Source organism: Meles meles, chromosome 1 (genome assembly GCF_922984935.1).
Source record: "Meles meles chromosome 1, mMelMel3.1 paternal haplotype, whole genome shotgun sequence".
Taxonomy (NCBI): Eukaryota; Metazoa; Chordata; class Mammalia; order Carnivora; family Mustelidae; genus Meles; species Meles meles.
Window position 1 is genome coordinate 184,871,604 of NC_060066.1, and position 70,655 is coordinate 184,942,258.

Here is a 70,655-nt window from a genome sequence, read left to right on the forward strand (position 1 = left end):
TTTAAACAATAACCCCTTATTAAGCTCATGATTCTGTGGTCCAGAAATTCAGTGAGGCTAACCTTCTGGCCGTGGCTGGGCTCACTCATGCATCGATATTCAGCTCCTCATCAGTTAATGTCTCCGTTTCTGGGAGTTGTCCGGCTGTCATCTGGGGGACGGGGGTGACTGAGCCATGTGTCTCTCTTCGTCCAGCAGGAGAGCTCGGGCTTTTTCACACAGCAGCTGGGCAGGGTTCCAAGAGAACAAGCAAACGCGTGCAAGGCCTCTTGAGGCTTGGGCTCAGAACCGGGACTGGCATTCTACCACATTCTTTTGGCCAGAGTAAGTCTCCAGATTTTAAAGGGATGCGAGAAGCTGCGAAGCTTTGTGGCCATGGGTCATGCTCAGAGAGGAGTGGACACCTGTGGCCACGTTCACCTGCCACCACAAGAGGTACCAGCATAACTGACATCTTAAACGTGAGAAACTTGAGACCAGAAAGGGCAAAAATGTTTTGCCCAAATTATGCAGCCAGGAAGTGGAAGAGCCAGGATTTGAACTCAGAGGTCTCCATGGTTGACTGCATTGTGGTATTCAAAACTCTGTTCTCTCGGAGGGGAAAGCAGCAGGGCCCCTGTCTGGCACAATCCCAAACAGCCTGATCTGGCAGGCCCCAGAGTGCGTGGCTGAGATGACGGCGAGGCGGGAGCCGATAAAACGTGGAGTCTGAGACAGGTCAGGACCAGGGGATGCAGACGGAGCCTGTGGCCATGACAAGGGACGAGGCTGCCAGTTTTGTGATGAGCTTCGGCGTGCCTCCCAAAGCCACAGAGCTCAACTGGACAGATCAGAGCTGACCCTCTTCCAGGCAGAAAGCTTGCCTGGGCCTCAGGCTGGCAGGAGCCCCTCTCGAGCCCGTGGTGACAGGACTGCCTCTGATTTCTGCTACCGAGCTCCCAGACCGTGGGTGGTGACAGCACCCGCCAGAAGATCAAAGAGGTGTCACAAGGTGAAAGAAAAGATCTGTCCTCTCAAAAGCCCCCTGAGATCACCTCAGTGGGTAGCGAGGGTGAGCAGAGGGGCACCCACCGGGCCCCGGGGTGGGAGTACCCCACCTCCTCACCTCCGCGGTGACCGGCCCCTCCCCCCACAGAGACACCAGAGCCAGGAGCACAGCTGTGCCCAGCCAAGCTGCCGGGTGCCAAGACAGGCCTGGCGGGCTCGCTCTCATCTGTCTCTCTTTAGCAGGAACAAATGGGAATGAGGGAATCAATTAACAAGGCTCCTTAGCCAAATGACTGCTGCTCCCGCCTTCCCCAGCCGGTTAACCCTTTGCTTCCAGGGCTGGGAAGGGCTCCCTGGCTCGCCCACCGCTAGCACCCTGGAGCCCCCAGCTGGATGCCATGCCCTTGCCTCGTCTGCGACAAAAGCCAGTGGCAGCTGCCAAGCCAAGGAACCCGAGCCAGAAATATGGACATCTCCGTTCTGCCTCAGCAGAATCTGGGGTCCGTCCCAAAGGATCCTCAGGGCCTCTGGCCCACAGGACAAGCCTGACCCTTTCTTCTCTTCTCCAGAGACCTGATGCCCTCCCCTAAATGGAAAAGCCCTGAACAGAAGCCACAGGCTTAACAGTGGCCGTCAGACCGGGAGGGTGGGTCACTGCTGAGCCCCACCTAGGGCCCACACTGGGCCAAGACGGGCGGGATTCACCAGGCCACATTCAGTGAGTCCTGCCAACTCCAGCTTCAGAAGCAAACAGCCAGTGCTAGAAATTCTGAGGAATTCAGAAAGCAACCGTGGGGACCAAGAAGTCCTAGATTGTGGGAGCCCTAGGTTTGAGTCCCAGCTCAACAGCTGACATGGGGCCTGATGAGATTTTGAAGGATTCATCAATAGGGCCACTCTCGACCCCGCCCACTCTCACCAAAGGTCTTGACTAGTTCTCCAAGGGTCTTTCCTCCCAGCCTCCACAGCTGTGCTTGGGTCCTGAGCCACGACATTGCACAACTCAGGGGGGCCACTCTTAGCCTGTTCCACCATACTTGATGGATGACACTGGGTCTCCCCCACACCAGAAACAACAAACAGAGGTGTGTAGTCTCGGCCTTTTATGTTCAAAAGATTCTCTTCTAACTTAAGACCCTAAGTGACCAGATGTTTCCTTCGGTAGAGAGAGCCACCCCAGCCCCACCCTCTAGACTAGATCAAAGACTCCAAGGGCTGGGAAGGGGCCATTGAAGGGACCGGAGAAGACTGGTCAGCGGGGAGGACCGCCTGTAGAACCCCCCACGGGTGAATGAACTCTGTGCCCCTCCAAGGCCTAGGACATACATCAACAAATCCAGCCCTTCATTCGTTTCACAAATAGACAATGAAGGCTTTCTGTATGCCAGACACAGTTTGGGGCATAGTGAACAAGCGACGAGGGCCCTTGGCCTTGGGCAGTGTGAGGGTAAGGACCGCTCACTCGGGGATGACCATCAGCCACACACCCACAAATTGTCCAGTAGGAGTGAGGCTGCCTGCCCCTGAGTCTTGCTTCAGCACTTCCCTAGGCCATCCAATGGGCACAGCCCCCTCCTACCTGACTCCCATCCCCAGGACAAATGTTGGGAACCCTCTGGATGATGGTGGGCACTAGACAAAGCAAAGGGGTGAGGAGGGATGGAGGAGAGCCCCCGGCAAGGTGAAACCAGCTGGAGACTGTCCAGTAAGCTGAGGACTGTTGAAGGTCCAGGCTGCCCCCTGACCATAGGTTGTGACCACACTCCCTCCCTTCCCCCTCAGTGCACTTGTCACTCCCTTCTCTCCCTGAAGAAGGCAGTGTGGGCTGCTGAAAATTCCAGAGCCTCAGCCTTGGGGTTGGGGGGGCGGAGACACAAGTTCAAAATTCTCAAGGAGGGCCCTGATTGGCCCAGTTTGAATCACATGTCTGTCAGGGAACCAATCAGTCCTGTGCAGGAGGGAGGGATCCTGAGAGGTGGCAGCTCCTATTCCAGAAGCAGGGTTAGCATGGTGGGGAATGGTTCTTTACAGACGAAACCACGCGTGGCCACCACCCTGATTTCTGCATGTGGAGAGACCCTGAGCCTCACTTCTCTGATCTGTAAAATGAAGCTAGTAAGTGGACTGACTCACTGGGTTCTCCTGAGGCATAAAGGGGATCAGTCAGATGAGGGCTTGGTGCACAGCAGGTATTAAAGAAATAGGGGTCAGTTTGACTCAGAGCCTCTCTGGCCTCAGTCGCCGCTTTTCCAAAATGGGGGCGGTGTCCGGGTTATCTCCCCACCCTTGATGCCCCAGGTTCCCATGACTGGAGATTCCATGACATGTGTAAGCCAGCAAGGCCCTCCCCCTTAGAAGTGAAGAGCCCCCTTCTATTCGTCAGGACTGGGGAATCCCTCCTGCTGCTCTTCCCCTCCCCTACTTCTGTCTCCCCACCCCCTGTGACTGCCCCCAACTCTCCGAGTTGCTGCCTGGTGTCCTGAGGAAGAGCACAAGCAGGGCTGTCCTGAGCCGGACAACCAGAGTTCAGATCCCAGTTTTGTCCGTCACTTACAGGCAGGTTGATCCTGGCCAGGCTCCTTCATCTCTCTACACCTCAGTTTCCTCATCTAACAATGGGGTAACAATGGGGTTGATAGTAACAGGCACCCCCTCATGGGGTCTTGCACACAGCAGAGACCAAATAAGTATTAGCCATTTGCATTATTAGCCCTGTTGGCTCACGCTCCTTCCTGTTGCAGAAATAGCATGGAGGGGTCAGTGAGTTGAGCACTGGGGACAGAGCAGTGCACCAGACTGCCGGACGCCGCCCCTGTCCCCCCCACCCCCCAGGCAAGGAGACACATCAACAGGCAATTGCAGTGCCGCCTGACCTGGGCCATCCTCTAGGGAGGCCCAGCCCCACAAAGGGAAGGCCAAGGGCAGGCCGCTGGGGCAGGTGAACATAGTGCAAGGGGGCCCGAGCGAAGGAGATTCAGGCGATGGTCCGAGCAGAGGGGCCCACAGCATAGGAAACTCAAGCAGAAGGACGGGCCAAGACACTGGGGCAGGTCTCGGTCAGTTCCAGTGGAAGGAACAGTGCAACAGGATGGACCGGAGGGCATGCAGGCAGGGTGTGGCAGACCATGCGGCCCAGGGACCTTCCTCTCGAGGTACCTGGTCTGGGTGGGACTTTGGGTGACTGCCTGGAGCCGTGTGTGTGGCGGTGTGGGGGACAGCGTGTTTATGGGTTTGTTCCTGTGTGGGACTGTGTGTCAGGGTGCAAAGCAGTGTGAATCTGGAAGGAGGGGGAGCTTGAACTTGGTATGCCCGCGGGAGATGGCTTAGGGCGTGACTCCCGTGGGTAAAGCTGGGCGGAGGTGATTGGATGACCACGGGTGTCCCTAAGCTAGAGGAGTGTGGCTGGCTGGCTGTGACCAGGAGGGTCTGTCCGTCTGGTGTGCACATGTGTAGACATATATGTGCATGTTTGGTCTGTGTATCACGTGTATCACGCGTGTGAGTGTGGGTCTTTGTGTAGCTGTGTGGACAGAAGTGTGTGTGAGGCGCACGTGTCCTGCTGTCTGTGGAGTCCAGAGCCATGAGCCACTCTCCCCTCTTCCAGACCCTGCTGCAGATCACACACACACACACACACACACACTCCAGGGCTGGGAGGGGTGGCTGCCCGTTGCTGCCACAGCCAGTCAGAACTTGCTAATTTGCATGTTAATGAAGCTCGGGGAGCTCTCCAGCTCGAGACTGACAGGAGCCCCCGGCGCCCCCCCCACCACCACATCCTCCCCTGACAAGACTGGGAGGTGGGGGAAAGGGGAGGGCTGAGAACCCACAGAGGGAAGAAGAGGCGGAGGAGGCTCTGGGCTGCGGCTTCACCCGCCCCTCTCTCTCCCACCCTGTGCAGGGGGGCTCCAGGCCCCACCACATGGCTGCCCGCCCCTCAGTCCCTGGCACTTTCCCTCCTGGCCTAGCTAAGGGAGCAGGGCTGGGGCAGAGCTCTGGGGGGCAGGCAGAGGAGGCTGCTCAGGGTTCCCTGCGAGTCAGGGCTGGGCTGCCTCCCCCTGCCCCTACACGGAGCACCCAGCAAGCCACCCGCAGCCACCAACCCCAGGGCAGATGCCCCGGGATGGGCTTCCAAAAGCAGGTTAGTGCCTACACAGTCAGGAGTCTCTCCCTCCTGTCCCCGCCCCCCAGCCCCCGGAGGCCACTTCGAGCTCTTCAACCCGCACCCCAAGGTAGAGGGCTCCCACAACCACCCCCTGCCATTGGCCTGGCCCGGAAGAGAGAGAGGGGGACAGAGTGGGGGACTCTAGCGATAAGATATGTAGGGAGACTGGAGGAGAACGGGAGCCTGCTTGACACCCGGTGGCAGCGGTGGTGGGTGGGGGGTGGTTCTGTGCTGCCAGGGTGGGAGGGGTGGGCAGCTGGTGGGAGAGCGTTCATCAACAGGTCTGTCCTGGGCTGTATGTCTGTCTCACGCTCAGTCCTGTCCCCATCAGTCCAGTCTGGCCCCATCTGCATTCTTGCCTAGTCTCTAGATCCTTCACCTTTCCCACTCCCCTCACCCCAATACCCCTCCCCCCTCCCCCTCCCTCCCTTCTTAATCAGCCACGTCCCACCCCAGGAGGAGGCTGGCTCTCTGGGGAGCCCTCAGCAGCCCACTCCTAAAAACACTGTCTGGTTTTGTCTCAGAGGTGTGTCCCCTGCCTTGAGAGACAGTCTGGGCTGGGGGGGGGGTGGCTGGCTCCTGCCTCCTTGGCCCTGACCCCTACCAGGCATTTCCTTCTCCCACATCTCTCTCTGCCCTGGGTCTGAGGATACTGGCCCACTGCCCCTATATCTCCTTGAACTGGGGTCTCCATCGTCCCCCTTCTTCTTTCCCTCAAATAAATCCTCCAGTATTCATATTCTCTCCTTACCCCCACTGCCGACCCCCCCAACACACCTGTCCTGTAGGTCCTTGGGCACCTGCCCCTGGCCCTCCCACACCATGGCCAGGCCTGGCCCCCAGATGTGCCCTCACCAGAGCCAGGAGGCAGAGAGGTGAGGGTCCCCTCAGGCCCAGGGGTTCTGCAGGTGAAAGGGGAGCCAGCCAGTGGCTGGTGTTAATTGCAGGGAGGATGTCTGGCAGAAATAAGGTGGTTTTTCTGCTTCAGTGACGACTGTTACAATCAAATTGTCCACAGACAATTAGCGGAGTGGGAGAAATAAGAATTAGATTTCTAATTATTTCCCCAGTAAAAGCCGCCCTGGCCCCCATGGGTGAGGGGGAAGGGCTTTTCAGTGGAGCCAACAGGCACTTCCCTGGGTGGGGGTGGGGGGCAAGTAAGGATTCCCAAGGGGGGAAAAAAGACAAAGCTTGTTGAGCCTCAGGGCGGGGTGCTGGAAAGAGCTGGGAATCCGGACTTTTGGGTCCCGGAACGAGCCTTGATGCTAACTTGCTGTCACTTCCCATTTTTGAGCCTCAGAGTGCTTCCCCCAAAATGAGGGAAAAATCATTCCCGGGCGATAGAGTCATGGCGAGGCATCAAGACATTAAAGCGTCAGAAGAACCCACAGACTCCAGCACACAGTGGGGCATCCTGCCAGCCCCGACCCCAAGCTCATACACACTGGCCAGGACAGCTAGGTCTGGGTCAGGGACAGAGGGAGGGAGAGGACTCTCAGGGCAAGAGGGGACAGAACCCTAACAGAGCTTAGCTCTTAATGGATTGCCTTTCCTGGATCTGTGTGAGCCTCAGTTTCCACATGTGTCCCATGAAGCTAATGAGGAGGCCTCCTGCCCAGGGTTGAAGTGAGGGGTCAATGGCACCGGTGAGACGCGCCTCCTGCCTGGCATGTGGCTTGTGCTCAGCGGACGCTGTTGACGGTGGAAGTACCATGCATGTCCAGCCCAGGCCCGTGAGGCTGAAGGAGGCGGGAAGGGTGCGTTTCTGAGGAAACCCATTTAGAAAACTGAACGGTGGAATGAGTAAGCTCTTTTCCACCCCTACCGACCACAGGACTCCATGCCTTCTTCAAGAGCCCCAGACACCTAGAGCAACCAATGGAAAATCAGGCAGAGGAGGCCCTACTGGTCTGAGTGGGATGGTCCGGGGCTCCTGCCTGGGCTGTGCCCTTTCTGGCTGGTACATCTCTCCTCTCCAAACCTCAGTTTTTCTTCTCTGGAAAGTGGGAAGAATGACAGCAGGCTTCCTCCCAGAGTTGCTCTGAGGCTGCAACAATGCTTTGAACCCTGGACAGGCCATAGGGGCGGGGAGGGGCTGTTGGTGCCATGGCTCTGAGGGGAACACCAGAGCCCCACTTGTCCTGCACTCAGACTCGGGGTCCACCGGTGGGAGCATCTGGGCCACCCTAGCCCTTCAGGTCGGAAGGAAGACCTAGCTCACAGCCGTCCTCCGAGCGCCCAGGCCTAGGGACAGCCAGCACACCTGAGCACAGGAGATCCCGTGCAGGGGCCCCATGTGGTCATGCTCTCTCGGTCCCGTTTGCACACACATCACACATACTTGCACACACACATCCCCTTCCTGGGGAGGCCAGAATGTCCCCAAGTGAACTGAGGGGAAGCTCCCAGCCGCACGCACCAAGAGCTGTGTTGAGGGAGGCAGCTGCAGCCCAGCTGTGGGGTCTGAGTGGAAGAGAGGAGCCAAGTGGAGACTCATCTGGGCGTCAGGCCGGAGGGGGACTCAGCTGCATCTTGGGCTCTGGGCCACCTTCCCACCTCTGGAGCCAGCAGGCTGGGCCTGACAGGGCAGCAGTCTACCTGTGTTCCTCTCTCCCCTCCCCCACTGCCCTTGGCTCAGCGACAGTGACTAGGACCCCCGGAATGGTGCCTCTGCCCCCCTTCCCACACCTCCTATCTGCTCTCTTCCTGGCTTCCGCACCCCCATCTCTCTGTCTCTGTCTCTCTGACTCCCTCTGTTTCTGCCTGGGTCCCCGGATCTTTGACTCGGGGCCTGGGTCCCCGGCTCTGGTGCAGCCCTGGTGCGGGGCTATGTAAATGTGGTATTTCCCATCTCATCAGCGGGGCTGCCTGCTTGGCTCACATTTAATTTGATCCGTGGCGGCGCCTCTGCGGAGCCACTCATCAAAGCGGGAAGACAATTAGGTGAATGTCAGGGTGGCCCAGGCCCCACAGGGCCACCGAGACCTCGGGCTGGGGGCCGTGAGGGCTGAGGGGCGGGGGGGGGGGGGGCTGGCTGCAACTGTCATCCCCCTCAGGGCCTGACCAGACCATAAGACCCTGCTGGGTGGCGAGAGACCTGACTGCCCTCCCCATCCCCTGAAGACCAGGCTCCCGCTCTGCCCAGGATCAGCAGCATGGAAGGGCCTGGCAGGCGCTCCTGCAGCAGAGGAAGGGGCTTGGCAGATGAACCCCCCCCACCCTGCCCATCAACACGCCGGCCATGAAGTCAAGGGCCCTGGCGTCTGCAGGGCTACAGTCAGGTAGATTTTTGGATTGGGTCCTAGCGGGATTTGGGAGAGGGTCTGAACTCTGGGCTGGCTCAGGGGCCCCTGAGAAGAGCACACACTCTTTCCAGAGGCCCTCCCTGCCCTGCCCTGCCCAGGACTGCCAGTCCCCTCCTGAGGGGCCTCTCCTGAGCCTCAGCTCAGCCTTTTATTGTCCCCTCTTTGGCTCTCCTCTTTTGTGTCTTTATTTCTCTGATTACCTTTATGTGTATGTCTCTTACCTCTCACTGCTATTTTCAGCCTCCTCCCTCTGACCCCAACTTCTCCCTTTTCTGTGTTCCTATGCCCGCATCCCCGCCCCTACCTAACCCTGATCTCCCTGGGAGCCTCTTTTTCACAGCAGACCTTCCAGGTGAAGACCTATCTCCCAGCCCAGCTCTGGATTCCTCCCACTGACCCTAACTCCTCATTGATCCCCTGAATCCAACATCTTCCTCCCTACTGGCTTCTTTCCCTCCACTGTAAACATATTCAAATCTCTCCCTCCTTAAAAAAGAGTAATAGTAATAAAATAGTTTTTCAGGAATACTCTTCCCTGACAGCCCAACTTTTCCATCCATGGCCATCTCTCTCCTTGCCCTCTCAGGAAGCTTCTGGGAGAGTTGTCTACACTTGTTCCTTGACCACTCCAATCTGGCTTCTGTACCCATCATGCCCTAGAAACAATCCTCTGCCAAAGTCACCAGCAACCTTCTTGTCACTAAATTCCCTGGTCATGCCCCATATGGATGCCCCATCAGGGCAACGTCAGACACAACGAACTGCTCCCTCTCTTCCTGGCTTTCCCTTGCTCCTATGATATCTTCTGGCTTTGCCCCCATCGCTCTGGTTTGTACCTTCTCAGACTCCTGTGCCCTTGCTTCACAAGCCTGCTCTCCAGGGCTCTGACTGGGGTCCTCTTCTCCTTCTGCCTTTCCCCGTGACCCCATCTGTGTGCCTACTCCTCTGTTCTTCCTCTCCAGCCAAGCTCCTTCTCCTGAGCTTGGAACCCAGCCGACCCCTGCTTCCCAGCATGTCCATGGCAATCTCATACTCAACATGGCCCTAACCCAGTTTTCCCTCTAACCCCACGCCACACTCCTTCTCTTGGGTTCTCCGATTTGATGACTAGCACCTTCACCTTCCAGTTTCCCAAGCCAGAAAACTGGAGTCAAGCCAAGGTCACTTTCTCCCACCACACCCACACAGGGGGCAATGATGGACTCCTGATTCATCAGCTCTGCCTCCAAAACATTTCTCCCTCCAAGACCTTGAAAATCCACCCTTCCCTTCATCATCCTCCCTAGACAGACCTGCCAAAGCCAGAATGTTCTCATGGTTCCCTGGAGGCATCTTTGGCTACACTACCTGCAGGTGTCTGCTCCTTCTCTGTGCCCACATGGAATGCCTTCTTTCTGTTCTTCGCCTGTCCCAATCCATCTCGTCCCTTTTCTTCAAAGCCTAGCTCCAGCCCCCTCCAAGGAAGCCTCTCCCTGCTTCCTCAGTTGGCAGGACCTCCTCTCATCCTAAGCTCCCGGGCTCTTCTTGCCTGGTCCATGCCTGGACACCCAGAACTACCTCACCCATCTCCTCCTGCAGACCCAGATTCCTACATTTCCTGGGCTCCTGGTCACAAGCGGGTCACGGGACAGCTCCTGGCCAGTGAGTTATGGACAGAGGTGAAATGGTCATTCCTGGCCAAAGCATATGAGAGCTGCTGCCTGACCTTCTAGCTGCTGTAGCAACCAAGAAAGTTACTTTTGAAATAGTGGCATCTCCAGATCACAGCAACACAGAAAGCTGAGTCACCCCATGAAGGACACCAGCTCCCAGAAATGCCAGAAACTGCAGCAGAATTTGCATAAGCAAACAAGAGATGTTTGTTGTGCTCAGCCACATGGATCTTGGGGCTGTTGGTCACCACAGCATAGCCTCTCCTATCCTGACTATCCAGCGCTCTCTGAGCTCCATTTCTCCATCGCTAGTCTGATGGTGACCATCTGCTCCTCACAGGGGGATTGGGAGGTTCATTATTCAAAGGCTCCTGAGTGCCAACTTCATGCCCCTGGGCTCTCCATGACTGACTGGGCGGGGTTTATGGCATAAATGTTTCTATCAACCTCAAATCCATATGTTGGCCCCAGTGCGCTGGTGTTTGGATGTGGGAAGTCTTTGGGGATCTGAGGTTTAGATGATGTCATAAGGATGATGAACCCACGATGGGATTAGTGCCTTTATGGTATTAGTAAGAAACCAGAGCTCCCTCTCTCCTGCCATGGAAGGAAACAGTGAGAAGGTGGCTGTCTGTGAGCTGGAAGGGCTCTCACCAGGAACCAAATCTGCCAGCACCTTGATCTTAGGCTTTCTAACCTTCAGATCTGTGAGAAATGAGTGTTGGTTAAGCCACACAGTCTATGGTATTTTGTCATAGCAGCCTGAGCAGACTAAGACAGCAGGGCTTCCTATATCAGAGAGAAAAGGAGATAGTTATGTTCAGTTGCTCAGGTTGGGTACTGAACAACTGGGGCACTGACAAAAATTGTAATTGGAAACCATATCCTGGAGTTGAGAACTCTAGTAACCTGTCATATTTCCATTCTCAGTTCTGTTTTGAACCCACTGATAAAGACTGCCTTTGTTGCTACTAGAGGAAGAACGGGGGGGGGGTACCTAAAAAGAGCAAAGGAGAAAGAGAATAATGATTATAATATCATAATATTAATATTATCATAATAATATCAGGAAACATTCACATCATGCTGCTATGTGCTTGGTACTGCTCCAAGCACTTCACTTGCATTTATTTGTTTATTTTTTTATAATAGTTGTATGAAGCGAATACCATCATCCGCATTTTACAGATGAGAAACTGAGGCAGAGATAAGGTAGGTAAGTTACCCAACATCATGTGGCTTATAAACAGCAAAGTCAGAATTTGAATCTGAGCAGTCTGCCTTCAGAATTGCTCTTCACCCTTCCGCTGGCCACAGGGAGGAGGGCAGTGTGGGTCCCTTCCCTACAGCCCCACACCGGGCCAGGATTTGAGCTTTCAGGATTAGGATGAGGGCAGAAGTTGAAGTAGCCGATTTCGTGAGTGTGTGTGAGAGGTGATATGCACAAGCACAACTCTTTGGGGCCCAGATGACAGAGGCACAGAACTGAGCAGAACGTGGCCTTCTCTACCCTTCATACTTCCCATCGCGCCCCCCACCCCGCCACCTCACCCCACCACCTTGGCTTTGAGGCAGAGCCCAGAACTGCTCTGGCATCCAAAGGGCAGGGGACTTGGAGAACACCCAGAGGCAACCCCTTCAGTCTGGCATGGATATTGCATGACGGAAGGGATGGTAGGGGGGCTCCCCAAGCACACTTAAGGGCGGCAGATGTGCGTAAACAGGCGTTTGGGCAGAACCAGGATGGAATAATAGGTAGGCTCCTTTAATGAAAGACAGGTTTGTGGGCCCCTATGAGACCCCACTACAGAGCATCTCAGAAATGGTGGAGACTGTGAGGCGGGGTCTGCGGCCCTTTAGTGAGTATGTAGGGGCTCAGAGCCTGAATCCTTTGGGCATCACAAAAAATGCAAATGGGACCTTACTTGCGCTCAGGAGGCTCATCACGCTACAGAGAGGAACTCACTGAATTCTTACATCAACCCACTTTACAGATGAAAACACCAAGGGTCAGTGAAGCTGATTGCCCAAAGTTACAGCAAGGGTCAGAGAACCCAATTGCCCAAAGTCATTCAGCCGTCAGGTAGCAGATTGGGACCACCCCCAGCACCCAGGCCCTGTCCTCCTATCCAGCTGCCCAGCCTCCCAGTGGAACCCCCCGTGTCCCCAAGGAGACCTCCTTCTGGGAACCAGGTCATCGGGGTCTCCTGCAGCCTAGCAGAGGTCTGCCTACCAGGGTGAGCCTCTGCCTCACCCGCCCACCCGTGTGCTAGGGACAGAAGGGGGACTTTATGTGCAATCTGCCCGACTCTCCAGAAAGCACTTAGGTTTATGATGTGCATGAAATTGATCGCCAGTTGGCGCAGCCCCCGCGCGCTCGGTGCCAGCCCAGCACTGGCAGGAGGCTGCCCCCCACCCCCCGCTTTCAAGGAGCGTCAAAGCTGCCTGCCAAGGCCCCTCGTGAGGGTCCTTCTCCACTAACAAGTACAGAGTGGAGGGGGAGCGCTGCCCGAAGGCCTTTCCCCAGCTCACACACCCCCATCCCACGCCAGTTAAATAGCTCCGTGTTTTATGCCAATTCCAGCCTCTTCTGCTTCCCCTCTAACGAGCTGATGCTTTCAAAGGCCCCACTAATTGGTGTTTGCACCTCACACACCACGACACTTTGATAGTCACTTAAGATGTGGGTCCTTCCATCACCCCCACGGTCCGGAAGGTTGCTCACCTCACCGCCTCAGAGTGCCCAGCCTGTGCTTCTGCTCCCGGGGGCACACATGAGAGCCCCCACAGGCCTCGCTTCCTATGTGGAGGACACGTCCGCACAGGCGCACACGTGTGTACAAAAGTTCTTTCAAGGATCTTTATTGTGTATCCACGTGTTTGCATGCCAGGGTGTGCGTGTGGGTAAATACTACCACGTGTGTACATGGTGTGTGTGCACACCTTCCCCGGGCGGGCGTGTTGGCTTGCGGTTTCCATAGAGCTTGTGTGTGTGTTTACGCGTGGGTTCATGTGCTTTGCACATTTGCGTGTGGACGTCTGTTTGCGGGCAGGCGTGTCCACGTGCATTTTCGCAAGCCTACTGATAAAGTTCGTATTTGTGTCTGAGTGCTCCTGTGGGTGCGTGGGGTTGTACGCCTAGGCCCAGAGGAGGGCAGATATGGGTGTTTGTGTGTGTGCAGGAAGGGCGTGGAGATGAGAGGCCCCCTGTGTGGGGTGTATATATGGGCGAGTGGCACACGTGTACATGGGCATCTGTGTAGGGCACGTGGAGGAGAGGCGTAACGCAGGAGGGAAGGGCCCACACACAGGCTTGGGTGTGAGGCCTGGCTCTGTCATTGCCAGCCGTGCGACCTGGGGATAATCACTTAACTACTCCAACCATCAGTTTTCTCTTCGGGAAAACAGAGGCGATAACAGCATTTTACCTCATATTGCTGATGCATGGGTCAAATGGGAACGGACCCTCAAAGGGCTAGCAGGGGCGTGTGAGCTGCAGGGACGTGTGCCTCTGTGTGGATGGAGAGGCCCTTCCCACCCTCCCAATCCTTCCCTCCTCCCTGGGATCACCCCCGGTGCAGACATTCCCCCCACCTCACCAGCCCACCCCAGCACAGAGTTAGCTGTCCAGGAGAGACGCTCAGGGCACCTGAGGGGGGAACTGGTCAGGCGCAGGTCACAGAGCAGCAGCAACAACCTCCGAGATCTTTGTCACATCCAAAGTGAGTTCACACTTTCATTACCTACCTTTGACAGGTGGGAAACTGCGGTGCACAAGGAGACAGGAGTTGGTGGCAGAGCGGGAACTTGCTGTCAGGGCTGTGGAAGCCCGGACACCCCTCGTGCCCCTGAGAGAGAGGGGGCAGCTTCAAGAGGACCTAGCAATGCATATCTCCATGCACCCCATGCATCCTGGAGGAGAGGGGATTCCTCCCCTGTTTCCAGGCCCAGGGTACCTGCCTCAGGAGAGGGTCACTGATGGGGACTCGGGCTCTGTTGGCACTGACCAGGCTGGCGAACCCCGGGCCAGGCGGGTGCCCCCAGAGGCAGGTCACGGAGCCTTCCAGCCTACTTGATTTTGAACCTGAAGGGCCCGTGATGTCCCCACAAGGAAGAGACCTGGGCTCCTGCCCCGCCCCCACCTAAGACTGCATGACGGCTATGTTAGATATTTTTCTTCTTATTTTGCAGGATCATTTTTTATGTTCCTAAAAAAAATCAAAATTAAAAATCGTCACCAGCAGCGTCGCTTCCTCGCCATTAGCACTGCTGGCCCCTAGAATCATCACCATCTCCAGCATTGCCCTGTGATGACTGCACCCCCCCCACAAATCCCACCCCTTGCGCTGTGCTGTTGTGACTCCCGCGGGGGGGGGGGTGTGGGGGTGTAAGTGGGGTGGGGGGGGTTGGTGTCAGGACCCAGCAGAAATGCTCTCCCCTCCCCACTGTTTGCATTCCATTTCTCCTACCCCCAGCCCCAGGCCCATGCCAGTGCTCGCAGGCATCCTTTGCCTTCCATTTTTCCTAATCCCCCCCCTCCACCCCTGCCTCCACCAGTCTCCAACTGGGATCCTTTGACCTGAAGCCCTCCCCCAGTCTGCATCTCTCCCAGCTTGCTAGAGCCCGGGGCCTAGCCAGTCCTGCAAACCTCAGGCTGGGCTTTGGCCCCGCAGCCCTCCTACGGGCCCCCTCCTCAGGCCTGGCGCCCCACCCACCCAGCCGGCGGCCTGTCTGCCTTCCTGAGCTCATTAACTGCAGGTCACCGTTCAGCAGGAAAGACAAGGCGTGGGTTCTGCGGGCGTTCATTAGCCGTGAGAGGAACAGTGTGTGTGAAATTAGCAGTCACCTGAGGACCTCAATAATTTCATAATTAGGAGGCCTAATGGCTCCAGCTCTGGATGCCAAATGACTTAACCCTTTGCCTGCTGAGCTCTTAACCCCCAGCCCAGGGCTGCCAAAGGGGTCTTTAGTGCCCCCTCTGCTCCAGTTCCCCTCCCTATGGCCCAGCCATGTTCATCTCTGCCACCCCAGTGCCCAGCCCCTGCGCTGGCCCAGAGGGGTTGTGAAAGTAAGGTTTAGAGAGTGGATGAATAAATGAATGGACAAACGAATGAACGAGCAGCCAGGTACCTGAATGGGGAAAGAATTTCAGCCCCCGCTGCAGGTGCTCAGGGGAGGAATGCCTCTCCATCTGCGTGAGTAGGTGTGTGCCTGTGTGCGTGCCTGTGTGTGTGCACATGTGAACATGAGGGCCACACACACACACACGTGGATCTGTGATGTCTGCATCCAGCTCACATCTGTGATACTCATTCTGCTACCTCCCGTCTGGACAGAGTACTTTGGGAGGGACCCCAAGTGCCTCCCTTGATGCCAGCATCTCCTGGCACCATCCAGAGAATGGTGGCTCCAGAATTTCCATAGGTAGCCCTTGTGGGGGCAGGGGTGGGGGGACAGGGCTTACAGAGTTTGCCCAGAATCCGCATTTGCATAGCAAAGTACACTGCTTTTTAGATTAAGTGTTATTTTTGGAGGCTTCAGGCTACTAAGCCTGTAGCCTGGGGCAGCTGACTTTGACAGCCTGCTCTCCCTCCTCCCCACTTTGCCCTAGCTGCCCCCCCCCACCCCCGCAAGACGTGAGGGCTGAGGAGGAGGGTGGGGAGCCCTGGGCTCCAGGCTGGCTTCCCCAATCTGGGACAACTGGTTCTGAGGCTCCGTAATCCTGCCTCACTCCCCTCATTGTGGAGCAGGTGAGTGGGTGAAGGGAGAATGAAAAACTGGGGAAGAGTTGAGGAGAAACAATAAAGGAATGGGAAGGGAGCTGACGGAAGGAGGGAGAAGGGAAGGTGAAAGGATGGGAAGTCCCAAGAAGGTGAGAGAGAGGAGGAGACAGACAGGAGGCGGGTGTGGGGGGAAGAGGCAAGGAGGCCCAGAGCATTATCAGCACTTAAAAAGCAGCGGCTCAGTTCTTTGGCACAAATAATGGCTTTTTATGAATAAATCATGTGTCAGACGCCTCCCAGGGAGTGGGCACGGAGGGGGGCGCGTCTGCTGGGCTCCAAGGCTGGCAGGGAAGGGCCAGTTGCAGACCCCCAGCTGCAGGGGTGTTGTCCCCTTTCTCCTGATGGGGTCCAAAAGACAGACGCTGTCTCTGGAATTACCATGGGCCTGAGCCTGGCGGAGCTGTCTTTACTCTGAGGTGGTCTCCCTGCTCTGGGCTCATGAGCCTGGCCTGATCCCAGGGCTGGGAGTGTCCCTTTGCTTCCCTCCCCTCCCATCCCCCAGCAGAGCAGCCCAGAAGACGCTCCTGGCAAGGGAACACCGGCCCTGATGCATCCAGGGAGAGGTTTGCGCCAAGACAGCAGACACACCCAGAGAGGAAAACATGCAGTGCCCACAACTCACACAGGCAGACTCCACAGCCCTGGGCGCACATGTGAGTACACTAGGTGATGGATACGCTGTTATGCCTAACACACACACACACCCTCACCCAGGCATGTGCACAGACAGGGAGACCCCAATTATCGCCAAGGCTGTCCCCCCTCCCCAGGCTCACGCACACGGACCCACACAGACAAATGCATATGGCGCTACACGGACACACAGACCTGCACACGCACACCAGCAGCCCACCCTCCATCAGCTTAGGGTGGGGGCAGCTTTGCAACCCATATGGAGCCCAGACCCAGTTGGGTTGTCCTGGAGTCTGCTTCTGGGGTGCGGCTGGGGCATCCGTCCCAGGGGATAGTCCATCAGCCTCTATATGCTCCCCACCCAGTGAGGACAGCTACCACACCCCACAGGGAGGTCTGGCCTCCCAGCACTTAGCCCAGGACCTGTATAGGTCCTGCTGGCTCCAAGCTCCTTTGCTGCCCGGCTCACAGCCACCTCCCCGGAGGCAGTGGGGGCCATGGGAAAGCCTGGGCATTGGAGGTACACAGTCTGGGCAAGAACCTTGGCTCTGGCACTTTTCAGATGTGTGGCCTCACAGAAGAATTTCAATCTTGTTCACTCCTCAAAACAGATTTGAGACAGTGGCTGCGGCCCCAGGCTTCTAGACCTGGAAAGTGAGGCTCCAAAAAGTAAAGGCACTAGGCCTTATTTCAAGGACCACGCTCTTTTCACAAACGTTAAGATCTCAGTGTTCTGGTTTTCCTCCTCCTCTCCCTTTGGTGGCTCTTTCTCAGCCAGTGGGTTCCTTTTCCCATGCCAACGTGTTCTTAGGTGTTTACCAGAGCAGACTTTGGTCGCCTAGCTCTTCCCACTCGGCACCATCCCCCAAGCCTCTCTAACACCTTCACGACAACCTCGGTGTTCCTGATTCTTTAACCTCCCTCTCTAGGGTTTCTGACTCCATGATCCAGCTGGACATCTCCAGGCCGCCATGCTGCCCAGTGCTAGGGACTGCCATTCACACAGTAGCTACACTGTTGAATATCCCTCCAAAATCCCAAGGGTTCCGTGGAGCCTAACTCACATGGAGCCTGTCTGAGGCTAAGTGTACCATCTCCTCCAGGGATCCTCCCACCTTGAGCCTCCTCTGCTCAGGGAATGGGGCTGCCCATCCAGCTGCCCAACTAGAAACCAGGCATCACCTGATTCTTCCCTATCCCTCACCCCCTCATCCCAGTGATTCTATATCTAAACTACATGGGAATTCATCCTCTCCCCTCCAGCCCCACTGCCCTCCCAAACCCCTCCCGGTTTGAATCACCTCCAACACCTCCGTCCTGGCCACTGACTTTCTCTCCCTTCTGGTCCATTTGCCTCTCCATCATCAGTAATCTCTCCAGTCTCTTTGCTCTGGCCACACTAAACTGCTTTTGGTTCTGGAACCCACACGATCTTGACTCTGGGCCTCTCAACAATGCCATTCCTTCGCCCTCTGAATCCCTCCCCTTCCCAATGCCAACTCACCCTTCAAGACTCAGCTGAGACAGCACCCCTCCAGGTACCTTCCCTGGGAAGGGTGCGGCATGTCATTCATTCCCCCAGCAGCCGGGCTTCTCCATTCATTACAGCTCTGATCCATAATTGCCTGTTTATCCACCTGTGTCCCCTGTGAGCCTCTAAGTTCCTTGAAGGCAGAGGTTGTGCCTCTGTTGCTCTCTCTGGCAGCCCCACTGCTTGGTACAAGACTTTGGCACTTAAAGGTGCTCACGAAATCTTCCATGGATGAATGAATGAGTGCAGGGCAGAGCAGTTCACATACCTTTTCTTATTTACTCCTCCGCAGAAATCCAAGCAATGGGTGCTGCTAACCTGTGGTCTAGACCAGGAAAGTTAAGACATTGAAAACTTGCGCATGGGCATAGAGCTAGCAAATGGCAGGGATGGATTCAAAGAGGAGTCTGTGTGCTTTCCAAGGACTCCCTTCCATTATCCCACCCTGCCTTCCCAAGCCATTTTCCCTTTCTGACCCTGTTTTCTCATCTGTACAATGGGAATGAAAATCATACCTAATGCAGGGCCAGAGACTAGCAGGTTCTCAGTGAATATCTGTGCCATCTCTCCGAACCTCTGAGGCTTATGTATTCAGGACAGAATTTTCCCCAAACCAGAAACTTCCTGCAATGCATATGCTCACAGAAACAGGTGCAGAACTCCATACGGGCACATCGCCAGCGTCCAGAACTCAGTAGGCGCTTAACCAATGTGTGTGAGCAGACAGGCATCAGGGAATGCCAAGAGGGACTCAGACAAAAAGCCACAATAGGGACACAGGCACAGGGACACCTAAGATCCCTGCCAATGACCCTCCTCGGCCACCACCACCACCCCTGCTAGCCCAAGGCGCGGGAAATATTTAAAACAATTTTATTCATGAAAATATGCTGTACAATGCACTCTACACGGCCTCGACACGGCACACACGCACACGCACACGCTGACGGCACGGCCACGGTACACTGCCTACGATATGCGCTGGGGACGCCGCGCCCATAGCCCGCCCCGACCGGACACTTATAAATACGGGAGAGGAGGCAGGACTGGAACGGAGAAAAAGGGGTGTCAGTTTGGGGGTAGATCCGGAGCTGAGGCCTGCTGGAGAGGCTGAGACCAGTACTGGGAGGTTGGGGGGTGGAAAGGGGGATTAACTCCAACCTGAGAGGAGAGGAGGAACTAGGGCCTGCCAGGATAGGAAGAAGGGGCTGAACCATGAGATTGAGGGCTCTATGTGGGGAGTGGGGGTGGTTAGGGCTGAAGGAAAACAGCTCAGGGTGAACAGCCAACAGGTAGATGTACTTCCGGGAGGGGGTTCCTGGCTTGGGGTGGGTAAGGCTAAGACCAGTGGGAAGGTGTCGGTTGGGAATCAGATCCGGAGTCTGGGGTGGGTGATCCATAGCGGCGAGGGCAACCTACTTGAAGGTTTGGAGACGCCCCCTGCCCCATGCCACACATCCCGGTTAGAATCCCCGACCACACCACCGCAGCCCACCTGGCTCCTCCCTACTCCCACCCGGTCTGAAATTCCCCCAGGCCTCCTGCCCTGGGGGAGCAGGAGGAGTGGGTCTCAGGAGTTGGAGCAGGAATGGCAGGCGCCCCAGCCCCGCCCTACCACTTCCCTCCAGCGGTCAGCCTCTGAGGGACGTCTCTAGCAGGCCTGGGGCTGTCTCCCGGATCCTCCCATGGAGCTGGAATCGGGGATGGGGCCCAGGGAATCAGGACGGGAAGACAGAAGCCCCTTGGGGGCGGGGCGGGGCACCGGGGGCACGGGAGGCGGCCCTCAGCCCGGCACCCAGCTCTGGTTGGGGGGCGGAGCCCCGGCCAGGCCGGGCGGCGGCGGAGGCAGGGCAGAGTCGAAGTTGAAGTCCATTTCGTCGCTGTCCATGAAGTCGTTGAGGATGATGGACTCGACGTCGCACTCGAGGCTCCCGCTGAACATGTCGAGGTCCAGGTCGGCGGGGAAGCGGTCGGGCGCGGCCCCCAGCGGCCCGGCGGCGGCCGCAGCGTATGGCCCCGGCAGCGCGTCCAGCAGGAGGCCCCCGGGCGGGGCCCCGAAGGCGGCCGCGTGGCTCGGCGGCGCCAGGCCCGCGGCGCCCGCCTCGCCGGGCAGCGTCATAAGGCTGATGGGGTGGGCTAAGGCACTGCGCGAGGGCACCGGCGGCGCGTACGGGGCCGCGCCCTTGCCAGGGTAGGCGGCGGCCGCGCCCGCCAGCGCCAGCTCCCCCGGCGCGCCTAGCACCGGGCCGGGCCTGGGTGCGGGCGGCGGCGGCAGCAGCGCGGGCAGCGCCCCCGGGCGGAAGGGCGCGGCGGCCGGCGCGAAGCTGGCCTGTTTGTTCTCCTGGATGGTCTGCATGGGCAGGCGGCGCAGCGCGCCCAGCGAGGGTGGCCCGAAGCCCCCGCCCCCGCCGTAGGCGCCGCTCTTGCAGCCGCCAAAGTAGGCGGGCGTCCCCGCCCGGGCCCGAGGCCCGTACGCGTCCTGCGCGCCGTCCAGCAGGGCCTCGGGCAGACCTGCGCCGCCGCCGTGCAGGCCCAGCGGGCCCCCCAGCTCTGCCAGGCGGGGCAGCTCCCCGGGGCAGCGCGCTCCTAGCGCGGGCGACAGCGCACTCGCCGGGCTCGGGTACATGAGCGGCGACGACGGTGCCAGGGCCTCCAGGGCCTCGTCGTCCTCCAATTCGGCCGCCTCCCCGAGGAGGGGTCTTCCGCCGCCGCGGAAGTCGGCCCACGCCTCGTAGTCGTCGCTGGCGTGCGAGGCCGGGCTGGTGGCCCACTTGGCGGCGGCAGGCACGGGGCCCGGGACTGGCGCGCCCGGGGGACTGTCATCGGGGCTTCGCTCAGGTGCCTGCAGCTGCTTCTTCTTGCTCGCCTTGCCCTTGATGCGCAGGAACTTGGCCCCGTTGTCCATGGACACGGCCCGCCGCCGAGGGGTCTTGCCTGTTTTCCCGCCCTCGGGGTTCAGCATCCACCAGGAGCTCTTGCCCGTGCCCTCATTCTGCACGCGGATGAAACGGGTGTGCAGCGACAGGTTATGTCGGATGGAGTTCTGTGGCCGGAGACAAGGACATGGGTGGGGGAGTGGGAAGCGAGGAGGCCATTAGAAAAGAGGAGGAAGTGATGGAAAGAGGAGAGGGGAATCAAAAGGTGAGAGAAGAGGGAGGAGAAGGGCCAGAAGGGGCAATGGGAGGAAGCAGAAATGATGAAGGGTGAATGGGGTAAAGAGGGGGAGAACAGGTGTTAAGTACCAGGTTGGACAGGAATATCCACCTTCTACCCCAGAACCGCACCACTCTTCCCTCTCCCGGGCACCCCTTCCCCCCCACAACACACACCGCCCAGAGGGAGGGGCTAGAGTTTGGGGCCTGGCCTCTCCCCAGGAGGCCTGGCAGAAGCCTGAGGGCTACTCTTAAGGAACTACAGCAAGGCCCCCTCTCCCCAGCTCAGCCAAGCCCAGCCTGGGGCTAGCCAGGCTGCCAGGGCCCCCCAGCAGATTATGTAAGGGCTCATGCCGCCGCGTGGCTCATTTGTCTGCCCCCTCCCTCCCCAGCCTGGCATGGCGCCAGGAGCCCGAAAACCCAGGGCTCCAGAAATCAATCTCGCGGTGACTGATTAAGCCCTGTTTAGAACTAATTGCTCTTTCGTGTGTGGGGAGAATAAATTACCTGCTTTAATTTCGTGTCTTTAAAATGCAACTGCAGGTAGAAAAGACTGTTAACCCTTTGCTGGGAGGGCCTGGCCAGGGGTAGCAGAAAAGGCTGGGGGTCCCTAAGGTGGGTAGAGGCCCAGAACTCTTCTGAAATTTCCCCCAACTCTCCTGAGCTCCTGGGAACCGTAGCAGCCTAGGTTCCCAGCAAGCCCCTCAGAGCACATCCATCAGCCATGGGGGACCTCAGACCCCACCTGTGCTCAGTGCCCACCTTCAGGCCAGCCCAGCTCTCCCGCCTGCCCTCCCTTCCTGACCACCTGGAGTAGAGGAGCTCTGCCCCCAAGCCCCTTTCTGGTAGAAGCTTCACAAAGTCGCCACACATCAGGTGGCCTGATCCCCATTTCCAACAAGAAGACCAGGGCTCAGAGAGGTCAAGTGGCTTGCCCAGGGCAGCCCAGTGCCTTCCGCTGTCACTCAGTACCTCCCTGGGCTCCACCCCTGCCACCCATGCACACACTCTCTTCTAAATTTCAGCCGTGCCAGTTTCTAGCGCTCCCCACGTCACAGCGCACTTTTGCCAAGAAGGTGGGGAGGGGTGGCAGGGCACAGCTCCCATGACCTGCCAGGGCTCTTGACTCAATCTCCTTGAGCCTCAGTGCCTCAGTAAACGCTTCTGACCAAAATGGGCCCCGTTCAATAACCACCCCAGGAAGCCGTTAGATCACTGCGTGAGGTAATGTGTGCGGACACGTGTTTGGTGACTGTATGGGGTGCTCCTAAACCCTGGTTAAGGGCCTCACTCTGGCCAGAAGACCATACTTCGAGATCACCCCCCAGACCTGCTTTTTCTCTGCCTCCTTGATACCATGTCCTGAGTATAACTGCGCTAGGCACCAGCCGTCTGGGAAGCTGGCATTACCCCGTCTCACTGCACGAGGGAACAGAGGCCTGGAGGCATGATGTAATTTGCCCAGAGTCCCACAGGCAGCAAATGCCAGATAGCACCCCAGACTTAACCCAGTTCATGGACCTGCTCCTATCCTATTTGTCCGCCCAGCTCCATAACCACTGACCAGTGAGGGCCCTCCCTCCTGCCTCCTTCGCATCGGTCTCCAGGAGGAGGGGTCCTTCCTGCTGCCTCCCTCACACTCCCAGCTCCAGGTACTGGCCTGACTGTTCAGGCACCCCGCCCCCTCCCTATGGCTGCCACTTTCTGGTCTGGGGAGGTGACAGCTCCAAGGCTCCTCCCAGCGTTGCCCTGCCTGGCTTCTCCTGGGGCCCTGTGAAGAGGGGAGCTAGACCCCCCAGGGAGTGGTGCTCCCTCTGGTAGATACCCCCTTCCCACTCCTGCCCTTGCACCTGGCTCCCCAGCCCCTCCTGCACACCTGTGTTCAGATGCCTCAGGGGCCTCAGTTCTCCCCCAGGGGGCTGTCTGGCTTCGAGGAGGCTCCGCCCTCCAGCTTCTCCAGCTGGAGGTGGGTCAGGCAACACCTCTTTAGCGGTGTCACTGTGTGCCAGCCTGGTTCTGCGGGGTGGGGGTTGGGGAGAGGAGGAAGGACATCACCAAGTGTCAGCACCCACTCAGTACCTGCTTGTTCAGCCCGAGGTATCCTAAGTCTTTGATCTCGCGTATTCTCTCCAGCTCCATACACCTCAGGGATTGTGAGCCCTGTCTCCAGATGAGGAGAGTGAGGCTCAGAGTGGTTCAGTAAGCTGCCAGTCCCACCGTTCAGATGGCAGAGGCAGGTACTGATTTCAGGTTCCTCTCACCCGGAGTCCAAAGGACATCACATTCCACCATGGCCCAGAGAACCGAGTCAGGGAATTTCCAAAGAATCTTAGGAAGCCAGGACTCTGGTGCTTCTCAAACTTTCCATGTAAACTATCCCTAGAAGCTGGCAGCATAGGAAGCCTGGGGGCATGCCTCAAGGTCAAAATTTCTTATTAAGTCTTGTGCTTCGTTTTTAGCATTCAGGGGGATTTTGCGTTGCAAAAATACATCTGAGTTTTCTGAATAGACAAATCATGTTTTTCCATGATTTGTACCAAGAGCGCCCGCTCTGGGCCTGTGAAGGTTTGCACTCTTCCCCACTCTGTTCCCTGCCTGGCCAGGTACCCCTGGGACCCGGAGCCCCCAGCCTGAAACCACTGCTGGTCTGACCCAGAAAGAAGGATGGACTCGCCCAAGGTCACCCAGGACCTGGTAGGAGAGACGGGGTTCGAGCACAGGCCTCCTGACCCCTGGCTCGGTGCTCTTCTCACCCCACCAAGCCTCACCTGGGCAGGACTGTTCGTCTCTCCGGGCCTGTTTTCCCGCTTGGGTACTGATGAGATGTGCCAGCTGTACTCCATGACCTTTTCAATCTGACACTGTAAGTTCTTGAACTCATCCAGTCCACAGGTTTTCAAACTTTTTTTTTAAAGATTTTTATTTATTTATTTGAGAGACAGGGAGAGAAAGCGCCAGCAGGGGAGAGGGGCAGAGGGAGAGGGATGAGCAAGGAGCCCGATGATGCTGGGCTCCATCCCAGGACCCTGGGATCAAGACCTGAGCCGAAGGCAGACACTTCACTGACTAAGCCACCCAGGCATCCCAGACTTTTTTTTTTTTTAATAGTAGAACTCTTTGCAAATGGAATCTAATGCAAAACGGAGTGTTCCAGACTCAAGCCATCAGGGAGTGGGACCAGCTCACACCCCTGGCACTCTCGCAGAAAACCAGGCCCCGGTGGAAGGATGCTGCTGGCCAGGTGGAAGGGGCTGTGGATGTCTGGAGGGCTGGCACACCTTGCCCAGGGTCACCTGGAGAGGGAGCCCAGGACTGGCTAAGGACCTAGGCCTTTGCCTGTGGAGCCAGGCTAGGCACCAGCTGTGTACCTGGGCTGTGGCCCCGGAGGGCAGTCCAGGCCCTGAAGCCCAGTCTGGCTCCTCAGGGCCCAGCCACCTGGTACCACTCAGAGCTCCCAGCCAAGATCCAGAGGGAAGCACAGCTCACAGCTCACCCACAGGGCCTCCTGGGAGGCCAGAGGCCACGGAGGAGGTGAGGGAGGCAGAGGAGGGAGACGCCTCTGCCAGGCAGCAGTAACCAGGGCTCCCTCTTAGAGTCGCCTAGCAACCCGCCACCACAGCCACAGCCCCGGCATGCCCAGGCTCCCCTGTGCCCGGAGCTGGGCCCAGCTTCTGGGGCCTCCTGCCTCCCACACCTCCACGCAGGCCCGGGGCAGGTTAACAGGGAGGTCGGGCTTCCCTGATTCAGGAGGGAGGCCATCTCAGGGCAGAGGGAAGGCATAGTCGACTGCATCCACGCCCATCCCATTCTCCCTTGGAACCCGGGATACAGAGCCTGGGCCCCCGGGGCCTCACCCACCTGGGAGAGGAGCTGGTGCAGGGGAAAGCACATGGGCTCTGGTGTTGGATCTGGATTCCAGTTTGGGCTCCCAACACCCCACGAACTGTGCAACTCTGGGGCAACATGCCTTGAAACTCTGTGTTCTCAAAGGTCTAACTGCTTCCACCCTTGCCTCCCTACAGCCGTCTCCCACCCAGCAGTCCCACCCACCAAATAGCTTGGATCACATCCAGGCCTGCCCAGAATGCTCCGATGCCCCCCATCTCAGAGTAAAGAATGATAGCCTTGCCATAACCCACAAGAGCCTCCATGACCTCTCGGTCTCCTCCCCTAAGCCTGATCTGCTCCATTCCTTCCTCCTGTTCCTTGAAACTGGCTAGGCACGGTCCCGCCCTGGGCCCTCTGTCTCAAGGGAAAACTGTTCGCCCAGATACCTCCATCCATCTCTCATCTCTTTCAAGTCCACGTGCAGATAGAATCTTGCCATGAGGCCCATCGTGACCACTCTAACCCTTTGCTCCTCCTCTCTGACATTTCCTGACCTCCCGACCTGCGCTCAATTTTTCTCGAACAATAAGCACTTACTTAATTAATAGATAGTTCGTATGCATACATTAAACAATTACTATGTAGGTTGTATATAAATATGTAATTTACTTACATATTTATGTTTGATGCATACCAGGCATTTCGTAAATGTTCACTGAATGAATGAATGAATGAATGAGCGAGAGAGAGAGCGGAGGGGGTAATACTGTGGTGCAGGGAGAATTAAAAGAAACTAGGCAGAGAGAAGGGAACACAGGCAGAATGAGAGACAAGCATGGGTGGAACAAGTCAGGAAAAGCCTAATCCACAGAGGGAAGCACAGAGGAGGGTCAGGGCTTCCATGAGAAATGAGGGACAGCCTCAGGGGGTGGCCGTGCCCCTGCTCCCTCCCTCCAGAATCCCTCCCCACTCCCTCTCGAGGCCCAGACAGACTTGAGTCATCTGGGGCTTGCTGGGGCCGAGGTCTCAGAGAGCCTGTCCCACCGGGGCCAGAAGACACACCAGGAGCCCCAGCGGGGAGAGAACGACCTCAGCCATGCTGCGGGTGTCCCCCCGCACGGACAGGGTCTGACCCACCTGGTGCTGGCAGCTCATCGATCCAGCAGGACGCCCTCATTTATTCCCAGGACACCCTTCGCCCACGAGTAGTAATGCATTCCTCTGACAGCACAGCCCCATTTATCCAGCACCCCAGTCCCATTTATCCAGCAAGTACAACCTCATTTGCTAACAGCACTCCATTCACCTGACGGGCCCCCTCATCCATCCAGCAGGACACCCTCATTTATCCTCCAAGTCCGAGTCTCTCCTTCTGCCTGCGGTGGGCTGTGTTCTCTGCCCGGGCAACCCACCCGGTCCAGCGGGACGTCATCTCTCCTACAAGTCCTCTTCATCCCCGGACAGGACAAGCCCATCTATCTCATAATGCAGCCTCACCTTGCCTCCGAGTACCACCTCATTCCCTGACAGTACAACCTCGTTTATCTTCCACTACAACCTCATTTCTCCTCGCACAGCTCCATTCTCTGATAACTCACCCTTCTCGGAGCCAAAGCCTGCCAGAGCCCCCAGCGCAGGGGGTGGGGTGGGCGGGGGAAGAACGTGGAGATAAGAGTGGCCTCACCAGTCCAGTCCCCTGCCTACAGAGGGCTGCCTGACACTATGACTCGGACCCATCTCCTCCCACACCGAAAGGGCCCACGGACTCAGGAGTTCTGCACTGCCCGGCCCAGCCAAGTGCCCCACCATGACCCCACTTTCCATTCTTTACCCTCGAGGGGTCAAAAGGGCCCCCAGGATTGATCGCCTCCAGCTCCCCAGCAGGGAAAAGATCCCACCTGATTTGATTTGCAACTGTGGCTGATTTCTGTGGCCTGGATACTACCATTGCAGCCAATTTTAAGCTGCTAGCATGACATCACTGAGTACAGAACCGGGAAGAAGTGTGCAGGACGGGCCCTTCCGAGCCAAGGCAAGCCAGCCCGAGCACACCACTGGGGTGTGCTTCAAATACCAAGGCGGGAGAAGGGCACCACCTCCGCCATGCCGGACCCGGACTACGTTCTTTAGATGCAGTTCTGGTAGCCGTCGTGCAAACAGGGGCCACTCTTGTCCGAAGAGGGGAGAGTGGGCTCGGGAGAGTTCAATGACACCTAAGGCCACAAAGCTGGGCAGTCCTGGAGCCAGGCAGGTCCGGGTCTCAGAGCGATTGGGCTCCAAAGCCAGAGCTCTTCCTACCCCCTCCCCCAAAGTGGCAGGGGACATGGTTCCGCCCACCTCAATGGCCACTCCCCTGGCCTTGGGTTCACAAGCCCAAGCTTCCTGGCTTTCCTCAGAGGCAGGAGACCCAAGTCTTGTGTGTCCCCACCCAGCACAAGTCCTGTGCAACCTCCTGGCCTTCCGGACATCTGGAGAATTCCAGGACCCTGTCAGTTCAGTCCTAGGACCTGTTCCCATCTGCCCAATCCCAAAGCCAGGTACCGATGCCCCTCGAGGTTCCATCACTCTCCGAGGTTCTGCCCAGCACCTGTCTCAGGAAGCTGGCCTTGCCTGCCCACACAAGAACCCTCCGAGGCTGTACGGCCTATCACCCCCATTCCCTTTCTGCTCACCAGGGCTCCAGCCACCCTGGATGTCTTACACTGTCTTACACAGACAGGCCTCTGCACACTCAGCTCCCACTGCCCCTCCTTCCCTCTCTGCTTGACCAGTTCCTGCTGCTCGGGCAAGGCGAGCTCTGTGTCATCTTTCTATTTCCCTCTGCAAGTCCCAAAGGTAGTAGCTCCCACCTCAGTGCCATGGCAGAAATATAACCCCAAACCCGAGGACAACTAGGCACACGCTGGCCTCCCCACTTGAACTTCGCAGGGCAACTCCCGGCTCACGGTTAGTCCACACATGCCCCGGGGCGCTCGGCAGCCCTGAGCCTCTCTGGCCTGGCAATTCTCTGCCCTTTCTGTTCAGCAAAACCTCAGGCCAGAGCTCCAGGCCTCGCCTTCTCCCTCCTGCCTTTCCCCTCCAGTTCCTGCCTCCTCTGCCACCTTCCTGCTTTTCCTCAGCGCTTCCAGACTCCTGGGGAGAAGTCAGGCAAGGAAGGAAGGCCAGAAACTACCATTTACTGAACATTCATTATGTGCTGTGCCCCGTGCTGGCACCACACTTGAAATCTCACTGTCTTTTTTAACAATCCTCTGCGTTGGTGTAGTGTGCCGATTTTACTGATTTTACTGAGGAGACACTGAGGTTCCAAAAGACGAATGGGGCTGCCCAAGGTTACGTGGTGGAAGTGGTGGTGTGGGAGGCAAGGAATTCACGCCCAGGGCCCTTGCCCTGCCTCCCACCTTGAGATGCCTCAAAGGAGGAGCCCAGGCCAGACAGAAGCTCCAGGGATGGGCCTGGGGTAGGAGTGGGGGTGGGGCAGTCCGTACTGGCTCATCAAGTCCTCCAAAGACTCTTTCCTCCTTCATCCAAGATTAATGGGGATCCCTAAGTGCACAGCCATCCAGGGCCCTCCCTGTCACTCATCAATCGGAGCCCTGTCCTTCCCTCTGCAAGCATCACCTCCCTACACCCCTGCCCCAGGCCCTGGGAGCAGCTGCGGTGACCTCACCCCGCCCTGCCCTGGGCCCAGCTCTGGGGAGGGCCCAGCAGCTGTGCCCCAGCCCTGTAGGCTGGCTCCTGGGGGGAAAAGAGGCAGAGTGGGCATGGCGCCAAGAGAACCATCTGCTCTCCCAGGGGCATGGCCACCCGCACAGACACTGGCCTCGCCCCCAGGGGCTGCCCTTGGCCCTCTGTCCCTATGCCAAGGGGCTCCAGGATCCCCAGGCAGCCCACCCAGACCGGGGCATCCGCCCTCATCTGCCATCTGTCTTCTGGATTCTGAGAGGTCCTTGCAGGACATGTTGGAGCATGAACGTCCCCTGAAAAATGGACAAGTGATCGGGGTAAGCTCTGGGTGTAGAGGCCAGAGGCCAGGGCTGGGTGTGTTGAGCGCCCGCGTGCCCCAGCCCCACCCCAGCCCCAGCCTAGCTGCTCTAAGAGCCTGAGATCCCCTGGGGGGAGGGGGCCTCCATCCCCTCACATCTGCTCAGCTGGCAGGTGCCTCTGGCAGAGGGCGAGCCCCCTTCCCCCACAGCCCCAGCTCAGGTTACAGAGAAGGCAAGGCCAGCAGAGGACAGGGGGAGGGGACAGACAGGGTGGAGGAGGCTGCAAGGCTTCCCAGAGTGTTGGGGGAGGGGAATTTCGGATCTCTAGATGGGACTCAGAGCCAGAGAGGGAAGGGCCATATCCAAGGTCACACAGCCTCCCAGTGGACAAAGAGAAGACCTCGTCCAGGGGCAGGCAACCCTGGGTTCAAGGGTGACCTTGAGCAAACCATGGCCTTCATCTGTGAAAATAAGGAGCCTAAAACCTGTCTGCTAGCCTCCCAAGGCCAGGAGGAAGACTCTGTAGGTAAGAGAGCGGTGGGTCAAGCGAGGGGCAGGTGGAAGCTTGGACATCCTGAAGAGCAGACACCTCAGGGACAGAACGGGAGGCCTTAGAGGAAGGACCACTCGCCCCCAACACACACACACACACACACACACACACACACACACACACACACTAACACGAGTCAGTGTCTCTCAAGGATCAGGGCCCAGGATCCCCACCCCACACAGCAGTGGGGAAGGGCTTCCTTTCCTCTCCCAGAGCAATGTACAACACAGTAAGGATGTTTGCTAGGATTTCTTGGGGACCTTATATGTATCTCTCCTGTAATTCTCACCACAAAGCTTGGGCATAAGTCCTGCTATCATCCCATTTTGTAGAGGAGAAAACAGGCTCAGTTGCCCAAGGCCACACAGATGGTGAGCGGCCATTCTAGATCCTCCCTTCTGCCTCTGAGACTCCTAACTGCACCACAGTCTCACCTCTAACATCCGTCAGGTCCCAAAGGGTGCTGCATCGCACCTCAGGCCTGCTTCTCAGACTCTCTGGACCTTTATTCTCTACACACTTTCTCCCTTGTACCCCAGTGCCAGGCCCACAACTGAGTGCCCAAGCTAGTCTTGCCCCCTGTCCACACCACCTCGGAATGATCTTTCTGCCTAGATCATTCCCCAGCTTGGAGTGCCAGCTCCCTGGCCTGGTCCTCAGGACCATTCCCTTCAGTCCCCTGCTTGCTCCCCCAGCCTCAAGTTCTACTGTGCTCTGACCAACAGAACCGGACCCCATGGGTTCCTAAAGAGTCCTGAAGGTTTGACCTCCTTTGTCTGGTTCCCCTCTCCCCACCTCCAAATACCCATTATTTGGCCTTCCCTCATGACCCTGAGCAATCTTCATCCCCAAATCCAATTCAGGAGTCCTCATCTTAACTCCCCAGCTTGACCTGTGGGTCACTCAAGGTCAGGGAGCCAGTTTGGATCCTCTCAGCAGCACTGTAGTGGGTGGCTGACAAGTGTAAGCCTAGACTAAAGTGAATGGAGAAAGCTGTCATCAGCCTTGGGCCTGCAGACGAGGTGAGGAAGGAGGCAGCGAACACCACAGGACATTGGTCTGGCCTTGCCCTTGGGAGCTCTGTGTGAGAGAGGGAGCCATGTGCCCCTGGAGCCATTCCTCCCCCACCACCGCAAGACTGGAAGGCCCAGGGCCAAACTCTAAGACAGAGCAGAGAGACAATGATGGGAATGGGGGGTGGGGGGGTGTGGGGGGAAGGCCTGGCAGGGAGTGAGGGGTGTGTGTGTGTGTGTGTGTGTGTGTGTGAGCTTGGATTGGCCTGACCTGAACACTGGGCTAGGGAAGAGTTAGCCCCGGGAGTTTTATTTCTGTCACTTACAGCAGGATATAGTAAAAGCCACTTTCCTTCTCCAGCCTTAGTTTCCGCCTAAAACAGGGAAAGTCACAGTAGCAGCTTCACAGGGTGCCGCAAGAGTTATAAGAAAGCATGTGTATAATGGCAGCCGGCGGCTGAAACCTGGGCTAGCATAGTTCAGTGGCGCTGATTCAAGGGTCAGAAGAGCCGAGTGATGTGGCTGGAGAAAATGACTGGGAGCAGGGGTCCCAGGCCTTGAGTGTCATGCCAAGTGAGGCCCCCGGATGGGATCCTGTAGGGATAGCACTGCGCTGGTCACATAGGGAGCTATCTGAGAAGAAGGGCTGTGACTTTCAGGTTCTTACTGGGCCAGTTCCAGATGGTTGCTGAGTCTTTATGCCACAACGAATCCTCCTGCAGCCAAAGGCCCTCAGTGGCAGAGTGCGTCTGCCCTGGCTGCAGGCTCCATCCTCTCCAGCTGTGTTCTATACAGCGTGACTCCTGAGACAGGAGCGTGACGGGGTTGGGGCTGGGCAATCCGGTGTTGAAGCCGACTTCATGGCCTATAATTCTCTGGAGGACCCAAAAAGAGTGAGGAGGAGGGGAAGGGGCTCCACCGGGGCAGCCTACTTAGAGAAGAAGCTGGTCTAGGGCAGAAGGGAGGGACAATCAGGAGTCCGGGACACCACCACGAAGGCATTGGCTCAGAATCTAGGTCCATCAGTAGACAGACCTATTAAAATCAGACCCTCTGAGGGTCTGATAGACAGGGTCTGAGGTGGGAACTGGAAAACTCTTATTTAAAAGCTTCTTGGTGACTCTGATCATCAACCAGTTTTGCCAACAGTGAAGGATTTGAAAATAGGAAGGAATTCTCAGAGAGATGTGGTGGGTTCCAGAATCACCTAGGAGGTGGGCCTGTGTTTAATCCACCTGAGCACCCAGCCCAGTTTCTGAGGGGTGGCCCAAGGGGTCGTCCAAGAGTCAGGAGCTGCCTCAATGAGCATCTGACAAAGGCAGGGCGTGCCAGATGTAAAGGTGGCAAAGCAAAGGGTCCCTGAGATCACAGGCAGCAGGGGAAGCAGGCGGGAGGGGAGGGCCCGGCCAAGGCCAGCTGAGGGCCCAGGAGTCCATACAGAGCTGTCCAAGCCTGGCTGGCTTCGAGGGGGGCACTGAGGAGCCCCACAGTGTTCTGGAGCATGAGAGAGCCTTGGGGCAGGAGGGCTGGTGTGCGTAGGTCTGAGACCGCACAGCGCTGGGAGAAACAGGGGCCAGATAGGTTTGTGTCTAAATCAGGCTCAACCTCGTCCTGGCTATGCTGCCCTGGCCCAGTGACTTCACCTTACTTGGCCTCCATTTCCTCAGCTGCAAAATGGGGCTATTAACACATATCTGGCAGGGCCCAGGAAGGATGTAAAAAGAGAATGTATGTGAAGTGCCCAAAGGCCTAGCACCCAGACGTTAATTCTCTTAATTCTGGTTCCCCTTCCCACAAGAGGCACCCCCCTTAGAGACCAGAGAGGTTTCTCTGCAAAGAGGGAGGCCCCAGGGGGAGGGTGTGGGAGGCCCCTCCCCCACACACCACCTGGCCCCCCTCCCACCTCCACATATGGGTTGGGGGGTGGGAGAGGCTGCAAACAGCCAAACCCTCCCAAACAGGAGTTGGTTTCCATGGTAACCAGGGTGCCAGGAGGAAGGGGGGGCCGCTCCAGATCCAGCTGTCCCCCTGAGCACTCTACTCAGGCCCCAGAGCCTTAGTTAGTGCCCACCCAACACCCTGCACCCCCCATCTGTCTGCTCTGGGGGCCCACTGAGACTGCCATGAGCACTCTCTTTATTGTGTCCAAAGTCCATTTGTCACCTGGGTATTGCCAGGGTCAGAGTAGGCATCCCCAAGCAGAAGTCCCAAGTTCAAGTCCATCCACACCTGTAATCACATGCTTGCACCCCTGAGAAGTCCCATCGGTAAGTTGTGCCCTGGGACCCAACTAAGCCCTACAGCTCCTTGAACCAGAGTGTTGGTCGATCACAGACTTCAAAGAACCAGGGATCCAGTTAAGAGAATGTTGGGGATCAGAATGGGAAAGAGTTTGCTCCAGTTCACACACACGGGATCAGGCTCCCTTAGGGGGGGTCTGTGGGTGCTCTGTCCACCCGCAAAGGTTCTGGACTCCGCAACTCCAGTGGACCCAAACAGCTGAACCAACACACCAGGAGAGGAGCACGGCTCCAGGGGGTTGGACTGCTGCCAGGGAGAAGGAAGGAAGTGCTAACAACTTTTAAGACCTGTCTGGCAACAGAATGGGCAGTCCCAGAGGCCAGTGCACTCAGTCACTAGGGTGTGTGAGAAGGGGACTGAGCTGGGCAAGGAGGCGTGCAAGGTAGTGTTGGGTTCCATGACTCTCCACTTGCCCCAGAGACGCTAAGTCGGATTTGGAGGTGGAAGGAGTGAGCCCCAATGCATGACCTGTCTCCCAGGTACCCACCCACCTCCTAGTTGGGAGGCAGGCTCACAGGCTGCGAATAGGGAGGGGCTGCTGGTGAGCCATCCACAAGGTAAGGGAGACAGTGAGGGGAAGAGGGGCTCCCCTGGCTCCAGCCAGTACACCCATATCCTAGAAGCTTATAGCCACACCCAGTTCATGACCACCACTGCCTCGCCCCTCACAAGACCCAGACAGAGGGGCTTCCACAGCCCCCAAGACCCCATGTGGTGGTCACCACCAGCTGCCACTTGAAGACATTACGCTGGATTGCAAGGAACACGCCTGCGCCCTTTCAAAACCGAAACACAAGCCCTCTCCTCCAGCCCCAGTGGCACAGAAAAAGTTTGAGTTTTGGGGTCAGAAGGGGGTTTGATTCTCCGGGCAGACACTTCCTAAGGCTGTGACCCCAGGGCAAGTCACTTCTCCACTCCAGAAGAACGGGATGCTAATATACAACCCCCCCCCAACCAAACATGGTGGCCAGGATGTGAAGGGATCTGCGCTGGGCTAGGGGGCGCCTCTTTCCAGGCCCTCTAGCCCTCCCAGGCCCTGCCAGAAGCCCCCAGCTCCAGTCAGTCCTGAAGCTGAAGTCCTCTGGGTGTGCAGAGAGGGGGGCCCCCAACCCACAGAAAGTGGGGGCTGGGGGGTGCTGAACTTTCGAACCCGCAAACCCCCCGCGCCGTTCATTACCTTAACACGAGTTAAAAATAACCGTCTCATCTCTTTAAATTAGTCTGTCTGCAATTACCGCCTGGCACGGCGCTGCCCGCCATCGTCCCGCTGGAGCGGCGCCAGGTGGCAGGCGGGGCCCTCACCCTGTCTGTCCGTCTGTCTGTCTGCCTGCCTCCCCATCCCTCTTTCTCCCCGCAGCTACCCCAGGGGCCTCCCCGCGACCCAGACTCCGGCGCTCCCCAAGTGGCGCAGGAAGGGGGCCGGGCCTGGGGCTGGCTGGGGGGAGCGCGGGGGCCGGGCGGAGAGCAAGGGGACTGGGGTGGGGGCTCCGGAGCAGGGCGGCGGGGGAGGGGCGCCGGGAGGCCCGGGAAGCCGGAAGGGCCCGCAGCGCGCCAGCGCTCGTGGGTGGGTGTGAGCAGGTGGCCGTGGGAGTCTGCCGGGCGTGCCAGCAACTGTGCCAGGAGCGGCTGGCACGGGCTCGTGCCCAGGAGGCGGGCAGCTGCCAGCCCCCCGCTCGTGCGCGGCGGGGGGTGAGAACACCCCCCAACCGGGGCTCACACCGCCTCCTCCCGCACCCCCACCAACCCTTGGGGCTGGGGATCCCCGGAGGACAAAGAAGGAGGAGGGAGCCCTGCTGGAGCAAGCTGGAGGGAGGAGAGAAGGGGGAGCCCTCTGCACTCACAGCCACTGCTCAGCCAGGCTGTCAGAGGACCCTCCTCTTGGCCTCTGACTCAGTCCCTCCTTCCACCCCACCTAAGACCTGCTGCCCAGCCTGGGCCAGATGGGGGTAGCACCACCCCTCCTGATCCCATCCCCCAACCACGGAGCTGCTCCAGGCCCTGAGGGAGAAGGGAAGTCCCCAACCACTGTGCTCCTCCCCCATCAAGCCTGGGGACAGGAATGGGAGGTGCCCAGGCCTGGCCTGGGAGCTCGCAGGGGAGCTGGCAGCCAGGAAACACAAAAGCAGGCAGAACAACTCCAGGGGCGCTAAGTGGAAGGAGCACCAGGACCCAGAGCAGTCTGGAAGGCTTCCTGGAGGAGTCCTGTTGCTAGGCAAGGTGGGGCTGGAGCATCTGGGAGGAAGTGGGAGGCTCTACCTGGATGTCTGACCTCCACACTTTTAGGACACCAAAAAGGGAGGGGAAACTCCCGTCCCAGCCCTCATCCAGGGCCTGGAGACCCTCTGTCCTGAGAGAAACACTAGCAGCCTCTTCGGTGGTGGAGTTCCCAGCACCAAGGCCAGCCTCTTTGCAGGCTTGAAGCTGTTGGGGGTCCTGCACCTGCTGCTGATCTGGCCTCCTCCCGTTTCCATCAGCAGCACCTCTGACTACCTCCCCCAGTCCCAGGTGGGACCACAGGGTGAAAGCCAAGCACATGGGCCCTTCCTGATCTGGCCCACTCCCTTTCCCATGCCACCTCCCTGCCATTCCTAGGAGCCACCCAACCCTCTCATCTCCTACAGTTCTGCCTCCTTGCCCTTGCATCTCCAGTCAACATCCCTTGAGAGACTTTCTCACACATTCGGCCCCCAATGAAGACAGCCCAGATCAAGTGCCACCTTCTCTGGGAGGGTTTGCCTGGGCTCCCAGGGAATCTAACCCGCCTTCCCTGTACCTCTGGCCCTTCCTGGCTGTAAAACACACAGCCTGGGTGTGGAGCCCTGATGCCTCCTGAAGGCAGGTCTGATGCCTTCCCCTTTGGTCCCCCACCCTCCCTCTAACACAGGGCTCTCGGTATACACTTATGTGGAGGAGGGGAGGGAGGAAGGAACAACGGTCCCCAGCCCCAGCCCTGGCCCCAGAGGTGTACCACGGCCTCCACACCCTCTGCTAAAGCACGGGCTGGCTGGGGCTGGGGCTGGTCCCTCCACCAGTTCTCTGGAGGGACTGAATGGGAATGGGGCCAGGGGTAGGAATGAGAGGAGAAAAAGGATGGGGGGTGGGGTAGAATGGGAAAGGCCAGAGGTCCCTCTGAACAGCCCTCTTCCAGTGTCTGGGTGGTCTCAGCCAGGCCCTGGGTCAGAAGCCCAAGCTTCAGGCTCCTTCTCCCATGCCCCAGCCCAAGACCAGCCTGCCAGGGCACCTTCCTTCCTGAGCCAGGTGCAGGGAGAACCAGTGTGTCCCCAGCAGCGTGGTGCAGGGGAAACCACCTCCAAGGGGCAGGCAGGAGATGGGGGCCATCGCCCGGCACCTGCCGCTCACCAACAACCTGAGGAGTTCCATCCCCTTCTGGGGCCTCAGGCTCTCCGTTGTCCGAGAAATGAAGTCCGGGGACTAAATTATCTCCAAGCACGTTCCCAGTCACATTCTAGGATTTAGACCTGCCCCTGTTCCAAAGCTGTCTGTGTCCCCCTCCTACACCCAGTGCCAGCAGGATACTATTCCAGAGGCTGTGTGGGGCCATGGAGGGAGACACACCTGGATTGGAGTCCAACTCTCCCATCTACTGACTGTGTGACCTTGGGCAGTTCACTCCTCCACTCTGTGTCTCAGTGCCCAGCTCTGTGAACAGTGACAGTACCTCAGGAACTGCCGAGAGCATTAAGGAGACACCTGGCACAGATGCCTGAAGGTGGCTGACACCAGGCCCCTAGCAGCCCCTGGATGCCCTGGCTTGGCCCTGAGACCCTCATGAACTGCAGTTCTCCTTCAGCTTCTGGTCTCATGTCTTTTCTTGCCATCTTCCCCCACCATTCCTGGTCCCTCAAGCTCAAGTGGGGTTCCACTCCCTACAGGAAGCCCTCCTGGCTTACTCTGGCTCACAGTACCCTCCCCAGCCTCTGCACCCTCTGCACCAGCCACCCGTTCCTTCACACTCTCACCAGACATTCACCCGTGGCTCCTCGGTGCCAGGCTCTATGCCGGGTGCCACGGGCGCGGGGACTGCTCTGCCACTGCCACTGTCTTCTAATGGCTGGGTGGGGAGGGGAAATGAGACAGGACACAAAAGACTGAGCCCTATCACAGGCAAGGAGAGGACCAGGGAAGAGGAAGTCCTTAGCTAGCTGAAAAGGGTCAGGGAAGGCTTCCTGGAAGAGGCATCTGAACTTGTGCTCTTGAAGACAAGAAATATATCTACAGGGAGAAGTGAAAGGTGGGAGAGTGTGTGGGGACCGGGACAGGGGTGGGAGCAAATCCCAAGGGCTGTACCCACTTAGGAGGAGTAAGTGTTCTCATGGGAGCTGAACCCAAGAAGATGGGAGACTCACGGGTGATCCTCCAACCTGTACCTCCACCCCGTAGTGGCCAGAGAGAACAAGAGAAGATGCCAGCATGAAGCCTGAGAGCCATGGGCCCCCAGGTCAGAGGGCTACAATGCAAACCACTGGGCGACCAGAGCTGCTCATGTCCACCAGACTCCCCTCCTCCTCTGGCACCCCTCCTTCCGCTGACCTGTCTGCAGCCACTACCAGGCACTGCTCCCTCCCTCCATGTAGGCATGCCTCTCTTGCAGAGACCCCTCTCCCATAGGAAGCCTAACAGCTCCCAGGCCCTAGGCACAGACCCCTCCCTCTCCCCCAAACCTCCTCCTCCTCCTCCTGCAAAGGCATCGACTATCCCATTCCCCAACAAGATGGTCAGAGGAGGGTCTGGAGGCCACAATCCAGTCAAGCCCTTGTCCTCTCCCAAGATGGCTCCCCCCTTTCCACTGGATGGCACTGAGGCCTCCCTAGGGTGCCCCTGCCCCACCCCTCCCCCCAAATGCATCTGGGCTCAAAAAGCCAGGGAAATGGAAGCCAGACAGCCTAGGGTGGGAAGGGACAGATCCCCAGCCCTCAATACCCTGCCTTCATACCGGCAGAGGTCATCCCCAGCCCACCATGCTGATCCAGGGAAAGGGGGACAGCAGCTGCCCCATGGAGAACTCAGCTTCCAGGTCACCTGACCAGTTCCCCACCCCAGGCTGGCTGGTGCCCTAGGGTGAACTCTTGGCACCACAGGAAGAAGGGTTCAGGGTTGCACTCCTTGCCCTGGGGCCAGCTCCAGGGAAGGTAGTGGGAAAGATCTGGGGAGAAGGCAGGCACTGGCCCCAGGCCATTATTCCAGCTCTTTAAGGAGGGTGCCCCGGTGAAGAGGGTAAAACAAGAGTAACACACAAAGCAAACTCGCGGGGGCTCAGAGGGGGCCCCTAATATCCGAGGTCTTCCAGTCGGTTCCTCTGTCATGCCGCCGTGGACAGGGTGGGGGTGTCCCTTGGGGGTGCCTCAAAGTGGCAGTCCCTTGTCACCTCACCAGACCTCCCACCCAGCATCCAGAGCACGCACACAGCTGCTCCCAGCACGCCCCCGCCTGTCTGCGGGCCGGCCCCACTCCCCAGGCACACACTCTGTGACCCCTAGGGGTGCCCCAGGGCCTCCCTCCCGACGGCTCGTCGGGGCCCCGGACGCGCCTCGCAGCCCCAGGAAGCCCTAGCCAGCGACCTCAGCCCCTCTCCCCAGCCGGACGCTCCCACCTTCCAGCCGGCCGAGCTGTTGCTGTCGCCTTTATCCTTGAAGTAGGGCACGTAACGGACCATCCAGTCGTAGATCTGCGAGAGCGTGAGTCGCTTGTCCGGGGCGCTCTCGATGGCTTTGGTGATGAGGTCGGCGTAGGACAGGTTCCCCCACGCGTTCCGCCGGGAGCTCTTCGCTTTCCGCAGCGGTCCGACCTCCGCGCCCAGCGGCGGCGCTGGGGCCATCGCCGGGGCCGTCGCCCGGCGCTCCGGCCCGCAGTCCTCGGCGCCCTCTGCCACCCCTGAACCCAGCGCTCCGTCCTCGTCTCCGGCCAAGTCGGGCTGCGGCAGGGGCCAGGTACACGAGCGCGGCCGGCTCTGCGGCGCGAAGTCCGGGTCCACGTCCACCTGATGCGCTCGCAGCTTCGCAGCCATGGTCCCGCCCGGCTCGGGCGAGGAAGGGAGGGAGACTCCGCGGAGGGTGGGCGGGCGGCTCCGGGATCTGCGCGCCCCGGGGAGGCCCGCGGGAGGGGTCCCTGGCGGCGCCGGCTCAACCGCGGGGCGCCATGGGCCGGGACGCGGAGACAGGGGGCTGGTCGCGCTGGGAATCCCGAAGGGAGGGAAAGATGGGGGCAGCGAGGGAGCGGCGGCCCCGGAGCCCGGCGGGCACACACCTCGCCCAGCTTCGCTTCTAGCACCTGCTGCCTGCTTGCGCCTGCAGCCACCACCGCCACCGTCGCTGCCGCCGCTCCCCCGGCGCCGGCCCCGCGCGCGGGCCCCGCTCTCCCGGGACGAGGCCGGATTGCACCATGCCGGAGCCCGAGCCCGTGCCGGAGCCCGCGCCGCCGCCGCCGCCGCCGCCCCGTGAATGCAGCCGCCGCCGCCGCTCCGGCTCCAGCGCCAGCTCCCGCGCCTGCCGCGCTCAGCGCCGGCTGCACCTCGGGATGGGCGGGGGACGGGGAGGGGGCGGGCCCGGCGCGGGAGGGGGCGGGGCGTGCCGGCCCGCGGCCACGGAATCCTCCGCCTGCCCGGGTGCCCCGCCTGCGGACTGGGGGTTGGGGCGCGGGGCTCCCTGCTCCGGGCGACCCCGCAGCAGCCCCCGCGCGCAATAGCGCCGCCTACGGAGCAGGGGAGGAGAGGCGGGAGCGACCCCGCCCCCTGCTCGGCGCTGGGGGAGGGGATGCGGGGGCGGGGCCCGTTCTCCCTCATTGGTCCGCAGCCGAGCTGTCCCGCCCACGGACTCGGCAGGATCCCTCCCAGAAGCGCGTCAGCGGGTTATTGTTACAACCCGGAGTTTCCCGGGGCAACGGAGAAGGGGCGGGGCTCAGAGTATTTGGCTCCGCCTACCACTCCCGAGGGGGGCGTGTCCAGCCCCCTGATTCTAGACCCCTTGGTTTCCAATCTTTGAAACCTGATAGGGCAGATGATCCAGTACTCCTTTGTGCCCTGGACTGGGCTGGGGAAAGGGAAGGGATCAAGAATATCAGAGTTTAGGGCCACATTGGCCACAACTGCAGCTTCTCCATCTGCAGATGGGTTCTTCATGGGCTCTTAGGGGACCTGTGGACATAGTTCTAAAGCCTTGGTTCTTAAAGTTTAACGTGTAACAGAATCAACCTGGAGAGCTTGTTAAAACGTTGCTGGGCCCCAGCCCAGTAAGTCTGGGTTGGAGCTCAAGACTTTGCGTTTCTAACAAGTTCCCAGGTGATGCACCCAGGACCACAATTTACAGACCAGTTTCACACGCTCAGGGAGGCTTTTGCAGCAGCTGTTGAACAAGCTCTTGCCCCAGAGTTCATCCTGTTTGGGGAGAAACTTCTCATTTATTTAACAGATACTTATGAGGACCTTTAATGCACGAGGCACTGTTTGGACCACTGCAACAAGAGTGACAAGTGACAGAGACAGATGAGGTCCCTACTGCCTAGGCTAGTGGAGGACTCAGATGTTGATGGGATCATCATATGGCCTCAGGAAGGATAGGCTGTCTGAGAAGCTAGGCAGTCCATGATTTCATCCCACAGAGTCCTGGACTAGGTTTTCAGCCACAACTCCACCTGCCAGCCTTTGCCCTCTGCCTAGACTGCCCTTTCCCCTCCTCGGGACCCTCATGGGAGAGTCTCCCATTCCTCAAAGCTCAGCTTAATATCAGTTCATCCTGACACCTTCTCTAGCCCCAACTCCCACCACTGTCTCTGTTACTTGCTTGCCCCCCCCCCCCCACTTGCTGCTCTGCCAGCAGCACCTTATGTCACTTATGTCCCTTTAGTGTATTATTTCTCTTTTGCCAGTCAGGATACAGAAGCCTAGAGTGGGGATGTAACTTTCCAGGACCAGAATTCCAAGCTCTCCAGCCTGGGGGGTACCACATCTGGAGAGATTGAAGACTGGGCTGGAGACAGCAGCTTTCCTCTTTGTCTGGGCAGTCGGGGGCCCAATCCATCATAGGACACAGCTGGCTCTCAAAAATTCCTTCCTTCCAGCTTAGGTCCTAAGGAGTAGGGCCAAGGGTGATGGTGGGGGTAGGGCTGGAGGGGCCCCTCCTCATCCCACCCCCCAGGGTGGAAGTAGGCCCAGCTTGCAAATGCCTGGCATGGCATCTGCCTGAGTCACATCCCAAAGGCAGGGATGGGTATGGGAACCACGGGCTGCCCCCACTCTGCATACATACACACACCCTCCAGGTGGTTCTGTTTAGAGTCACAAGGGGCCTGAAATCACTGCTGGACCCCCTCCCACACTTCTCATATGCCCTGTCTGCCTGGGGAGCCCACACTGAGGGCAGCCCCCCAGGTACCCTGGAGGCCACCCCGGCCTCTTGCCAGTCTCCAGCCATGGCCCAGCCGGCCGTGTGAGCCAGGGGCCTGCTGGGGGCCATACCAGAGCTGGGAGGATCCCTTAGCTGGGGGCCCTGGCACAGGCTGTCCCTGCGGGGTTGGGAAGTCAGATTGGCAGAGACGCCACGGAGGCTGACTCAGGCTCTGCTCGGGCCCCTGCCCTGCCCAGTGTCCACAGCTGCTGCCGGGACGCTCCTCTGGAACCCACGTCTGGCACACTCAGCCATGAGTGCACACACGCTCAAACTCACACTTACCACCAATACAGACACTCATTCTTTACTTGCAGCTTGGCCGCTGCTCACACATTCATTACGAGGCAGTATAACGTAGCGATTAAGACTAGGGGCAAGGGGGCGCCTGGGTGGCTCAGTGGGTTAAGCCTCTGCCTTCGGCTCAGGTCATGATCTCGGGGTCCTGGGATCGAGCCCCGTATCAGGCTCTCTGCTTGGCAGGGAGCCTGCTTCCTCCCCTCTCTGGCTGCTGCTCTGCCTACTTGTAATCTCTCTCTCTCTCTCTCTCAATCTGTAAAAAAGAAAAAAAAAATTAAAAAAAAAAAAAGACTAGGGGCAAGTTACTTAACTGCACAAAGCCACCATTTCCTGCTCTATAAATGAGTATCATCACAGCACTGACATTGTGGGAGATGTAAAGAATTCAGTGAGCTCATACATGCCAGCCCCCGGCTCAGAGTAAGTGCTCAATAAATGCTTGTTTTTATGACCATTGCTGGTTCTCCTCTTGTCTTCCCTTCCCACCCTTCCCAGTCCACACTGGCCCCGCTGCTCACACCACACACATGCACACATCCACTGGTGCACACTGGCTCACTCACGCACACACCAGCGCATGTCCCTTCCCTTGTGTCCCCAAACCCTCTTGAGGGTTCCCTTGGCCCCAGGGCTCTCACACTCTGCTCCCCTCCCCCACGCTTGCTCTCTCATATACCCTTCTTACCACTCCCACATTTGCTCCTGCTCACAAACAAGAGCCCACTTGCTTACCCTTGCATTCTTCCCCCTTCCACACACGGGAGCTTTTGCTTCTGCTCTCACCTTCCTGTGCGCTCGAAAGCGCTCGCATTCCAATGCATGCACACCGGCTTGCTCGTGCACTTCCAGATGCGTGCTTTACCCATTCAGCTTGTACTTGGATCCCAAAACTTGTACACAGACACGCAAGCAACCCCAGTGTGTGCCTCGTGACCTCAGTGCTCCATCCCCGCCCCCCACCAGTGCGCATTACACAGCCCTCCCTACCATGAACATGGACATGGCCTCAGGGACACTCCCCTCACCCTCACAGGACTACCTTCTCCTGGGCTGCTCCCCTCCTCCAGTCTCAGCTCCCCAGCCCTTCCCAACTCTCAGAATAGCCCCTGCCACTGCGGCCACTGCCACTTCCCCGCTGCCACTGCTGAGCTGTCAGGGCCCGCCAGAGCCCGCTTCCCCAGTGCTTGGTGCCAGCTGTCCTGGCTCACTCGGGGCAAGTGAGGACAGGAGGACGGGCTTCTCTGAGGTTTGATGGGCATAGCTACTGTGCACCCCCAGAACCTCTTCCAGAGCTCATCTAGAAGGAAGTGAGCTCTCAGGGGAGACCACTGCCACTGGCCCAGCATTCTCCAAGTCCCCAGAGGGTATTGCCTGTGTCCCCTGATTCTCATACCACCAGGTGAAGCCTGCTTCCCCTTCCTGGCTCAGACAAACCAAGGTCTGAGGAGGAAGAGGTTTGTTTGAGGCGACACAGTGATCTGGAAGCAGAGCCAGACCAGGGCCAGCCATGCCTAGCCGCTCATGGCAGCGGGGGGGGGGGGGGGGTGGCTGAGGAGGACCCTCCCCTAAGCCACACAGTCATTATCAAGAACCAGCCTCCTGCCCCCACCTTCTGGTGCCGAGCAGATCCTGGTTGACATTTGATGCCACAGTTGTCAGGCAAAAAGAATAGCACAGGAGTGATGTCTGGGGACGCCTCTGGAGGGGTGGGGCTGGTGCCCAGAAGAGGCCTCCAAGGGTGGAAATGGGGAGCGTCTGCAGAAGCCAGAGGGGACATCAGGACAGCTGGGAGAGCCTCCAGAGCAGGCTCAGGCCTGGCCCAGGGACAGTGTCAGGGAGTGGGTGGGGCTGAGCTGAGGCTGTGTGGTGGAGGGGGGACAGAGCAGCAGGGGAGGGCCCTCCTGAAGGGACCCAAGCCTCCTCGAGCTGTCTCCACTGTTCCTGCCTGGGGCAAAGAGCTCTCTGGCTTTGGGCAAGCAGCTTAGACCAGTGGCTGCCAGATGCCCAAGGACCTGGTGCTCTCCTTGGCCAGGAGGCTATGCCACAGCGACAGGGAAGACAATTAGGGCTGATGCGGGCTCCTCTTCCAGGCCAAGCCCGTTCTGCCCACTATGCCATTCAGCCGTGTGCCTTTATCGCCCTAAGTTGTATGGAGCGCTTACTGTCAGCCCCTGACACATATTATCCAGAAGAATCTGGCCCCTTGGGAGCAAGACCTTTTTGCCTGTCTTATTTGCTGCTGTGTCCCCAGGACTTAGAGCAGGGGCTGGCACGGAGACCATCAACACATGTTTCTTGAACGACAGAATGAGCCCATTTCATTCTCCCAATCATTGAGAGCCAGTGACCACGTTTCGCTTTCTCTAGATAAGAAAAGAGGGTCAGAGAAGGGAAGTGAGTGGCCTCCCTCCCTAGCACTCACACTGGAGCCCAGGTTTGTTCCTTGCATTGTACCTGGAGGCACCTAGGGCCTGAGGGGCAGATCCTTTCCCTTCTGGGATGCCTCACGGGGCCTCCGACAGATGGTCACCCAGGGAGGGTGATCAGGACCACACGTGGAAGGTGCAGCCCAGAGCAAATGTCAGGTGAACACGTGTCCCCTCCGTCCTTCTTCCCCATGAGTTTGCCCTGATATTCTAAATGGCAACACGACCACGTCTGGGATCCCTGAGGCCTGCACGTCATCCTCTCTCCAGGAGACAGGAAGGAGGCGTATTCGTTTGCTGGGGCAAAAGCTCCAAAGTGGCTTAAAACAACTGGAATATTGTCTGAAGGCTCTGGAAGCTGGCGGTCTGAAATCAGGGTGCCTGCAGGGCCGTGCTCTCTGAAGGCTCTAGGGGAAAACCCTTCCTCCCTCTTCCAGTCTTTGCGCGTCCCCAGCAAGCCCGGTGTTCCTGGTCTTGTAGACACATCACTCCAGCCTCTGCCTCCTTCTCCATGCTGTCCTCCCTTGTGTCTTCTCCAGGTCTCCAGCGGCATTCTCTCTGTGCTTCTCCTCTTTTTCTGAACCCAGCCACACTGCATCAGGCCCATCCCACTCCGCTAGACCCTCATCTTAACCAACTACATCTGTAATGCCTTTGTTTCTAAATAAGGTCGCGTGTTGAGGTTCTAGAAAACGCAGGACTTTGTTGGGGTGGAGGATGGACAAGATTCCCCCTGGGATGGAGGTGTAATAGAAAAGCTGTAGGACTTGGAGACAGGCCACATTCGAGTTTGCTTCCTTCATGAAGAAGCTCTTTGGCTTGGAACTTCTCTGTGTCTTGTTTCTTAGCCTGTAGCATGAGGACAACAACAGTGACCTCCCAGGGATGTGGGAAGGAAATGACAAAGCGAGGACTTGACAGCAGAGCCTGGCACAAGAATTCCTAGCGTCTCATTGTGGCCTCATGCCCTGCCCGCCCTGCCCCGTCCTGTCCTGTCCTGTCCTGTCCAGCCCATGTGACTGTCCTCTGGAATGTCCTGACCCCGGCCTGTCATCTCCCTGATCCAGTGACGCTCTCAGAACATGGGGCTGCAGGGTTCTGCCACCGGCCCTGCTCTCAGCTAAGTCGTTTCTCCATTCCTCAGGGTCTCTGTCTTCTGATTAGTCAAATGGATGAGAGGCTTGGAGCAGGTGACCTCGAAGGTTCAATCTGAGGTTGACGTTCCCAGAGCCCTGAGACCTCCTTGCAAAATACTAAAGTCGTTTAGAATTCCAGAGCTATGACTGTTAGGGGAAGGAGTCCTGGAAAAGGGAGGGAGCAGAAAAAAAGAAGAAGGCAGCCTCTTCCAGTTGCCCCCCTCTCCAGTACCCCCACCCCCAGTCCACCGGGGCCCCGGAGGCAGCAGTCTATCCCAAGCCAGCGAGCCTGAGTCTGGGAGGAGCGCCCAGATGCCCACCCACACATCGCACCCCAGGTTTGCCGCTTCTCCCTTCTGCAGTCACGGTCCTAGTACTGGGGAAGGAGGCAGCAAGTCCCAGTCCCATCAAGGACACGCTGGGTGTCACCAACCTCAGTTTCCCCCATATGCAAAATGGTGATCACAGCATCTACCCCCCAGAGCAGGCAGGAGAATGAAAGGAGAGAACGTGGGGGAGAAGGAGCTGCATAACCGCCAAAGAATTTCTCAGGGTGTGCTTTCTCTGCAGCCCACGGCTTGGCTTGACCCTGTGTCCACTGGAGGCGTGGCACACAGCACCACCTCCCCAGCCCTTGGTCTCAGGACCCCTACAGCATGAGGGCCTCGGGTAGGAGAGGTAGTGGGCTCCCGGCCGATGAGGACAGCCAGAGTCTCCAGCCCGACTGAGGCAGCTGCAGAGGGTTGAGGAGGCTCGCAGTGATCAGGGTTGGGGGGGGGCAGGGGTTGTGGGTTGTCTCACGCACCAGCTGCCCACTGCACTCCTCGTTCCTTCCACAAATGCACCCTCGGAGCCTCAAGACGAGTCCTATTTTGCAGATGAGGAAAACAAGGCATCTGCTGAGGAAACTGAGGCAGGATCTGTGGCAGGAACCTCACAGGATTGTCAGGAGAGCGATGACAATAATAAACACAATAGTAATATGTAGTGAATGTTTCCTAAGTGCAGCCATTCTGCTAAATGATTCCATGGTCCTCCGTGATCTTGAATCGACCCTGAGAGGTTGGCTTTACTTTCCAGGGGACAGCAGAGGCTCAGGGCAGTGAAATGACTTCCCCAGGTCTCTGAGCCAGGATCTTAGCCAGAGTTCCCCACCCCCAAAGCTAGTGCCTTCACCCCTGCAACTGCTTTATCACACCTGGCAGCTGCCTGCACAGGCGGGTAAGGCCAAATAAGGACGGGGGTGGGGTGGGGCGGGGAAGACATAGGGTGCCCCAGCCAAGGGCGGCTGACAGCTTTGGGAAACCTGCTCAGCCCACACCCTTAAATTCTACTTTTCAATCCTTGCAGTTTAAGAGTTGGGTCAGACTAAGTGAGGACAAGTCAAAAATGCAGTCACGCAAAGGACACCATCCCACTTATCCTAAGCTCTCAGCACCAGGTGCCAAGAGGTGGCCCTTTTTAGGTGGCCTGGCCCGTTCCAGAGCCCTGGGACCTGGGCCCAGCTTGCTTTGCGGCCGTTCTCTACTGTTCTTCTGGGGACTGTGCATGGCCCTAGCATGGCCCCACCACAGTGACAGCGGCTCCAGCCCCCGGGCCACGGGCCAACCACCTGGGCCCCAACTCTCTCTGCAGCTGTCCTCTGGAGCCCCCGTCCCCCAAGAGGGACCCGACACCATCAACCACACCTGCCCAAGTCTGGCTGCCCTCTGCGTGCTTGCCCTGGGCCTTCATTTGACCTCCTGGGCTCATGTCTCAGTGTGGACCCAGCCCAGAAATTGAGCCCAACAGGCTTCCTGCTCCAATTCTGTGACCTTGAGCACTTCCTTTCCTGGGGCCTCCATGTCTTAGCAATAAGACAGCACTGGCAGTCCCTATTTCACGGGACCATTGTGAGGAGGATAATCTTAATGACCAACATCATAAAGAGAATCCTCCTCGGGGGCTAGCCCTATGTTAGATCCTTCCACGGCTCTCATTCGATCCTTCATCAAACCCCTGAGGTTGCCAGGATTTGATTATTATTCCCATTTCCCAGATGCACAGGAGGGCTGGGCAAGGTAGCAGATGTTCCTGGCACATAGTAGACCCTTGACAAGTGCTGGTTCATTCTTTTGGCCTTTGGTTTTTCAACAGTCTGAATTCATAAAGGAAACCAGCTGAGCTCGGGCCAAGCCCAGGGGCACGGCGGTCGTTCCCACCCAGACGGCCACAGGGGTCCAGCTCTCTCTGTGAGTCTGGCTTGGCAAACTGGGTGCCCAGACTGCTTCCTTGTCTGGAGGGATCTCGTCCATAGCTCCTTTCTGGCCGAATGTGTAAAGAGGATGGGGTGGGGTCAGCAGATAGGGGCCCGGGGACCACCCTGCCCACCTTTCCCCTAACTCCTCTGAGCCCTGGGTTCTTCTGGTGCCACAGGTCCATCAGGTGAATGGGTCAGAATTAACGATCCCTTCAAAATACCAGCCCAGGACACAAGGGAGCCATGAGCCCAGCGAGGAAACAGAGGTCAAGTGTGGAGAGGAGGGGACATGACTCCACCGGTGGGCTTGAATGGGCCTCTGTCCCCGCAGTGCAGCGGCTGCCGCCCTGTCTGGCTGCTGGGAGCAGAGAGGTCAGCTTTGTGTTCCATCTCAGGAACTATCCTCTTCGTAGGAGAAGAGTCATTCTCGTCCCGCATTTTATTACAAAACTCTTACTCGTCTTCCTCACTCAATGGTCCTATTGTTATTAGGTAGGTAATTTCATAAAAATCAGCATCTACCAGTCCTTTTTTCAGAAATAGACGAGGCACGCGTGTTGCCGAGGGCATGAAGCACAGATGCAGGAAGGCAGGCAGCCCTCGGCCCGGCCCTGCACACCTGCCATTCTCCTCACATCCTCCAGAGTCTCTGCTGTCCCCTCCCCTGAGAGGGTCCCCGCCCCCACCCCAGACCTTCAAGAACACCAGTCCTTCCTCCTCTGTTCTCCTTGTCCCTGGGTTCTGATGACCTGCTCCCACATCTGGTTGCTACTCTGGGCAGTCCTCAGGCTCAGGTCTCTGTCTTGCTTATTTCTTGGGTCCGGCACAGGACCTGATGGGAGTGGGAAGGCATGGGGGAGGGGGAAAGTGAGCCACTTGGGCTCGGTCTTCCAATAGTTTCCTGAGCCCCTAGTAGATGCCAGGGGAGGTATTCGTAAATATGTGTACATAATGGGCCTCCTGCTGTGACAGGCACACGCTAGGCACTCCAGAAGGGCAGGTTGCAGCTGTAATCTTGGGCAGGGCAGGGAAGCACTGGAGAGCATCTGTAGGACATTACGTTAGAGCACAACCACACAGATGACAACCGTGCAGCTCTTTAGAAATAAATGGACCTCCAGGGCGCCTGGCTGGCTCAGTCAGAAGAGCGTTCGACTCTTGATCTCAGGGTCATGGGTTCGAGCCCTATGTTGGGTGTAGAGTTTAATTAAAAAAAAAAAAAAACTTAAAAAAATAAATAAATGATAAAAAAAAATTAAGTAAACCTCCATGCGCTAACACAAGAAGATGGCCATAATGTAACATTAAGTGAAAGACAAAGTGACAGGAATGTAGTCAGTGCCTACTCCGTGCCAGGCGCTGTCATGATTCCATTTCTGCCAATCCCACACGTGCACATTAAACATGTACGTATATAAATACATACATAAAAAGTCCCCTATACACGCATGCAGGATTGCCCCAAACTGTTAAGAATAGTTAGTTCTAATCCAGAGTGACGTTGGGACTTCAAGAGAGCCTTCCCTCTTTTTATATCGTTTTATATTGTCGGATATTTTTTTTCAACAAATTAAGAATAATGAAAGAAGAGAGCAGAGAGTTGTTGGAATACCTGTCCTTGGGTTAATACTTTAGTGAATCAGTGCCCCAAAAAGAGTCCAGCTGGAAAGCCCAGCGACTTGGGTCGGTGGGTCCCACAACCTGCTTACTTTGCTTCCATTGCCCTGGGACAGGCTTGAGGAGCACAGAGAGTGGGAAGTCACAGAGTCTGGTGAGGAGGCCTGTGGGGTAGGTTCCAGGAACCCAGAGAAAGCACAGTTAGGTGAATTGGCCTCCACAGAGGAGGGCTGTGACTGGTGACCCCTCTGGAGACATGGGGGTGGTCCCAGCTGCCTGAGTATCAGTTTCAAGGTTAGGAGGCTGGTCCCCTGGTCCCTGTTCCACAGGGAGAACAGTTTGGCCCTGTTCTCCCTGTGGAACTTGAGACAGAGTCATGAGGACAGGACCCCCTGCTCTCAGATCAAGAAGGAGCCTTAGAAGCCATTAAGCTCATTGCCTGAATGGGAACTGAGTCCCTTGGATGGTATGAGGCACCTAGGTAGGGATAGAACTGGCCAGAACTCAGGCATCACAATTCCAAGTGGGAGATTTTTCAGGTTCCCTGCAAGACCTCCCAGGGAGGAGGGGAGAGGTAACTAGAAAGGACATGAGACTTAGAGACAGACAGACCTGGTTTTGGACATTGATGCCCACCCTGTGGCACCCTGGAGACTCGAATCTTCCGGGAAACGGAGACCACCCAGAGGGCAATTGTGAAAACTGGTGACAAAGTGAAGAAATAGCCAAAGACGTCCCCAGGTGAGAGTGGGACTTGACCCATGGTGTTCGGTGGGGGTGGTGATGTCCTTATGAAGAGGAGGGAGTTATGGATGGGGACAAGGGTGGTTGGAGCTTTGGACTCTGGCCCTCGGGGCTGTTGACCTGATACACTTCAGAGAGGGCTGTCTCCACCCAGTCCAGGCAAGAAATAGCAGGAGAAGGTCACAGTCACATGCAGGTGTGGAGTCAGTACTTGATGCAAATTCCAGTTTCCAGCTTCCTCACTTCTAACCCTGTGACCTCTTTGACCCTCAGAGTCTTCATCATCAGGATGGGAGATAGTAGCACCTACCTCTCAGGCTTGTTATGAGGATTAAATAAAGTAATGCATGTAAAGTGCCCAGTACAGTGCCTGGAGCAATTTGTGGTAATAAGGTAGAAGGGCTGAGAGAAAAGGATCTAGAGTTCCTAATGGACCTTAGGTTATGGCTAGAAGAGGCTGTCCGGAGGAGGAGGAGGAGGAGGAGGTGTGTGGCTTTGGCAACCATACTGTGGTGTGGGTGGAGGGGTGTAGCTCCAGATGGATGCGAGCAGGATGCCAGCATCCCCACTTCCTAGCTGTGTAACTCGAAACAAAGTACTGCGCTTCTCTAGCCTCAGTTTCCCCGTTCAGAATAATGGATTGCTGAGCCACCCAAGGCTCTCTCTTCACCTGCTAATTCCCTAGTCCCTGTTCCTGCTCATAGTCTCACTGGGAATGGGGCACGGGGCTTAGAGTCTCAGAGGCTTGCCTTTCGATCCCAGAGCATCGCCTGTCACCTGGGTGACTTTGAGCAAAGTACTGTTTTTGACATAATCCTTGTTTCCGTGTCTGGGATCGGGGAGAACCCCCTTCTCACAAGGCTAGGCAGAGTCACAATTGAGACAATATATGTGAATATGCCTCACCCAGGACTTGGAGTAAATATTCACTGTGACCAAATCGTCAGTCTTTTTCTGGGGGGTTGCCTGCATTTTACAAGTCATTTTAAGGAGAACTTAATCTTACTCTCTTTAAGCAGTCGATCACCTTGAAATTACACATCGAAAGGGCACATGCACACACGCACAGAGCCTGGCTCGAGCTGTGTGGACTTGGGCAAGTCACTTCCTCTCCCGGAGCCCCAGCTGTCTTAGCTACATAGACTGACACTGCCTTCTTCACAGGCTATCGTGGGGATGATAATGACGATGAGAATCATTACTGTAACTATAACAAAGACAACCGACATGGGGAGGGGCTGTACCCTACCTCACCACGGCCAGTCACAGTGGGCCAGCTCCAGAGACGCTGATACCTAGGCAGATGGAGGAAACCCCTCACAGACCACCACCTTCAGACACACCTGGAAACGTTGCTTTCCCAGGGAAGGAGCATGCTAGGGGCTGCACAGCAACTGCCTCTTGAGACAAGGTCAAGTTCAGCAGGAAGGAGCTATGGTGAGATCCCTCCAGACAAGGAAGCAGTCTGGGCACCCAGTTTGCCAAGCCAGACTCACAGAGCGAGCTGGACCCCTGCGGACGTCTGGGTAGGAACAACCACTGTGCACCTCGGCTTGGCATGAGATCAGCTGGTTTCCTTTATGAATTTAGACTGTTGAAAGACCAGAGGCTGCAAGAATGAACCAGCACTTGTCAAGGGCCTACTATGTGCCAGGAACATCTGCTACCTTGCCCAGACCTTGAAAATGGGGATAATAACGAAATCCTGGTGACCTAGGTGGTTGATGGAGGATCCAGTGAGAGCCGTGGAAAGACCTAGCATGAGTCTGTATTCTGTAAGGCCGTGAGAAATAGCCTGTGTTATCACAAAGCTGGGGGAGGGGCGAATGGGTGGCTCAGTGGGTTAAGCCTCTGCCTTCAGCTCAGGTTATGATCCCAGGGTCCTGGGATCAAGCCCCGCATCAGGCTCTCTGTTCAGCATGGAGCCTGCTTCCCCTCACCCCCTTTTCTGCCTACCTCTCTGCCTACTTGGGATCTCTGTCTATCAAATAAATAAATAAAATCTTTTTTAAAGGAAAAAGAAAGCTGGGGGAGTCAGGAGGGGGTCACTGAGCCAGAAAGCCCAAGAGGGGGTGGAGCCACAGAGGAGGAGAGTGGACTCTGTTTGGGGTGCTGAGCGGGAGGTGCCTGTGGGAGAACCAGGGAAGACATGCATCCACACACAGCCTGGAACTCTGGGGAGAGGGCTGCACAGGACGTGGGAATCTGCGAGTCCATGGTGAGGAGCTGGTGAAGCCATGGTCTTGGCCACAGCTAAGACCCGAGAGGAGATTTGGAAAAAGCAGAGTGCCAGAGGGTGTCCTGATTCTGCTACATGAAGGGGAGCAGAGCAAGGTGAGACCGCAAAGGAACCTGGGGTATCGCCCAGAGCGCTAAGAAGGAAAGGGGGTTCGTGAAAACCAGGAGAAGACAGGGTAAAAGAAGGAGGCACTGGGAACAGCGCAGGGGGCACAACCAGGTCAAGGAAAGTCTTCCTTGGGTCAAGACAAGGTCAAGGCAAGCCTGTGCTACAGGATTGCCTTTCTCAGCCCCAGTCCCTCTGCAGGGAGGCCCTGTCCAGTCTCCACACAGCTCTGGGCCTCAGCTTCCACCCCATGAGAAAGGGATAATACCCAAACTCAACATCCGGGCCGTGTAAGAACTGTGTGATACTGTCTGCAAGGCATCGGTGCACAGAGAATGCTCAATGAGAGTGAGTGCCCTTACTCCTATTTTAATATAAAAACATCCATCTGTGATGACAATCCTGAATCAAGAAAAAGATAAATTCACATCAATTATCCTCATTTAGGGGACACAGGGAAGGGTGTGATATATTTTAGAAAGATTCACAATAGAAGTCACATCTGTTGGGGCACCTAGGTGGCTCAGCCGGTTAAGCCTCTGCCTTTGGCTCAGGTCATGATCTCCGGGTCCTGGGATCGAGCCCCGAAACGGGCTCTCTGCTCAGCAGGGAGCCCGCTTTCCCCTCCCCCGCTACCTGCCTCTCTGCCTCCTTGTGATCTCTCTCTCGCTCTGTCAGATAAATAATAAATTAAAAAAAAAAAAAAAAAGAAGTCACTTCTGTCCTGGGGTGCCTGGGTGGCTCAGTTGGTCGAGCGTCTGAATCTTGTGTCTTGGCTCAAGTCTTGATCTCATGGTTGTGAGTTCGAGCCCTGTATTGGGCTCTATGCTGGGTGTGGAGCCTACCTAAAAAAAAAGTCAATTGTCTTATTTTTGAAGATGGTTGGTCTTGGGGGTGAAATGTCCTAGGCATGACCACCAAGACCCCTCCAGCCCTGTCATCTCATGCTCTCACTAGAGAGAGTGGTCATCTGTGGGTGATCGCTATCCCCAGAGGACAGTGGGGAGCCTGCCTGCCAGGCTAAGAAGGTTGGCTGGCTAGGGAAAGGGACAAAGTCGTGCAGAGCCTTGTAGAGACCAGGCAAGGTCCAGTTTGGAAGAGTAAAGCTAAGTCATTCTTGAAATGACCAGTCAATATTCAGTCACAATTAACATTTCCATAAAGTACCCAGCGAGGGCTATTCACATATATTGACTCAGTCATTACTCTCATCAACCTTGTGAGGAAAGCGAGAGTCTGCCCTATCTCAGACATGGAAGTGAAGATTCTGTCAAGCAAAGTGATTTTAGTTGAAGTCACACACAGGTGACAGAAGATGGCTCCAGAATTAGAAGACAAGTCGGTGGTCAGGGTGGAGAAACCAGTCAGCCTCAAGGATTTGGGGAAGAAGCAGATGGAGGGAGGGAGCCTTGAGTGAGTTGATGTCTGATGTGCTCCATACATCCCCATGGAGCGGAAGCAAACACAGGGAGGGGCCAGGACCTGTCCTTAGGCCCCCACTGTGATGGGACAGCGATGGAGAGAGAGAGAGCAGATCCCTGAGCAGATGGAGCCATTTTCCTCCAGCGGACCTTCACCTGCACACACCGTATCCACCCCCCTGTGCTGCCATCACCCGCTCGTCGTCTGTTACTCTGGAAAGGAATCACAATAAGGAAGAGACAGGATTGAGGGCTGCCTGCCTGAAGTAGCCCCACTGGGATCCATGGTGGCCAGGAAGGCAGGAGCAGCCAGTCCCCCTACTGGGTGAATCGGCAAACCCCTAACATGAGAAAGAGGTCAGATCTCTGAGACTCCGTTTCCCCACTTGGGAAACAGAGATAAGAAAACCTACATCATGGGCTGTCCTAAGAAATGCCTCAGAGAAACCTACAAAGAGCACCTTCGAGAGAGTTCCTCATATTTGTCAGAGGAGGAAACTGGGGTCTGGAGAAGAGCCGTGATGTATCCACAGTCGCCAGCAGAATGAGCTGGTAACAGAACCCAGTGTGGGTCCCGGATCTCCCAACAGCCAGATGCCCCAACCCTCCTGAATCAGAGCCATATGTCAGCCACAATATCCAAGCCAGTTCCCACCACACGAACAGAGCCAGAGTCTAGAAGTGCCTCACACCCGGCCAACACCATAGCCGCTAGTCACGTGTGGTCCCTGACCACTTGAAACGTGGCTCGTCCCAAAGGCTGTGACGTAAGTGTAAAAACACACCTGATATTGTAATGGGAAAAAAAGGTCAGGAGTTCTCATTAATGATTTTTGTATTGGTTATATGTCAAAATGATACTATTTCAGATATATTGGGTTAAATACAATGTAGTTTGAAGTTCATGTTGCCTATTTTTTAATTTGTATGAATAAAAGGTTACTAGAATATTTAAAAACACACACAGGGCTGGCATTATCGCGTTGTCGGACAGGGCAGTTCTCAAAGGCAGAAGGGAGACAGGGAGGAGCATGTCCAGAGAGAGTGGGGAGAGTGGGAAAGGGACTCGGAAGGAGCTCATAGCATCGCAGGACTCCAGGTCACCAGAGCTGCATCCTGGGGATCCCATAAACTATGCTCCAGAAGGGAGCCACAAGGGACCTGGACTGGTTCCACCCAGAGAGAGGCATGGTCGCTGTCTCCAAAGATCAGAGGACAGTCCCAGGGCCCAGGGAGCAGACCCGTTCTGGGCGACCTGAGGGAGAGCTCCAGGGAAGCCAGCTCCCACTCCAGGGCAGGCTTGCACTGTCTCTGTCGGTCCCTCTTCTGGGGGCATGGAGTGTGGTTGGGGCCCCGCAGATCTGCCTTACAAGGAGTTGCAGGGAAGGAAGAAGTGTTATTAGATTATCCGCAATGGAAAGGTCCCCACAACCAGAGCCTCGGGAGCTCCTCTGGACTGGGTGTCTGCCCCAAGGGAGGTACAGGACCGAGCTGTTCCCTCAGGTTCCAGACTAATGACAATAAAACTGCATGACTGACTTACTGAGCATCTATTATGCACCAGGGGACCGGACACATATTATGGCTCTTCCTCCCACCCACTCTGATGAGGTGGCTACTGCTTCCTCCATTGCGGAGTGGCGCAACTGAGGCTCAGAGAGGAGGTGTGGACTAGGAGACTTGTCCAAGGCTCCCCATCCAGGACGAGCCGGGATTTGAACCCAGCCTGGCCGAGACCAACGTCCAGCGGCGTGGGGTGGCCTCCTCAGGGAGCCCGAGGGGCAAGGGCCAGCTGGAGCCCTGGGGACTGGCTTGTTCTTCACGGGAAGCCAGGGCCCCACTGGGCTCTCCAATTAGCGGGAGCAGAGAAATCAGAGGCAGCAACAAGTTCTGCTAATGAGCTGCCACATTAAACAATGAGTCACACTTCCATACGGTGCCGCTCCAGCCCTAACCCGGAACAAACAAGCTGTGAGAAACAGTTTACAAAACAGCGAGGTGTGACTGTCTCCCTGCTGCCGCCCGCCGCTGCCACCGCCACCGCCACCGCCACCGCTACGGCAGCCCCCAGCGTGCCCGCCGCCCACGGGCAGACGCAGGCGCAGAGGCCAGCCGGCCCGGGGCGGGTGGGGGGCTCAGAGCCGGTTAGGAAGAGCCGCCGCCCAGAGATGACCCCCCGGTGCTGCCTCTACCACCACTCTAGCCATCACCTGGGACACGGAGGCTTTGTCATCTGGTCACTCTGTGACCCAGAGCAAGTGGCTCATCTCTCGGAGTCTCAGTTCCCTTGTCTGTATTACAGGGTAATAAGACTATCCATCCTGTTTTTTCAGTGGTGATGACTCAGTGGGATGGTCATGTACAGTGCCTGGCATGCAGAAGATTCTGGATCCCTGCCTCTGCATCCCCCTGTAGAAGATCCAGCCCAGAGTCAGCCTTGGAGGAGCTCCCGTTAATAGTGAATGTTTTCCTTTTCCTGTCCTCTGTCATACTCACGGGTGCCCTGGCCTCCCCTTCTGCCAGGCGGTAGGAACTTACTCATGTTCATACATCCAGGCCCAGCACGAGGAGGCAGCATGATGACGCGGGGAGAACAGATTTGAGAGACAGAGCATGACGACTCTGGCCATTATTAGCCATGGGATCCTGGGCCCTAGGACCTATCTCTTGAACCCCGAACCAGAGAGCGTGCCAGGTGCTTCATGTGCATGATCTCATTCCATTCGATGAAGGATATTATTATCCCATCTCACAGAGGAAGAGCTAGATTCTCAGAGCAGATAATTGGTGTGGTGTGACTGTTGTCCCCTCGGCTCAGCTGAACTACATTTCCCAGAAATCCCTTTCCTGCACAGCTGTGGCTGGGATCTCCTAGCTGTTCTGTGTCTCTAACCGAACCCTGACATGGTGAAGACTTCACAAGAAGTTAGAGGTGGAGCTGGACTTCAAAATGAGCTTCGCTACCACTCAGCTCTAGGTGTGTCAACTAGTCTACCTTCATAATAATAACTAATACTTACGTAGTAACTGTATGCCAGTTATATATTAACTCATTTAATTCTCATAACAACCCTTTATCAGGTAGTTTTTATTATTATCATTCCACTCATACAGGTGAGGAAACTGAGGCACAGAGAGGTTAAAGATCTTGTCCAAGATCACACAACTATAAAATGGGGAGTCTGAGAGTCAAATCCAGAGGTTTGCCAACACAATCCATCTTTTTATCTGTTAGATTTTTCTGTCTCCCAACACTACTGTAACGTGTTCGTTAAGCCTCAGTTTTCCTCATCTGTAAAATGGGCATAATCATTCCTAATATATAAGATTACAGTAATAATTAAATACAAAAATGCAGCTATGGGGCTTCTGGGAAGTGGAGAATACAGGGAGTCAATTTACCTCTGTTCTGAGCAACTGAAAACCCACATAAAATACATGAAGCAACAGTGTTCAGACATTGAACATCAGGCAGCACAAAATAGCAACCCCTGAGAGAGGAGAAACTAATGAGGTGAGCCCTCTGATTGCTAGCTTCTGCCTGGGGAGAGTTTCCAGGCTGCAGCACAGGGAACGGGGTCCCAGCTGCCTCTCTGCATAGAGAAGACGGAGCAGGGAGTCTGGAGAGGCCAAAGCAGCTAGAGTTCACAAGGCAGAAAACTGAAGAGAAGAGAGCCTTACAGAGAGATAGCGTCAAAGATCTACAGAGAGTTCTCCTCAAGCCTTCAACTAAATATTGAACAGCCCTTGTATGTGAGGAAACTATCTGAGTTTGAGGAAAGAACATCCCAAAGGAACAGAGGAAACAATTTGCAAAGTACACACAAACAATGGTTTGTGTCCCTGCCGATCAGAGTGAGAAACCTCATAAGCCATGGGGCACCAGATTGATTCCTTAAAAGGGTATTGCTTCAGTACTGGGGGAAAAAGGTAATGGTTCCATCTAATAAAGTTGAAAAGCAAGTCTCAACAGAATCAAACTCTTTTTCAAGAAAATTGCATCCTAGAACAAAGCTCGAGAATAGTTACAGGAATATTAAAATGGCCAGAACACACAGTAAAAATCACAATGTCTGGAATCCACCAGAAACTAACATGCATGAAAAAAGGCAGGAAAATATAGCCCTTAATAAGCCAAAAGTTATTCAATAGAAACAGACCCCAAAATAACACAGAAGATAGAGTTAGTATATAAAGGCTATTAGAACAACATAAGTATATTCTATATGCTCAAGAAGCTAAAGTAAAGATTGATCATGTTAAGTGGAGAATGGGGAGTGGGAGGCCAAATTTAAATTCTAGAGTTGAAAAATACAGTGTCTGAGATGAAAATACACTGAATGGGATTAACAACGGATTTGATGACACAGAAGAAAGGATTAGTAAATTTGAAGACATAGCAATAACAAGATCCCAAATACATAGAGAAAAAAATTTTTAAACATGGACAAATCATCAATAGGTTGTGGAACAATTCTAACAGGCCTAATATATATGTAATTGGAGTCCCCAAAAGAAGAGGAGAGCAGAAATATTTGAAGAAATAATAGTCAAAATTTTCCATATTTGACAAAAACTAAACCAGGGGTTAAAAAAATCTCAAAGAACATCAAGCAAAAGAAACATGAATAAAAATTCACCAAGGGAGTTTATTATTATAACTTTATAATAACAAAATTGCTTAAACCAGTGATAAAGAGAAAATCAGAAAAACAGCCAGAGAAAAAGATACACATGACATACAAAAAAATAAAGTAGGAATTACAGCAGGCTTCTCATCAGAAACAATTCAAGTCAGAAGACAGTGGTACACCACCTTTAAAGTACAGAATATTAAAAAAAATAAAACAAAAAACTACCATCAATCTAAAATTCTATACCCATCGAAAATCTACTTCTAAACAAAGGTGAAATAAAGACTTCTTCCAAGATTAAAAAAAAAAAAGCTGAAATAATCACAATCAAAACTGCATTATAGGGCGCCTGGGTGGCTCAGTGGTTTAAGCCGCTGCCTTTGGCTCAGGTCATGATCTCAGGGTCCTGGGATTGAGTCCCACATCGGGCTCTCTGCTCGGCAGGGAGCCTGCTTCCCTCTCACTCTCTCTGCCTGCCTCTCTGCCTACTTATGATCTCTCCTGTCAAATAAATACATAAAATCTAAAAAAAAAAAAAAAACCACACAAAAAAACTGCATTATAAGAGGGGCAGCTGGGTAGCTCATTTGGTTAAGCATCTGCCTTTGGCTCAGGTCATGATCCTGGGTCCTGAGATCAAGCCCCATGTTGCACACTCTGCTCAGCAGAGGGCTTGCTTGTTCCTTTCTCTCTCTGCCTCTCCCCCTGCTTGTGTGCTCTCTCTCTCTCTCTCTCTCTCGTTCTCTCTCCATCAAATAAATAAGTAAAATCTTAAAAGAAAAAAACTGCACTATAATAAATGCTACAGGAAGTCCTTGAGGCAGAAGGAAAAATTATACCAAACACAACTTTAATCTACACAAAAGAATGAAGACCTCCAGAAATGATAACTATGTGAAAAAATATCAAATACATTTTTTTCTTACTTAAAAATATATTTAAAAGAGAATTTATTGGCTAAAGCAAATAAAGAGATGACAAGTATTCAGGATTCATAACGCATATAGAAGTAAAATATGTGACAACAATAACAAAAAGGCTGGGGAGGGGGGAAGTGAAAGCATATATTATTCTAAGATTCTTATTCCATACATGAAGTGGTTTAATGTTACTTGAAGATAGATGGGGATAAATTAAAGAGGTATATTATAAACTCCAAAGTAACCATAAAAAATGTATATATAACTAGTTAAGAAAAATAAAGGAGGTAAAATGAAAATTTTAAAAAACCGAATCAGAAAAATAGGGAAAAGGGGAAAATGAACACATGGAACAAATTAAAAACAAATAGCAAGAAGGTGGATTTAAACCCATTCGTATTGATAATCACACTAACTATAAATGGTCTAAAACCACACTTAGAAGGCCAAGATTGTCAGATTGTTTATCCAAAGCAAGATCCAGCTATATATTGCTTGCCTACAAAAAACCCACTTTAAATATAAATTTAAATACTCTCCAAAACTGATAAAATTGTAAGGATAAATGAGAAAATCCACAATTACAATTGGTGACATTTCAATATCACTTTCTTAATAGTCAATAGAACAAGCAGACAGAAAATCAGGAAGAATAGAGTAGACTTCAACACTATCAACCTACTCGGCCTAATTGACATTTTTAAAACACTTCACTCAACAACAGTGGAGTACACATTATTAATATGCACATAAAACACTTACCAAGACCATAAAACAAGTTTTAATAAATTTGGTATTAGACAAAGTATGTTCTCTGACTATAATGGAATTAAATTAGAAATCAATAATAAAAAGATATCTAGAAAATCCCCTAAATATTTGGAAACTCATTAAGTTACTTCTAATATCCCATTAGTTAAAGAAGAAATCATAGAGAACATTAGAAGGCATTTTGAACTGAATGAAAATGAAAATACATTATATCAGAATTTGTGGAATGACATTAAAAATGTACTTAGGAGGGGCGCCTGGGTGGCTCAGTGGGTTAAGCCGCTGCCTTCGGCTCGGGTCATGATCTCAGGGTCCTGGGATCGAGTCCCGCATAGGGCTCTCTGCTCGGTGGAGGGCCTGCTTCCCTCTCTCTCTCTCTGCCTGCCTCTCTATCTACTTGTGATCTCTCTGTCAAATAAATAAATAAAATATTTTTAAAAAATGTACTTAGGAAAAAATTTATAGAAATAACCACATAAATTAGAAAAGAGGAAAGGTCTCAAATCAGTGTCATCCATTTCTATCTCAAGACCTTGAAAAAGAAGAGTAAATTAAGCCAAAGTCAGCAGAAAAGAAAAATAATAAAGATTAAAGCATAAATCAATTACATAGAAAACAGAAAAATAATAGAGAAAAATCAATGCAATCAAAAGTTCTTGTTACTGTTTTTAGTTAATGACTATTGGGAAAACACCAAATGAATAGGATGCAGCAAAGCACGAGTTTTGGAACCTGACAGGACTGATTTCAATTACATCTTGGGTATTATTTATTGTGTGATATTGGACTATCCGTGCCTGAATTTCTGTATAAAATAAAGATAATAATACCTGCCTTGCACTTTCATATATCACCTGTTATGAACCCCATGTTAAGAACCCCATAGCCAAATCTGTCAATATGTATCAAATTTTAAATGCATTTACCCCTTTACCCAACAGTTGCAGTCCTAGGGCCCTACTATCCCAACAGTTTTTTTGAGATATAATTCTGATACCACATAATTCACCTGTAAAACTTAACCTATACAATACAATGACTTTAATTTATTCACAGAGTGGTACAATCTATTTTAAAAGATTTCCATCTCCCCCAAAAGAAATTCCATATCTGGGACACCTGGGTAGCTCAGTTGTTAAGCATCTGCCTTCAGCTCAAGTCATGATCCCAGGGTCCTGGGGTCAAGTCATACATCAGGCTCTCTACTCAGTGGGAAGCCTGCTTCTCCCTCTCCCACTCCCCCTGCTTGTGTTACCTCCCTTGCTGTCTCTCTCTGTGTCAAATAAATAAATAAAATCTTTTTTTAAAAAAAGGAAATTCCATACCTATTAGCAGTCTCTCTTCTTTTCTACCAATTCCCTAAGCCCTAGACAATGACTCTAATTTCTCTCTCCATAGATTTGCCTATTCTGGAAATTTCATATAAATGGAATTCAAACAATATGTGATCCTTTGTGACTGGCTTCCCTCTCTTTCCCTCTGCTGCTTTCCCTCTTCCCTCTGCTTTCAAGTTTCATCTATATTGTAGTATGAATCAGTACTTCATAGCTTTTATTGCTTAATAATATTCCATTATATGGACATACCACGTATTTACCCATTCATCAGTTGATGGATATGTGTGTTGTTTCTGTTTTTGGCTGTTATGGATAATGCTACCATGAACACACATGTACAAGTTTTTGTGTGGACATATGTTTTCATTTCTTGTGAGTAAGTACCTAGAAATAGAATTTCTGAGTCAAATGATATCTCCATGTTTAACATTTTGAATGACTTCTAAACTGTTTTCCAAAGTGGTTGCACCATTTTGCATTCCCACTGACAAGGTATTAGAGTTCCAATTTCTCCATATTCTCAACAACTATTATGAACTGAAAGTTCTTGTGCCTCCCAAATTCATATGTTGAAACCCTTACCCCCAGCATGACTATATTTGGAGATATAGCCGTGAGGAGGTGAAAGGTTAAATGAAGTCATAAGGGTGGGGCTCTAATCTGATCACCGCTCTCATAAGAAGAGATAGCAGAGCACTCTCTCCTCTCTCTGAATGTGCATGAAGAAAAGTCCACTGAGTACACAGTGACATGGCAGCAATCTACAAGCCAGAAGTCTCACAAATAACAAAACTGGCTAGTTTCCTGGGTGACTCACTTAGTTAAGCAGAATCTACCTTCAGCTCTGGTCATGGTCCCAGGGTCCTGGGATCAGTCCCACATCAGGCTTCCTGCACAGGGGGAGTCAGTCCATTTCTCCTTCTGTCTCTGCCATGACCCCGATCTCTCTCTCTCAAATAAATAAATAAAATCTTTTTTAAAAAATCTTAGACTTTTCAGCCTTCAGAACTAGGAGAAATAAATTTCTGTTATTTAAACCAACTAGTCTGTGGTGTTTCTATTTTAGTAACCTGAGCAGACTAAGACACTCACACTCCCTATTTTTTGTCTTTTTGATTATAGCCATCCTGGTAGGTGTGAAGTGGTATGTCATTGTGGTTTGGATTTGCATTTCCCTAATGGATAATGATGGCGAATATCTTTTCATGAGTTTATCAGCCATTTATATATCTTCTTTAGAGGAATGGTTTATTCAAATACTTTGCCCAGTTTTTTCAATTGAGTTATCATTTTATTATTAAGTCTGAATGTACTCTTGTATCACAAAAAATTATACATACCAAGTGTATTTGTTGCAACAGATTGGAAATAACCCCGGTGTGCTTCATTAGGAACTGTGTAGTTCGTTTCCATGTTGGAATGTTACGCAGCTGTAAAAAAGAAAGAGAAGGATCACAGAGTACTTTATGGAAAATGTACCAGAATATATTGTTAAAGGAAAACAGACAAGGTGTAGAAGATATATATATTATAATACTATATGATATAGTGTGTGTGTGTGTGTGTGTGTGTGTGTGTGTAGTTTTCTTTCTTTTTTTTAAGAAAGAAAAATAATATACATATTATTTTATTTGTTTATATTGCCATAAAGAACCATTAGAAGGACCCACAGGAAATTTCTTAAAGTGATTATCCAGGGGCATCTGGGTGGCTCAGTCAATTAGGCATCTGGCTTTTTTTTTTTTTTTTTTTTTTTTTTTTGCCTCAGGTCATGATATCAGGGTTGTGAGATGGGGTCCCATATCGAGCTCTACAATGGGTGTGGAACCTGTTTAAGATTCTCTCTCTCTCTGTCCCTCTGTTCCTCCCAGCTCAAAGATAATAGATAGATAGACAGATAAGGTGCTTATCCATGTGATGTGGTGGGAGGTGGGTAATGGGCTTGACAGGAGCAGGTATAAAACTGAGCCTTCTTATTGTATAGCTTTCCATATTATTTTGATTTTTGAACAATTTAACTCTGTTACCTATCCAAAAACACTAGAAATTGAAATACAAAAAATTTTAAATTTGGGTAAAGAATCTGGCCCACAGTAGGTGTTCCCTCTGGGCCTAAGTTTCACTCTGCCCCCTGCAGAATGAAGACCCTTCACAGCAGCGGGAGAGAGGGGCATGACCACAGCAAGTTTCAGGCTACATCATTCTGGATCCCCGAAGAAATGGAACTACCTTCTCACCCAGCATTCATCAATGAATAGCCCAAAGAAGGACTCTAATTGGAGTCTTATGTTCATTCCAGGGGCAAGAAGCAAGAACCATGATTTGATGCCCCATTTTGCATCCGCACCAACAAGATATGAGAGTCCCAATTCCTCCACATTCTCACCAACAGCTACGGACTGAATGCTTGTGTTCCCCCTCACCCCCATTCATATCTTGAAGCCCTAACCCCCTGTGTGACTGTCTTTGGAGATGGGCTGTGAGGATGTGAAAGGTTAAAGTGGCCATAAGGAAGGGGAGGGAGAGTGGGAAGGTCCCTTCTTCCCTGTGAAGAAGATGTTGTTACCAGAGGGACAAAGGATGCTGCCCAGATCAAAACAACAGGCATCTACTCGAGGAAGAGGGACAGGCAATATGAGAAGACAAGTCTTAGGGGCCCTTGGCAGGCACAGTCTGGTTAAGTGCCCACTCTTGATTTTGGCTCAGGTCATGATCTTATGGTCCTTAGATCGAGCCCCACGTTGGGCTCTGTGCTCAGTGGGAAATCTGCTTGAGATTCTCTCTCTCCCTCTCCCTCTGCCCCTCCCTTCCACTCCCTAAATAAATAAATAAATAAATAAATAAATAAAATCTTTAAAAAAGAAAAGATGATTCTTAGAGTGTGGTGCATGATATGACATCTGTAGGCACATTGTACTGTGGGAGGACCAGCCAGGAAGGCTTCTTGGAGGTGGTGATGCTTTGGCTGAGTTTTAGAAGATGAGTAGGAGGTCTTCAAGGGGGAGGGGGGGAGAGGAGGAACAGAGGAGTTCTCTCTGTTCCAGGCAGAGAGAAAGGCCACGTGAGCAAACACCCAGAGAAGGAAGATAGTATTATTCGGTGAGTTGTGTCCCCCATAAAATTTGTGCATCAGACCACTAAACCCCAATCCCTCAGAAAGTGGCGCTATTTGGAGAGAGGGCCTTTAAAGAGGTAATTAAGGTTGAATGATGTCATATGAATGGGCCCTCAGTGGATCTGACTGGTTCCTTTGTAAGAAGAAGGAATTTGGACGCACAAAGATACAGGGATGGATGCACACATGGAGGAAAGACTGTATCTGCAGGCCAAGGAGGGAAGCCGCAGAGAAACCAAATCTGCCAACACTTTTCATCCATCTTGGACTTCCAGCCTCCGGAACTGCGAGAAAATAAATTTCCACTGTGGAACCCCCCAGCCTGTAGTCTTTGTTATGGCAGCCTGTGCAGACCTACCTACCAATACAGATAGCAAGATGTGTTCTGGAATTTCTGGCCCAGTCTGCCTGCTCATCTGCAAGGCAGGAGGCACAAGTGACAGGTTCTTGTGCTGGGCGGTTATCAACACTGTGGGTAGTTTAGTGGAAATAAAAGTAGCTCATTTCCTGAGTATCTCTTCTGCCAGATGTTGTCTCAGTTCTCTACGGGGATTCACTGGTTCAAATCTCACCACAAGCCTCTTAGTGCCATTACTATTCTCTCCTTCAAGAAAACTGAGGCACAGAGAGGTTAAGTGACTTCCCCAAGATCACACAGCTGACAAGTGATAGAGCAGGATTAGAGTCCAGGTCCGCCTGATTCTGGCCATGAGGAGAAAATAAACTCAGAATCTGGGGTCTGCCCGAAGTGGTGTTGGAGGGGGGCCAAGGAGGTTTTGAGCCTGGGTGCCCAGCATGTGGTGGTGCCATACTTCAGAGACCCAGCGGGGTGGACTTGTGGCTGGGGCAGCAGTGAGACTGGAGTCGGTCAGCCCATGAGGCTTGGAGCCAAAACCCTGGGTTCAAATCCCAGCACTGCTTCTACAGGAGGCCTTGGACAAGTACCTTTGCCTTTTTGAACCTTGATTTTCCCATGCAGGAATAATATTGTATTTCTCTGAAAATACTCAATAAATGATAACTAATATTAGTATTTTTCTGAAAATTGCAATCATTACAATCATGGGCAGGGTGGGAGGAGGGAGGTAGGAGGTGATGTTCTTTTGGATGTCCATCTGACCTCCAAACATACTTGCTGGCCCTTCCTGGGGCTCTTCCCTCCAGGCCCCTCCTTGTGGCAATCCCTCTGTGCTTCAGGGCTCACCCGCTTCCTCCTGGAAGGCCTCCCTACTGCTGTTGCTCAGGGTCCTTGGACAATTGTGTAACTCAGCTCTGAGCAACTGTTCTGCCCCCATGGGGTGGCTGATGCGAGGTTGGGGGGAAGAGAGACTCCATTTACCTCCATGGTTTTCCTCCCTCCTCTTCCCTCTACCCTTCCTTCCTCCTCCTTCCTTCCCTCCTTCCTTGTCACTTTTCCTCTAGAAATCCATGGCATTGGGTGCCTGGGTGGCTCAGTCAGTTAAGCGTCTGCCTTCGGTTCAGCTCATGATCCCAGGGTCTTGGGATTCAGTCCCGCATCAGGCTCGCTGCTCGGCGGGGAGTCTGCTTCTCCCTCTCCCTCTCCTGCTTCCCTTGCTTGTGTGCTTTCTCTGCACCAAATAAATAAATAAAATCTTAAAAAGAAAAGAAAGGGAAGGGAAGGGAAGGGAAGGGAAAAGAAATCCATGGCATTCTTGCCATCAGTCCCCTGAAATGTTACCCTTGGGTGACAAGAGACCATGTCCTCACTTCCAAGCACCTTCACTTACTCAAAATCCAGCACCGAACGGGAGTGAGGCAGAGCAATGGGTATCAGCTGTGGGCTCTGAGCCTCATGCCCTCACGTCGAGCAGCCATATTAGCCATTTCGCCTCAACTCAAATAGCTTCGGCCATGGCTTCTTTCGTTTCTGGGGCCTGGCTTTTGACCCACAGGGGTTCTTCTTTCCCCCATGTAAGGACCAGGCTGAACCAACGCACAGATGTTTCTAGGGTCTGCTTTACCCTCTGCTAAAGAATAGGGCTGGTTAAGCCCCTGCTGAGTGTTGGGCCCAATGCTAAGCACAGTGGGAGAAAGAAGAGAACTAAGTGGCCCTCTGGTCCCCGGGGGAGTCAGCCCATCCCTGCGGGCCGAGGGCAGAGCAGGGAGCCAGGCTGGACCCCAGGGAATGGGTTCTTCCCCCTGCTGCCTGTCTCCATAGGGTGAGGGGCTGAGAGATGGCTCCCCAGCCTGAGACCTGGGGTGGCCCCACAGGGGTGACGTGTGGGAGGGCTCCCGGCCACCCACCCCCTCCTCCCTCTCTCACCCTCTCACACGCTGTCACACTTATTAAATGAGATAATCTGAGCGGAGCACTTAGCGTCCTGCCTGGCTAACAGCGGGCACTTGATAAATGGGAGCCTGTGCTCGCACCCCCTCCCCCATGCACTTCCACACGCAGTCTGCCTTGCACACACCTCGCACACCAGTGCCGCCAGCAGCTCTCTGAAATGACGTGCCATTGATCACTGATGCACCTGTCATCCTTCACCTTCCACAGACACAGAGACACGCGCTCTCGGGGTGCTCTCATCACCCCCAAACACACCCTTCCAACCTACCCCACTTTTTCTCTGTGCCGACGAACCCCCGTCAAGCTCCTGGATATGAGCCAAGAGGCCAAGTGACAAGGGCAAGTCAGCAGGGAAAGCTCACTCCCCACGACCCAGCCCCACCACAGAGGCCTGACTCTGGAGAACCCCGGAGGAGGGCCCTCAGGGGGGATAGAAGGCAGGCGAGGAGGAGGGCAGCCAGGGTGACTTCCCTCTGCTCACAGGCATAGGGAGCAGTCTGGAGCCCAGGACCAGCCTCTGAGGGAGACACTGAGGCTGGGGATCAGAGGAGGTTGTGAGAGGCCAACAGAACCTTTACAGGACAGAAACAGGCTGGGAGCGAGGCTTCGGAAGGCCCCCCCAACCTCGCAGACCTGCAAGGCCTCTCCCACCCCAGCACTCTAGCCCGAGTGGTCTCAAGGCTGACAAGGGCCCAGACGAGCGAGGAGGCACGGGATCAAGAATTTGGCCTCTCCCAGCTCCCCCTTCAAGTGTCATGTGCAAGAAATAGGCACACATGATGTAGGGTGCGAAGGTACAAACACACAGACACAATCTCAGGGACAAACACTTGTGCCCAGACATGCAGACTCTGCTAACCCCACTTGGATAGTCCTGGGGATCTCCTCCCTTTTCTTCTCACTACCCTTCCTAACTTCCCTTTCCATCCTGTGTGTCTCTTCAAGACTGACCAGGCCAGGACCCTTCGGTCCTCAATGCTCCTTTCTTCCTGGCCTCCTTTCTTCACCAAGGATTTCTATGCCCATGCATGTGCACGTACACACAGGCCCACACATACACCCCTGCAGGGTCAAGTGGTGCCTGGGGAGCAGCCTCAGGCCAGAGCAACTTCCCCTGTTAATTTGGGCACCTGTAAGGCTCAGGTTAGGCATTTCAGCAGGGTGACCACCCCGACCCCAGGACGTGGCCTGCTGGTTCCTTGCTCAGACACCCTGGAAACCCTGGTCCCCCTGTGTTCCTCCTACTCCTGATACTTGTTTGCTGTTCCAGAGCATACTGTGCTTTTCCCTGCACCTTTGTGCTTGCCCGTGCGACTCCCTCTGCCAAGAATGTCCTCTGCACGCCAGCTGTTAGAGGTTCTCAGATTTTGGAACTACATCAACCAGTGAAAAACTTCAAAAGAAAGTTTGGGGAATGATGGAAGGTGGCCAAGTTTTTATTTCATTAGTAAGGATGTCTAAAATATAACTACTACCCCCTACCCACCACCGTTTCATAAAAAGAATGCTTTAATGCCAACAAAGTAGGAAGGACAGACTCTCAGGATAAAGAGTAATCCTTTACATTGAATGTATCTAGCTTCCCTAAACCCCCCACTCCATTGTCCTTTTTCTCCTTTTGCCCATAAGCCACTGGAAACTTCATCACAGTGTTTGGAATCAATGAGTCCTCAGCTCACACTGCATCTCCTCCAGGAAGCCTGCCCCAGCCGCTCCCAGCTTCCCCCAGCAATGGTCTCACTATCCATAGGACTCCACAGTCAATGTTGGGTAGCGAGGGCCTATTCGGTCAAGTGCGACCAGAAGGTTAACACAGATGATCTCATTTTATCCTCATAACCCTGAAAGGTGAATATTCTAGAGATGAGAAACCATTAAGTGCCTTCCCCCAGTCCTACACCTCTAGCTGGAGACAACTGGCAGAAGGTAGGAGCATGGGGTTGGTGGAAAGAACTTCTAAGCTGGGTCTGGCTGAAAACCAGGCTCTCTGCTTCCTGGTTATATGACTGGGACAAGTCACTTCAATTTGAGCTTCATGAACAATGATACCTACTTCACAAAGTTGTCCTGAGACAGTGCATTTAAATGTCCAAAGATAGCACCTGGTACGTAGGAGACACTAGTCAATGTGACTTACTCCCTTCTCATGTCTCACGTCTCCCTTCTCCAATCCCCATGACTTTCCCTGTACCTCATTCTCCTAATTGTCCTCCTACCTTTCTTTCCAGGATCCTGAATTAAGCCCTACTGCTTTTCTTCCCTCTAAAGGTAAGAGTGCTCCAGAGAATCATCTTTGGCCCTCCCTCCTTCCTTCTATCTACTTCCCCTCACTAGGCGATCTCACCCAGTCCCATGGCTTTATGTATCATCTCTACACTGGCTCCAAAATTTATATTTCATGTCCTTGATCTCTCCCCAGAATCCAAATCTATAAATTTAACAGTCTGTTTGACATCTCCCCATATAGGCCTTCTGGGTCTCTAAGACTTAATACATATAGAATAGAAACTCAACCCTTTTCCTTTTAATCCATTTCTCCACCAATTTTCCCATCTCATTAAACCATGCCAGTAGCACCCAGTTACTCGAGTCAAAATCACATTTGGTTCTTCCCTGTCTGTCACCCCTCACCTATAATCATCTACAAATTTTATTGCCTTGATCTCCAAAATATAGCCCAAACCTTTCATTTCTCTCCATCTCCTTTATTCTCACCAGAGTCCAAGTTCCCATCTTTTCTTGTCTGGTCCACACCAATAGCAAAAAGTGGGTGCACCTTTAAAGGACAACATTTAAAGTATTTCTTTAGATCAGCTAGGATGAGTCCTTAAACTTAAAAATCCTTTTCCAGAATTATCTTGGCTATTTAATTTCTTTGAATATTCCCATAAATTACTGGGCTTTGACTGAGATTGCTTTGAATCTAAAGATCAATTTAGGCACAACAGACCTTAACAATATTGAGTTTTCCCATCCATAAACATAGTCTATCAGTCCATTTACGTAGGTCGTCTTCAATGATTTACAGTATTCAGTACAGAGGTTTTTGCTTTTCTTTTTTTCTGAAACAACTTTCTAAGTATTTTGTGCTTTTTATGCACAAATATAAAAAACTTAATTGTAAGGTTTTAAGCTTCAATTTTCTAATTGCTTACTGTTAATGTGTAGAAATACAATTACTTTTTATATATTGACTGTGTATCTTGCAAACATGTCAAATTCTCTCATTAGTTTTGGTGATTGTTTTAAAGATTCCTTAGGATCTACAAATAAAAGCAGTTTTACTTCTTCCTTTCCAGTTCTTATACCTTTTATTTCCTTTTCTTGCCTTATTGCACTGGCTAGGATTTCCAGTACCATGATGAATTGAAGAGATGAAAGCCAGTATCTTTGCTTTGTCCTAAAGTGGAGAAAAGTATTCATTTTTTTCACTAGTAAGTATGTTATTAATTGTAAGTTCATCACAGATGCCCTTTATCTCTTCTATTCCTAGTTTGCTAAGAGGTTTTTGTTTTTGTTTTTTTTTAATCACAAATGGGTGTTGAATTTTGTCAAATGTACCTTTACTGCATCAACTGAGATGATGTTATGCTTTTTCTTCTTTATTCTGTTAATATAATGAATGGAATTGATTTTTTATGTTAAACTTTGCATTTCTAGAATAAACCACACTTAGTAATCATGTTTTCTCTTTTTTATATGTTGTTGGACTTGGTTTAATAGTACTTTGTTAAGAAGTTTTACATCTTAGTTTGTGAGTGGTATTGAACTATAATTTCCTTCTCTTGTAATGGTTTTGTCAGGTTTTGGCATCAGGGGTGTGTTAGATTAAAGACTGCCACAAATTCTTTGCTACTTTCCATTGAGAGGTGGAGTCTCATTCTCTTCTTCTTTAATTTGTGCTGTCTCAAGGACTTGCTTGGCCAACAGACATGTCCTTCCAAAGCTAGGCCATAAGAAGCTTTGCAGCTTCTTCCCAGGCCTCTTGGAATGCTCACACTTAGAGCCCCAACCTGCCATGCAGGAAACAAGACTACCCTGCTGTGGGGGGA

At 54.2% G+C, this 70,655-nt stretch overlaps 1 protein-coding gene across 1 annotated transcript; it reads right to left on the bottom strand.

The window, feature by feature from the left end:
- Nucleotides 1-18,927: 18,927 nt before the first annotated feature.
- Nucleotides 18,928-39,399, bottom strand: FOXO6 (forkhead box O6). The gene is made up of 2 exons (XM_046025396.1): nucleotides 38,501-39,399; nucleotides 18,928-21,099 (listed from the first exon to the last, which is right to left on the bottom strand). Exons 1-2 carry the CDS (start codon nucleotides 38,912-38,914, stop codon nucleotides 19,840-19,842), a joined length of 1,674 nt encoding a protein of 557 aa, XP_045881352.1. The 5' UTR covers nucleotides 38,915-39,399; the 3' UTR covers nucleotides 18,928-19,839.
- Between the last annotated feature and the right edge of the window lie 31,256 nt (nucleotides 39,400-70,655).

Bases quoted from the DNA above. Each gene is read 5' to 3' on its own strand.
- FOXO6 (XM_046025396.1), bottom strand. From the start codon at position 38,914: ATGGCTGCGAAGCTGCGAGCGCATCAGGTGGACGTGGACCCGGACTTC. The intron at 21,100-38,500 runs GTGGGAGCGTCC...CTCCGGCCACAG, and splicing joins ACAGCTCGGCCGGCTGGAAG to AACTCCATCCGACATAACCT.